Raw genomic sequence first — 72,089 nt, forward strand, 5'->3', positions numbered from 1 at the left:
CTATGATGAATACATTATGAGTTCCAATGTTTCAATTTTAAGGAAATAGCCATTATATCATCTTAGTTTTGATCAAAGATTTTGTGAATAGTATGTATTATATTTGGAACTCATGGTTTACGTATATATTTCTTAATATGTGACACGTAATTGAGTTTTGACTCGGAACTTAAGAAGGGAATTGTTATCCCTAGGGTGAAAGACCCGAAAGGAACACTGGATCCATGTGTATTGACGTTAGTGCACACGTCAAGGAATGTTTGGTTGAGCAGATGCGAAAGTCGACCCAATAGTAACGTGGTTGTTGAGCGGTTAAGTCGACATGGTGTTCACATTTTTTTTAGAATAAAGATCTCATATAATAATTGTATGGTTTCTGCATCTGATATGTTTTAAGGAAAATTGGCGTTTTCAATGAATTGTTATTCTTTCAATCCATGTTTTCTTTAGTAGTAATTAGGGGTGGGCAATGGGCCGGGTTGGGCTAGCCCGGCCCTAAACATTTAAAGCCCTTAAGATATTAGGGTCGGGTCGGCCCGGCCCTAAAGTCAGCATAGGGCCGGGTCGGGCCGGGTCACAAGTCGAAACCTCAAGCCCTGACCCTGACCCTAGCCCTCTTTAAAGGCTTTAGGGTCGGGCTTTAGGGCCGGGCCTATATATTTTCTTTTTTTTTACTACATCAGTTTTAAAACTCATTTATATTACAAAAATGTACAATAATCTACAAACTCAAAGTCCAACCAATCTAGTAATAATCCTGTATAAGTCCAAAAATTTAAAATGCACATCCACAATCTAATGAACTGAAGTACATCGAGAGTTCGGAATTTGTTCTTCCTTGTACTCAAACCTCACTAAAATTACATTTAACATTGAAATACATAGACAAATAATTATATTATCATTTTAAAGGAAGAAGTAATATATATAAAGAAGAAACATAATAGTTTTGGTTAAGGGTCATGGAAGTTGTTAAACTATTTGTAATATCATAAATTATTTCTATAATAGATTCAAACAAATATAATATTACATTTCTTCTAATTTAAAAGTGATTCAAGCTTTGTATATGGAAATGAAAATATTGGCTTTTGAACAAGTGATGGAGAAAGGTTTGAGATTACAAATGTCATTTTTCTGACAAAGGTTATTTTTTGGTTTCTATGTTACAAATGTCTGCTCTGTATTTTGCTTTAATGGTGTGGAAGGAAATCTTTAGTTTTAGACTTGGCTTGGATGTGAATAAAAATATAATTTATAAGAAATAAGTGAGAAAAGAAATTGAGAATAATAAGTTATGGACTTTGACTTGATGATCAAAGGAATAAAGTCTTATTTTTATTAGGCTAGTGCTCATTGTTCTTCATGGTCGCTAAGTTGACAAGTTTTTGTTATATAAAACAAGTTATTGGAAGTACCCTTGGGTGTAAGTGATAAATTACAAAGGACAATGTTATTTTAATTGAAAATATTTAACAAAAGAGTTGGACAATTATGGTATGTGTATTTATAGTGAAAGTATGAAACAGGGGCGGTTAGGGCTTGGTTAGGGCTTGGTTAGGCCTATATTTTTAGAATCTTAGCCCTAGCCCCATACCCTAGGGCATTAGGGTCGGGCGGGCCGCCCCTAAACTCTGTGAGGGCTTTAGTTGTGAGGGCTTTATAGGGCTTAGGGTCGGGTCGGTCAGGGCCGGGTTAGGGTCGTTAGGGCCAAATTCCCACCCCTAGTAGTAATTCATTGGGCTTCTTGGAAGCTCACTCCTTTTTTCTTCTCTCTTTTTATTCTGGTTTTTCAGATTAGTACACTTTCAAGTTACGCTCGTGGGATTGTGGGATTCGTGGATAGCGGGAATTCAGAGTTGGAGTTAGTAGGAATAGTAGTAGGTTTTTCTATTGATTCATTCATAGTTGGTTGTAAGAATAAGTATTATTTATTTGGAGTTTAATTGGGTAATAATATCAATGTTTTGGGAATTTAAGTCATGTTCAACCATCATTATTTGAATTATGATATTTGGAACAAATTATTAGACTTGGAGAATATTATTTGTGAAATGTCATGTCTCTTTATTTTATGGATAGTGCATCTTGGGTCTTAAATGATCTATTTTAAGATCTGGGGTGTTACAGTTTTGATTGAGTTCACGTACACATTGTTTTTTTATGGTGGGTTACTTGGTGCGTCCTTTTAAAACCCGACTTCCAATAGAATGAGGAGACTAGTTTTGTACACTTGACTATTGTATAAGTATATTGATATTACTATCTTGCTCATCACGCTCCTATTAGTGATATGGTGACAACAAGTGTGGAATCTGCAATCAGCCAGGGCATAAAAAGCCCACATGCCCAGATTTACATCCAAAAGTTGGGGGTAAGTGGTTACATTTGCCATCGCATAATTTTTTCCGATACAAGTAACCATATTGTTGAAGAGTTAATATTTGTAAATGTGTTGCACTGGTAGAAATTTTGTTTCTTAGTAAGGAAAATGTTATTTGTGTGTATTAGGTCCAAGTGTGGAATCTGCAGCCAACCAGGTCATACTAAGCCTTGGTGTACATCGTTGAATCCTCAAGCACAAGGTTAGCCGCTTCTTTCCAATAATGCTATTAGGGGATGTAGTTTATCACCTTTGCATCAAGGTTTCTTTTCTCTTTTGTGAATCTCTCCTTGGTCATTAACAAAACAAAAATAGTGTGCAACTGTTTCTGCTAATTCTAGAGTGAGAACCTTTTCACTTTTTGGTCAAGGGGTTAGGATGTGAATGGTGTGTTTGGCCTTTATCAAATGTCTGACTTATTTTGTTTGTATTCACCCACTGTTGATGTTGGGGGAGCAGATTGCCACTGCCAAGGGCATACAAGCGAGTTGACTCTTGTAGATATTTAAGTACCAAAAATAGATTATAAAGTGAGAAGCTCTTCACTTTTCATGGCCATCATAAGTACATTACCATCAACGAAGAATACATACAACATTTAAGCTTTTTCTCCAATTCTTTTTGCTTTTGTTTTGTTTAGCGAAGAAAAGTTCATAGGGTTCAGCAGACCATAACCTATATTCATCGTCTAGATCATACGTAAGTCCTACCACTGCTTTCTTCCTGCACCTTGGTACTTAATATTTGGATTACTGGAGGTGCATAATACGTTCATACAAAAATTATCACCAAGTTAGGCTACATGATTTGAACATCTATAGACCCCACTGTATACATGTGAGAATTCAATGAACTTGAAGCTTGGAGCTTAGTAATCGCAGAGGCAATACCAAGGTGGTGCCTCTGTGCCTCTTATATCTTTAAACTACCCTCAACGAATCTGATTTGACTAGGATTCTCATTATATACCTTGCTCCATGCGATATTTCAAGCCTTGTGTATTACCTAATTATTTGTATGTCAGCATGGATAAGATTGTTGTTTGTGTCGCTTTTGACCACTGTTCTTTTAGCTAATGTGGAATTTGAGGGGATGATCAACTTTCCTTGGGATTTCACATTAGCATGTTTTTACATTATATACCTGACCAACCGAAGCATAGCTAAAACTGAAAAGGAGTACTTGTTTGAGTCCGTTAACATAGACATAGAAGTGTAAAAGTGTCACTCTGAGAGACAAGGAGTATCTGAATGCTGCTGCAAGTCTCGTGAACATATGTAAGCTTCAGTTGTAATCTTTCTCTATGTGCTAATATTCTTGACGTTTTGGTTTAATACCACGCCTTATGTATTATTTGCATATGCAATAATTATGAGACACATTTTTCACTCGTTATAGCTAGTTCCACACTTCTCACTCACATGATAGAAAATATATCCAACAAGAACCAGTTTGAGGGGATGGCTGAAACAATCTAAATGGGCAGTTCATCCCTGCAAGGACCAGAAGACTGTTGCAGTAGCAATTTATCTGGAAGTAGCATAAACCTTTATATTTATTACAAACTGAGAGGAATTTGTTTGTTGGGACTTTTGCATGTCAAAGCGTATGCATTGATAGGGATGAGTGGTGAAATCCATGATCATCTTTAACGTGACTATGCTATATACTTATTTTTCACCAAAAATACATATTCTGATATGATTCTCTTAAACTTTTCTAGTTCAGGAAAAGATTTGGTTATAAATTATTATTGGACATGGATTTATATTTGTTTTCTATGTGGAATTTCAAAGTGGAGTCAAAAATATTTTTGCATGAACCATCCACAGTGTCTCACTGTCATTCATGAAATGCTTTATTCTATTTTCATTTCAGTTATTGTATGCGTCCCAACCTTGACAAATTTCCTACTGAATGGCATTGTGAAGCATGTCGTGGTGACACATTGGTTCATCAGGAAGCCTGCCATTCTGACGGTCCAAGAAGATGTCATGAAGAAGAGGTGAAAAGTCCATCCGAAAGGGAGCAGAAGTCGGCCATTGGTAATGAGTGTTTTGAGAAACCTGATGCGAGTAAGATAATAGGGTCACCCTCAGAAAAGCCTGCAGCACGACTTTTATCTAGAGACTTTGTTCCCAAGAAGGTTGATAAGGGAAAAGTAAAATATCTTCCTGTTGAACACATCTATGCACTATCATCTGGAGCTAATCCTTTAAATTATTAACAAGAAGGATTGACACCACTAGTTTCTTTTTACTTTCTTCCGTTGCTTAAATTATCATTACGCATTACTCACCTTCACCTTTTGTCCCTTCATGACACAAAGGTTGATTTGCGGACATTTAGGAAAATGGTTAATTGCTTTGTTTTTTGTTGCTTCTTATGTTCACACTGTGGCTTTTCTATTTTTCGTAATTTTGTTTTATAAATCTTCTATCATGACATGATTTCAATGGCGAAATACTTGGTTTCTCGATAGATTCAGTATCTTGTTTCAAGGTGGGGCACAGATCCAGATTCTCTTGGTTCCTATTCCAACGATTTAGTTGGCAAGTCCCCTGATTTGTATGAGAAGCTTCAGGCTCCGGTTGGTAACCTCTTCTTCGGAGGAAAGGCTGCGAGTATGGACCAATGGACCATGCTGGTTCAGTTCATGGAGCATATTCAGCAGGAGTGCTGGCGGCAGAAGATTGTCGATAGCACCTATTGGAATGATTTGGTAACTTTGAACTGTTACAGCTCGCATCCTCAAGGGATGAAACTATTGAAACGATGGTGCCACTTCAGATCTCAAGGACGTGAGCTATTTATTTTTGTTGATGTATTATTCAAACTTTTGATTCATGAATTCATTGGAAAAGTCAATCTTTCCTTTCATTTTTAAATCTTGAATATTTGATTCAATCAATACGAACTTAAAATTTGTTCAGATACAGATGAAATTGTTGCCAACAGTGTTTAGGCGGCAAACTGCTGTATAATTGACTGAATTCTATATCTCCCAAGCCCCTTGTATCTCCAGTATCTCAGGAGTGGCTTTATGCTCATTCCACAGCTTTCTCAAGCAAAACCATGTGATAGAAATGTCTCCAGCGATAAGCTAAAAAGGGAAACTAGTAAGACAAACACATCATGAGTCGCATAAGGTTATTATTATGTCAGAAAGCCGGATCAGCTAAGGCCCCTCCGATTTTGTAAGGTTATTAGAAAGTTTTGGAAATTTATTTGAATTCTTTGATGGGACGATCTTCTTGCTTTGTTGTAGATGGTTTGAATTTGAATTGTCACAACACTTGCCTTTATGTTAATCTCTATGCGAACTTTGGAAGTCAACCAATACATGAAGAATCTTCTTACAAGTTACAATGTCTTCTTTTTTAATTGGATCCATATGAATTTGTACAGTTGGATATTCACAAGGGAACCAAGTATTATTCCAAACAACACTGCAAAGCCCTTCCCTTCCCAATGTCTTCTTCTGGTCGTCACTCTTATCATTTCAAATTCCAAAAGGTACAAAGGTTCTGTACATGTTCAAGAGATCTCTTCAGCAATTACAGGACTGATACATGCAGCAACATCCTTAGGACTAGCGCAAACCTCCTCTTCCTCTTGCTGTTCTAATGTTTCATAGAGTGAAGAATTTCTAGTCTCAGGCAAGATTAATGTCAAAATGCCGATAAATATTGCAAAAACCCCAAATATAAGGAATGAAACCGATGAGCTCAAGCGCCCAAGTACGACTAGAAGAGGGGTGATTGAAGCTCCCAACTTCAATACTTGCCTCAACAATGACACTGCAAAGTTACTTAACATTTGTTGGGAACAACTCGATACAGTAAACATATAGCACGACAAATGTTGTTGATGCTGCCATGAATCCCACCGCTTCTGCTGATAATTGAAGCCAACTTCCTTTTGATCCATTGTTCTCATTCACCCCTTCATTGTCCTATCTAGAGAAGAAGATGCAGAAAATGCATGAAACTCCAGCGAGAAAAGCTGATGAAGAAAGAAGCAAACGACGGTCCATGAAGCTTAAGAGAACACTGGACAAAAACTGCTGGAATTTCCATAAGAGCATTTAGTGCAACTGTGAAGTATAAGTTGAAGTCCAAGTTTTCAACATTCAACTGAAATCTAAAGCTCGGCATTGCTTGCTTCATAGTGGCTCTTCCAACAACAAGAAGGAAGATAGTGCCCAGTGATAAATCCAACAAAAAACTATTATTCTCTCCTGCTGTTAGAACTTAAAAGCCAGCCTTCACCAGAATTCTATCTAAACTATATCTGCAAATAAAATCTAAAAGTGGTGTGAAAGAGACAAGGTCTTACTGTATAAAACCCTCGAATCCTCGACCTCGACCTGTAGAAAATGTAGTAACAAGGAAATCAGATAGGCCATTGGGAAATACTCAGATACTTGTCATGAGTCCCATGAGATATTACATCTAAAGAATTGAATTAAGTAACAATGATGCAGACCATTAGAAGCTCACCTGTTTGTTGATAGGTCTCAGCACATCAGGGTGATATTCAGACGGTCTATTGAGTGCAGGTTCTACAGATGCAGCAGCATTGGACTATACAGTAAAAACAGATTAAAAAGGTAGAGTTAAGATACATTCTAGACATTAATTGAATAAGCATCCTGAAATTTCAACAGTGGAAAACAAAATATTTTCTTAGCCAACAATGAATGGAATGCACAAACATTGCAAAACCAAACCCAGTGACCATGGTAAAATTTTAAGAATGAAGACTAACAATAGTACATAGCAACAGCCGGAGTATTTCAACTTTTTCAGCAAATTTTGTAGCTTTTGCCACACCTTGACCTTCAGGACACAAGCAGAACAAAGAATAATATCTTAGGAACAGGGATCTCATCAACGAAGACCATGATTACATCAAAATACATTCCTTTTTAGTGGAAACTGCACCAGATCCTCAGATACCATGATTCGCCATTTCTGGCTTGCATTTGTTTATCTGGTATTTTGCATGACTTAAATCTTATTATTTCACATTTTCAATAACTCACATAATTGAAGACTCATAATCATATAAGCTTCAACGACCTATCTGGCAAACTTTTTGGTGGATTAAGAATTGGACAACGTAGGTTTGTAAGCATTGATAGAAGACGTAGGATCATTGAGACAACACCACTTTTCCAACTTCAGTTGAAGACCACTAAAACTCAGCATGTTGCAAGTGGCTAAAAATGCTTATGATGAATCATAAGGGCTTCAAAGTAGAAAGCCCAAAAGAACAAGATCAACAAATCCTGGAAACATATCTGATATACACCTCTGGACTGCCTAATTATTTTGAAAATTCATATGCAAATCATTCTTACCTCAGCCTCTCGATTATTCAAAATGATATTTTCAAGAATGGTGCTTCTGCGGGACTTCTCATCTGTGTCATCTGAGAATACAGTTGTGTTGTTGGTATTGGCATCACTGGGGTCCGACGCTACCATATCAATGTCATAATTCAAAATCTTCTTCTCCGACAAACCAAGCTGAAAGTAAATGAAATAGAAAATGAATTTCCTGAAATGAGTCCAATAGTTCATCTGTTTTATACTATTCAAGTACTCATGCTGAATTGTAGGAAGATCCTACTCATGCTATGTATGAAAACTCTATGGATTATACAGAAATGGTAGCTTATGACAGTTGCAGTCCACGATTAGACCATTACTGCATATTTTCATAGAGTCAAATATTCAATTGCTTATTACCAAGAAAAAACAATGGCATACTTTCATAGATATCCTAAGAAAAAATCTACATATGGCTCGCCTGCATAAGTGCTAACTGTCTCAGTATGTGATTAGCAGACAACACCAGGTCAACTGGCAGAGCCTGTACATTCTTGTTCTTTTCAAAACCAAACAGTACACAGAAGCAGAAAGACCCAACCGAACGTCAAAAAATAAAATAAAAATCACACGGTTGACAAAACCAACCATTTGCCGCCTTCTCCACATGTGAGTCCATACGTTCAATAGCTCATTGGTGCGTAATGCGTAGCCTGACACAGCAAATGCTGCTACATTGAGAATCCTCATAAGGTTATTACCCTACAGGAGAAAGTATGTACATCATACATTCAGAAGGGAAATCGAACGACCGCTACTTCAAAAGGATAGGATAATAAACATTTCCAATAAAATATCTAGAATACTGTAGTCCATACTACGTCTTGGTTGGCAATACTAATCACGCTACTTAGATTAATTTCATAAATGCAGCATCCTAGGACCTACATCCTTTCACTAAATCAACCACAAAGATTTTGTAACATAAACCCCAGCAATGTTGGTGAGACCGTGAAACAAAGATGGGTATTCTTTTGACTTAAAAACATACCACTGGATTTGTATTGCCTTGATGTAGAGGAAGCTCCAAATTCCTCCAACTGTCTTTGGCTCTCATCAACAAGTGTATTCTCCAGATCGACTTTTTCTGTCTAACAAACAGTAAAAGGGGAATAGTTCAAACGGTTAACATGAGCTTTCAAAAACAAACTCCATTTCCAGTTGATAGAAAACTGATTGTAGCAAAGAACTCTGCATTGCCCTTCAAGTCAATATTTAAGGCATAATCTTAAAGGTATTCATCAATCGAAGATGATCAATGAAAAAAATTAAGTAATCTACATTGCAACAGATATGAAAAGAAGCAGGATGGAGAAACAAACAAACAGTTAAATATTCAAATTCATATGTGAACATCATTTGAAGGAAAGACAGGCTCTGTGAATCACCTGCTTCAAAATTTAGACAAGAAACTGGAATCTTTTCCAAGGGAACTCTTGCCTTAAATGAAAACTACTGAGCAGTGACTAGTGCTCAAGAGTTTAGTAAAAATCAACTTATCAACACAAGTAAATTCTAACATATACAATATTTTTGTCACAGTTTTAATCCCTCGTATCCACATACAAAAAACTGACAGTTATTTCCAACTCATGGAATCTCTCCTTCCACTGTTTTTCATTTAAAGTTCATAGTCTTGTTTTATGCCAAACTTTTCACCCCTCCCCTTAAAGTGACTTACATGTATTTTGACAATCTTTTTTGCAACTAGTGTTCTACCAATTTAAAACTTGTATGCAGATAGAATTCAAATGTTAAGCCTATTGGTTCATGTCTCAAGAGTAAGCCAAGTTAAATGCCTCACCACAAGTCTAACCATCACAAACAACAATTTGACAATGCAGAGAAAACTAGCTAAAAGGTTTTACTAACAGTTCAGAACCTTGCAGATCACATATTTCTTACTCTATGGTTCCTTTCTTTTCACTAAGCAACTTCAGCTTCTTTTCATGGTCCCCAATCCGTATAGCAACCCTCAACACGTCATTCCTAAGTTCCTGCAACAAAGAACCAGAATAAAGATTATCAAATAATGATTAAAATGGAGCGGAAATAGAGAATGTGGAGATCCATTCGAAAGTGGAGGGGGGAAACATGGTGATCGTGAGTTTGGACGTGGTGTGTGGGGAAGCCGGGCAGATAAATTCTTTAAATTTTTTGAAGTTTTGAAATTTTGAAAATTCCAATAAACTGAAACAAAAGTGAAAATTGTACTTCATCCGAAATGTGGTCAAGGGGGCAAATCCACATGGCCCAATTTTTCCATATATGCCCATATCCCCGAAACGAAATATATCGGTCTATATCGATATTTCAGAGATTCTAGCTTTTTTGAAATAGTTAAAATTTTGATAAATATCATTATATATCTGATATATCGCTGATATATAATGACATATGTCAGAATTATCAGTCAACAATCAATATAATCGTCAAAAACAAATAACAAATCAATCGATATATATCAAATATATCGGATATATTCTTGATATATATATCGTCCAAAAATAAATCAAAATATCTCACCGAAATATCACATTATTTCCATATCGTGTACCCATATTCCGATATATTGATATATTGGACGATATTTTCAGCCTTGGTTGAAGAGAAAAATAACTAAGTTAGGGTTCAATAACATTTTTCTTTTTCAATTTTTGGTTTAGGAGGTCGGGAAGTAAAATCAGCTTATGTATTTGTTCAATAACCCCAAATAGATATGAACAATGATTGTTCATATGAATAGTGATTGCTCATAACTCATGTTAATGTATGAACAGTGATTGTTCATACTCATATTGAGGTATGAACACTCATTGTTCATACCTAAAATAGGTATGAACAATGAGTCTTCATAGCTTCGAGTTGAGGTATGAACCCCCAAAATAGGTATGAACAATCATTATAGGTAGGATCAATCATTGTTCATACTCATAGCTTATGTTGATGTATAGTATGAACAATGAGTGTTCATAGCTCATTTCGTCCTTAAGAGTTATTTTAAAAACTGAGTTCGTGGGATATTTAAATGTGGAGATTGTGTTTGTGAGTGATTATAAAAAAAACCATATCCTTAAGACTAGACAATACCATGGTGGTTTCTGAAGCTTGTTGATTGCATTGTTAGCTCTGGTGGAGTCAGATTCCAATTCAACCTCTTTATCGCCTTCTTCAATACATCGACCTAAGTATATATACTTCAATAGCTTTTAGCTCTTGCAAGTAGTTTTTCATGTCTCTTACCTTCTTGTTATAGACAATTGAAGCTGGCTTAGATGTTGTTTGCTGAAATCTTTGAGCATTTTTTTTCCTTCCAAATTAAATGTCGTCCACTGAAGCTCAGATAAAGACTTTATATATCTCTCCTATAATGACAAATATCCCGGATTTGAAATAATTTTTTTCTGATTTTGCAGTTTATGTCGCTTTGGTCATTGTTCATACCTTATGTGATGTATGAACAGTGATTGTTCATACCCAAATAGGTTAACATACTTCATACACTATATTGATGTATGTTCATACCCCAAATATGTACGAACAATGATTGTTCATACTCCAAAATGTGTTCTTACTGATTATATATTATGTTAAGGTATGAACTTATGAACAATGATTGTTCATACTCCAATATGTGTTCTTACTGATTATATATTATGTTAAGGTATGAACTTATGAACAATGATTGTTCATACCCCAAATAGATATGAACAATAATAAATTGTTCATATGAATAGTGATTGCTCATAACACTCATTTTCTGTTGCTTATAAGTTTTTAGTTTGTCATGTTATTTTTCTTTTTGTTCCTTGGTTTTGTTGCTTAGTTTCATTATGTCTCCCATGTAGTAATTCTTGTTTTTGTTCAAATAATATCGGTACCTTCTTCTTGAGAAGTAATAAAAGTGCTAATCTTGTGAAAGGCTTATTCTGATCATATTGACCTGACCCGGCCAATTCTAACTTCCAAGGTATGTGTCATTTGCTTGGAGGTCACTTCTAGCATCTTATGTTTCTTGTCCTGTTTTCTCTTGTTGCATCTTCTTTTGCTATGTGGTATTGTGCATGCATTATTACTTTCAATTTTATTGGAAACTTATACTACGGTATTAGTTTTACTTTCATTCAATATTACGAATTGGTTCTTTTCCTAATTGAATTGTTTGATTTATTTATTCTTACTCATTGATTGATATTTTCACTTATATTAGCTGATGAGTGTTTCCTACCTAGGTGAGTTTATGTATTGTGTTTTTAATCTTAGTTGGTTTTCCTGTCACAAATTGGTAACATACGACATATAGCCTTTCTTAAGCATTCACAAACAACAGCCCAATTTGATTGTTTTCTAAATTTTGCTATGTTAGTTCTTATATATTTGTATACGGCAACTTCTCATTTGTGAATCAAAATGAACGTCTAAAAGATGTTAAGGGTCAATTGTTATGCTCGACTAGAGTTATCAATATGTCGTTGAAGCCTCAAATATATATTAATGTTTCTTTATTTAGTTTTGATTTTCAGGTTCCAATGGAAAAACTACATAAGGAGGTGGTTGGCATGAAGTTAGATTTATGTGCAATGAAATCGTATCTTGATGAGACTTTTAAAGGTTTAGCATCCCATGCCAACCAAATTGAGGATAGAGTTAAGTTGGGAATATCGGCAAAGAAATAGGAGAATGATCCTGAGATGAGACGTTTTGAAGTAGCTTTATGGAACTAGAGAATACTCTTGTGCCAATTATTAGATATAAAGATGCTTCACCTATCACTCTTGAGCTGATGAAGGAGACAATGAAAGCAAAACGGAAAGTAAATTCATACTAAGGATTTTATGATTAAGTAGAAACCATATTAATGAAAAGAAAAAAAGTTGCATAGTGAGATATTGTTATACCCTTGAAACGGTGTGTGCTATAGATTCTTTAGACAATACCCCCATAGTAACAACGGAAAAGGTGCATTCACATAATTCTCATTTTACTTGTTACAAGCACCAAGATAACCATTTGTTATTGTTTAGGTTGAGTTTGATAAGGATATGGGTGATTGCTCCTTCTATCACTATCTGGATTACTTCCCCGACGTTCTACAACCTTTAATTTTGGATATTGAAGATCCAAAGGGTGACGGTAACTGTGGATTTAGGGCCTTGGCCATGGTATTGGGGTATGGCGAGGAGGGCTGGGTCCAAGTACGAGTTAATCTGATTTCAGAGTTGCACGCAAGTAAGGAAGAGTACATACGGATGCTCGGTCATGAAAACGTGACTCGTTATGAGGGAAGTCTATTACACTTTAAGGGTGATGCTCCTGAGGAGAAATGGATGTTGCTACCAGAACATGGTTATCTTGCAAATCAAAGTATCGCGTTAAGGTTATTGTGTATTTCTCAATGGCATGTTGTCACACTTTTCTCGTTAAAAGTCAACATTCAATGAGAATGACTATAAAGTCATTGGTATTGGGCATGTTCCAAATCACTTTTTAAAGTTGAATTTGGAAGCAAATTGTCCAATGCCAAAGATTGCGATGTTTTGGGAAAAACATCATCGTGAAATCGCAGATGAGTGGAAATCATACTTCATGTCTCACTTGGATGCATTTCCACTTGTCTCTTGCAGAGATGATCATTTGGGCGACCATGTGATTCTGAGTGATTCAGACTGACTTGGTAGGAGGCCACATTTGTTGAAGTTTTTGCCCTATTATGGCTACAGTAGACTTTAAGACCTTGGAATCAATGTGAGCCAATGTTCTTTCTCAAGTTTAATGCAATTGTTTGAGTTCACTTTAAATTTGTGTAGAAAAAAATAATATGTTCTTCATATTTTTGGATGTTGTTTGAAACAAGTTATTGCTTCCTCTTAAATTAGTTATGCACAAGTAAAAAACTATCGAATCCAAAGGCTTGTGTGTATGTAAAATCATGAGTGATGTGATTTTGAGTTGTAATATGATCATGAATAGCTGCAATATTATCTTAAGTTGTAATATGATCATGAAATAGATGGAGAAAAAGAAACACAAAAAAAATTGTGCCTCTTTCAGATTAAACAATTAATTAGAAGTGGATCCAGATGGATTCGAACCATCAACCCCTCAAATAATGAGCACTCTTACCCTTTTGAGCTTATGGATCCATTGACAAAGACAAACATTCACCATATGATGAGTAACAAGTTCAGATATCATAAGTTGTATTGATCTAATATACATACAAAGGGTACAAGAAAATCAATTTAAGGGTGATTTGACAAGGGAAAAGGTAGGAGATTCACTTTAAAAAGGTTCAAGATAGATATAAGTTATAACATTGCAGCAAGTGAAAACAGACTTCATCAAGGTATGCTTGTATGCACTCATTGCTTAGGTAATTAGATTGTTCATGTATTCCAAGAGCTTTAGTTTATCCGAGCTTTATTTCAAAGTAAGTAATAGAATTCAAAGTCCTGAAGGAACTCTGTTATGTTCCCACCAAATCAGCAGGAAATAACTTGACAAACAAGCAGTTCTCTGTATTGTGCTCTAAAAAACTGAATGTGGGAAAATAACACGCTAAAATGTAGAAAGAGGCATCGCTTCCTTGAACTTTTGAACAAGACTACCCTGCCTTAAAAGCATTTTTTTTCGAGATAGTAGACAATTTGGGGTTATTCAAAGACACGATAGGTCAAAAGATGCAAGCCGAGATGCTATTAAACTATTATGCAAAAGGGGATGGAATAATTGAATCAAGCATATCAAACATCAATTTTTCATCATGACTACTCGGCCTAATCTTGCATATATAACGAGAATAGAATAGTACTTGCAATCATATGTGTTGCATCTCTATGTAATAAAATGAAGTTACATAAAAAAAAACATATGCAAGGCAAAATATAACAACTTGTTGAGAATATTAAATATTTCATTAGAACGGTACACAAAGTTAGGAGAAGCCAACCCTTCTATGTATCGTGTAGTATGGCCAATGATTGGCTGGTTTGCCTCATTTTCATGATTTGGAAGAAGCCTCCACCGCTTAAGAAAGGGTCCGAAGGACCCTCGTGGAGCATCGAAGCCACCTTACACGGGCAAATATATCGGTATATTCGGTTTTATCTAGTTCAACCAACTTCCTCTTGTATGTTGGATGGGCATAGATTTCCTCAGTTGCGACAAATCTGTAAATAATGGAACAAATTCTAAGGTAAGATCATATCTTTTATGGCACACCAGTTTAAAGACTGCATGTCTATGTTGGAACCTGGACACCGGTCGCATGATAGCTTCCGAAAAAGCAAAAAACTGAAGTAGTTTAAATGAAAAGTGTGTAAATAAAAAAAATGAAATCAGAACCTGGCTATGAAACCTAAGTGTTGTTCTATACATAGTTTCTGGAACGAGGACTTTTATCACTCAAACTTTTTACTATTAACATCTCCTTCACAGATAGAACAACTTTCATTACAGTGTTGTTACCTTAGCTTCTGTGAAAAAGAACCATTATACCGCTCACCTAGTGCCAAGGCCGATGCCTTGAGCCCCAAGGGCCAAAGCAGCAACATAACCACGCCCATCCACAATACCACCTGCAAAGAATGATGGGTATATCTTGACCAAAGAACGAGATCAACTACTTTTGGCAATAGCGACATCAATCCATCTTGAAAAAACAATTAAAATCAATGCTAAAGAGGTGAATAATTTTCCTACATACATTTGTAAATTAAAAACATCAAAAAGTTAAACACATTGTGTCACTTAGTATCCATGAATCGTGATAATTTTCTGTAACATGGCAACATATTGTTAAACCTCTTACAAAGGGCAAGTAATAATTTTCTGATATTAATTAACATCATACAAGATAAAAATAATAACTTGCAACACTTGATAATATAAGTCTCAACTATTATTTCAACCAGGGTTCAAGTAAAAGATATACCTCTTTCTAGTATGAGGAAGAGCAGTTCGTACATTTTCTGCCATAGGATGTCATAATTCTTCCTTCCACAGAAAATCCAAAGCTAGCGTGCTGAAGGCCTCAAAGATAAACTTTGTGTGTATTTGTGTTTAGGTTATAAGTTCAATATTATCTTCGTTAGATTGGATAGTACCAAGAAAAGGAAAATGCAAGCAAGCCTATTTGTCAGTGAGTAAAGAGAGACGGAGGAGAGAGTTATCGAAAATAGAGATTGGGGAGAGAAGTCTGGGCACGAGTTTCTTGTTACAGAACAATGGGAAACCTAAACAAAATTTCATCCAGTTTTATGCCGGTTTCACCCTTTGTATATTTTCTCATCTTTATACTAGAAGATGACAGATGTGTGGTCTAGATATGTGTGGGGGTGCATTTAAAGCTCTGCGCATTGTAGATTTAGTAAAAATATATATATAGATTATCAAAAACTAACGGCTAGTTTGCAGTTTACATTTTAGCAAAATAATCTATGCAACCGTGTTATTTCACTGTTAAAACTGTGTCGAGATACACAACACACGAAATTTGAGGTCGAGGTATGTATTTCGAGGTAAATATGTGTATTTCGAGACGATCTAATGGTTAAATAACACGGTTATAGAGATTCATCTCTGTACCCGGTTACAGAGGAACCGGACTCTTAGCAAAAAGTATTTTATAGTTTGCACATGGATTAACAAGAACATTCATTCTAGGACAGGATTCAGTTGTGTTATCTAAATATATCATAAAGGTTATAGTTTACATAGAGTGACTCTCAAGGACAAAAGGTTGTGTTATCTCAATATCTCATAAAGGTTACAATTTACATAGAGTGACTCTCAAGGACAAAAAGGCCGAAAAAGTAACTCTCAATACCACCTTTTTTTTTAATTACTTACGAGGACCGGATAGATAAAAGGTCAAGTATATCCTTGACACAAAATAAAAAATGGCTATGGTAGATAAAAGGTCAAGTATACCTCTGACACGAAATAATAAACGCCCTGTCCCAACCAAAATGATCCGTATTTAGTATGAACAACCATTATTCATACCAAAACATGAACTATGAACAATCATTGTTCATACCTCAACATAATATATGATCAGTAATAACACATATTGGACTATGAACAATCATTGTTCATACCTATTTTGGGTATGAACAATCACTGTTCATACATCAATATTTAGTATGAACAATCATTGTTCATACCAAAACATGAACTATGAATAATCTTTGTTCATACATCAACATAATATATAATCAGTAATAACACATATTGGACTATGAACAATCATTGTTCATACCTATTTTTGGTATGAACAATCACTGTTCATATATCAATATGAGTTATGAATAATCACTGTTTATGCTTCAACATGAGCTATACATAATCACTGTTCATGCATCAACATGAGCTATGAACATTGATTGTTCATACCAACATATTGTATGATTAGTAACAATATATATTGGAGTATAAATAATCATTGTTTATACTTATTTGGGGTATGAACAATCAATGTTCATATATCAACATTGTTCATACATCAAACACGAGTTATGAACAATCAATGTTCGTATATGAACAATAATTGTTCATACCTATTTGGGATATGAACAATAATTATTCATACCTCAACATGAGTGATAAACAATCGCCCGTTTGTATGAACAATCATGAGCTATACATAATCACTGTTTATATCTTAACATAATGTATAATCGTGCATGTTGCCTTACGACATGGCCATTTAAGAGACTCAAAGTAAAGATTGTAAAATATATGACCTCATCTTCAGGACCAACGTACTGGGCAAATTTTTTACACCAAAGTCTAGTTCAGGTGCTTAGCAGAGGCTACGAGGTTAGCAATCGTGACATTCATCCGCTTCTTAGGACTCTCAATGCGCATCGATTGTGGTTCACCGGGAAGGTCATCCAACTCTATGCCATTCGGACGATTAAAAGTTAAATGTTAAAACTAACCCCATTTGGCCATAGCCCAAACATGGCTAGAATGTTGGGCGTCAGAGTATTAAATTGCTTTATAGTTTTTTCATATCCCAACAAAGATACTTGTAATAGCAAATTAGAGTATCCAATTAATCATTTTAATTATTGAAAAAGTTTTTAGTTCCAAACTATTTTTCATCAAATGCTAGTTCGTTGAATCTCCAAACTAGAAGATCACTGGATCATGAGTGTTTTATAGTTTTTGTATGGTTGAGCAAAGTCAGCAAACCACCGAGTGATTGGATCTGTTGTTGTTGTTGTTGTTTTTTAATGGGTTTATTCGTGATAACCCCCCATTTTATAACATGCTTTTGTGTTTACTCCCCAAATTTTGAATCATCACAAAAGTCCTCCCACTCCGTCCTGGCCCCGTTCAGAAATCATCCATATTTGCTCTATTGCCTAAAGTACCCTCGGGGGTAAACACAAACTAAAAAAAATCGGCCCAAGCCCAACTAACTAAACTAAACAACGACCGGGTGTATAGGATCACTCTCGCCCTCATCTTCTTCCTCAACCACCGAACCAGCAAACCCTAACCACAACAAATCCAACTGTTATAAACTAAACAATTATACATTTTTCTTTCTTTTCTTTGAGTCGACTCATCATCTTCCCCAATATGGCCAATCTACTTACGCTGTGTTATTCATTATTATAAACTGTCTGAAATCCTTGCCAGGTAAGTTTCTCGATGGTTCTTGCGAATTTTAATGTTATTAGTCAATGGTGGTTACTTTCATCGTCGCATACGAAACAGGTCAGTAACTCATTATCGAGTCTTGTATATAGTAAAGACTACAATGCTGACCAACGGGCTATGATAACCAGAAACTTCAAAACAGGTTCCATACCATGTTCTTCATTTTCAATTGTTAATATATTTAAGCCTGCATTGTTAGTCCATGCCGTGTCGGAGCCATCAATCTGTATGCTAGGTGATGACACGGGTTATCAATTTTGAGTATCCTAGGTGATGTAAATGGAAATTAATGGTATCAAATTAGCACTAGCTTAGGCATTGAACATATTTATCCCTGCTTACTATAACTAGTTTCTTATATATTAGACTTGATGTGTTGGCAACATTAACTGTGCAAGGCGTGTAGGAATGTAGGATGTTAGACAGCTCTTTTCTTGTTCTCATGTGTTAAACTACAGAAGATCGCTTGAGGGAGCGACCTCTAACTGCTCCATGTGCTTGAAGTAGTCACTGATACCGCTCTTGCCTGGCTTCATAGATGGAACCTTCAACTTGAATGCGGCAACCTGGATGACAGGTGGTTGCTACAAGTCTTCTAGTACATATGAAAGGTCAGAAATAAAGCCAGGATAAAAGGTATAATTGCTGGCTGCCTAAAAGTTGTGGTAAACAGTGTATGAGGCGGTAAGTGGTAACTAACTGAACGAAACTTTTTTGCTGAAGTACCAAGTTACTAATTGAGTCGTGCGTGCACGATTCGACATAAGATTTTGCTAAGGTACTAAGTTTATAACCTGATGTGGACTTTCTCAGGATTGCTGGGTGACATGCTCTGCAATAGAGGAAATTACTTTCAAAAAACCCAATGATGATTTGATTGAGGTTACTATTGCCATGCAATCTACTCATTTATATCAAATTTAGTCTATGTCCTAACTCCAGTTTGCAAATCTTGGTGTTACAGTTTTTATAAACTTATGGTGTTACAGTTGGATTTGTTGTGGTTAGGGTTTGCTAGTTCGGTGGTTGAGGAAGAAGATGAGGGCGAGGGTGATCCTATACACCCGGTCGTTGTTTAGTTTAGTTAGTTGGGCTTGGGCCGATTTTTTTTAGTTTGTGTTTATCCTGAGGGTACTTTAGGCAATAGAGTAAATATGGATGATTTCTAAACGGGGCCAGGACGGAGTGGGGGGACTTTTGTGATGATTCAAAATTTGAGGGATAAACACAAAAGCACATCATAAAATGGGGGGTTTTCACGAAATTTCCCTTTTTTAATTTAACATCAACTACCACTGTTATTGTGAACAGTGAACTGATTGTGATCTTGAGGTCGATTAAAGAGCCAGAGAGACGAAAATAAATAGAGAATCGCGGTTCAATATAGCAGCACTTTGTCAAGGTAGTTGAGACATCAGGTTGTTACACCAGTATTCTCATTATCTTAAAAATCTACTGAACATTTGAACGAGACTCATTTCTGCATTAAACCTCTCGAGTATTGACGGATCTACAAAACCATTTGATAACTGGTGGAAAAAGACGAACGAACAAAACAATGACAACCATGGTCACGCTTCTACCATTGTGGTTCATAAAATCCTACCCGCAGCAGGACTGTAGTTTTGGGTTTTTAAGCTGCACGTGGATCTAAATTACAGGTACATTTACATAGAAGACTTATTCATGCCTGCGACTTGGTTTGTATTTATGTTCCTATCAAGTATCAACAAAACATGATAATTTATGTAAATATCAGATTAATCAGAAATTTAAAGGACCTGGAATCTTTTAGGCCTCAGTGCCTCACATATATTAACTAAATAAACCATAAAAGTTTTTCACAATGGCTACGATGTGGGTGCTTTCAGCTACCACACAGTTATACCCAACTCACATAATTTACAACAAAGCTTTCTGTGTGATGCCCGTCTCATGGACAAAAACATTTGCGCTACAACTAAGAATGCGATTGTGCATGCTCAGGCTTGTGCCCAAATTCATAATCAAGATGAACAAAGGCTCTCTCGATCTCCAGCAGCTGCTCAAGCTTCTCTTGCAAGGATTCCCCGATGTCATGTGCCTCCCGCAAGGGCATGTCAGATGGCAAGACAATGTCAACCTCAACAAAGTATTGAGACCCAAAGGTGTAAGCACGCACAGTATCAATGTGTCTGATGGCCTTGTGGTGATTCCAGCACAGATACGTTAGTTTCTGAAGATACTCTGGAGCTGCTGACTTGCCTACCAGGGAGTTTACATTTTCCAGCACTGTACTAGACCATGTTCGGATGGTGTATAATGCCAACTGCATGTGATAAAATGTCAGGTTATACAAACAAGGTTACCAAACTAAGACAAACAAGAACAAGTCTGGACATGATAATAATAAATAGAATCATATCAGACATTCCTGTATAACAACTAGTATACCGGTAACCGGTGGGCCGAACAGAGTATAAAGGAAGAAGAGGATGAGGAGATGGGTTATCTGAAAGCGGCGCGGAGACAGAAGAAGTGGTTGAGGTTTTGAGGAAGAAGAAGGATGGAGAGGGTGTTATGAGTTTTTTTATTTTTTGGAACACTAAAAGACAAGGACAGACGGACAAGTCGTTCTAAGCGTCCCTCGCCCAAAAACTCACTTTGTTCGGGATAATAGTAAAACCACACTGCCAGATCAGTTGTCCTAATATAGTTTAGGGCCAGATCTGGTTGGACAGAAACGCTCTAACAAATGGACAGAAATAGGAGAAGAAAAGTCCTTTGCCAAAATGTGAAATTCAGCAGTAAACATAGATCTTAACCTAAGTTTACCCTATTACATAATGGATCAAAGAGTGTTCCTAATAAGCATTAGCATAGATGGAAACTAGCGAATTTTCATCTTCACACTTAGGCAGCTACTCCTGAAAAGAAAAAGGCGGATACATCACTTACAAGAATAGCGCCCACAGGGTCCAAACAGTCATTTACGTATTTTGCAAGGAGTGCAGCAACAAGACCAATAATGTTAGTGATGACATCAAAGAAGTGATCCTGATCATAAGCTTTGACGATCTCGTTTGTGAAAGAGCGGCAGTAAAGTACTAGGAGGAACTTCACCAGTGTTACTGAAAGCATGATGGAAATGACCCATGCCTCTTGCTCCTTAGTCAAGTGAAACTTATCCTCCTACAGCCAACAAACCAATGATCAATTAAGTGCAGAATTGGGAGTACAGAATATGTCAATCAACAAATGGAAAATTGAAGCAGCAGTGCCGGCGTGCCGCAATTCAAGCCGTGAAGAAAATCAACTACACTTCAATGATGCACTTACATTAGATACCAATATCCGAACTGACTCAAAGATGATTTGCATACCCAATGTTGCCATAACCGAGGCAAAAACAAGGATTCCCTGCAAGCATTTTCATTCGAGGAAATGAGTATGAATAAACCAACTAAACAATGCATTGGTTATTAGTACCACGCACGGTCTTTTTTACATATGAAGAGAACTGTAAGTTAAAAGAAGTAACGAGGCCGCTTGTTTTTCTTTCTTCTCGTAAATTAACAACAAAATATCATGAATACTTTTAGAAATACAGTTGAAGTAGTAAATAAACGGAAATATTAACTGTGAGGAAGTGCCGATTATTAGCATTCTTCAGAAATTCAACTTATGATCTTAGTACATGAGAATATTCAATATCATATATGTAGCTACAGTAACTGAGCCGCACTACAAGTGCAAGAATGATAGTCCTTTACTTTAGGAACAATGGAAAGCAGCTTTTATCACTTTTTTACTTTCTCTTCTTTTTTTTAAAATTTTTCAATAGTTTGAAATTTATTCCCTTAACCCTTAAATCCTCTTAGAACATAAATGGGAATCTCTACAACAAAATTATGTCGAGGTTCAGAGGCGTATACTTGCAGGTTCGAAGAGTTGTTAAATTAGCCTACGATAAAACAAAAAGTCATGTGCCTACCTTCACACATGACTTGAGCAGTTCTATACTCTTGGAGACTTGAATTGCCACAAATTCTTAAATGCTACTGGCACCCCGTTTTCCTCCCGCTCCTCTCTTTTCATGCAAGATAAAGGTAATACTAATGGATTTTCAAAGGTAACCTGGTAAAATCTCGAAACAATTTTACCATAAGCTAAATAAAAATTGCAAACATAAGAACAAGAGTAGAACAATGGAATTCGTTTGAGGAAATTCCGCTTCCGATATGGTTTAATTGAGGGAGCCAATGCCTCCAAGATCAACACAATGTGCGCATCACAATATATTCTGCCTACCTTTGCTGAATCATTCACAACCTTCAATACAAGTTCATCTAAATTACACCAACATATACCACTACGCCACTTGCTAGATATATAGTAGCAAGGAACCACCCACTACCATATTAGAACTACAATTAAGCAGACTACTAATACTCAAGATTCCTACCTAAGCCACTAATATTAACCAGTTACATATTACTAGATAGTAGGAACTACATGCTAACCTGCACATATCGTCCACCCATCAGTCATGTATGTAACATAACCCAGGTATCTCTGGAAGGGATATACTACTGAGGGAGAGTAATGGTGCTGTCATTGGTTTTTATTTTGGAAGACTAGGCATGCTACTTATTTCATTGCTGAAAGTTTTTCCATATTGGAGGGAATAAGGAAATCGAACTGGGATTGAGGAATATATGGTTCGAATTTGATTGTAAACCTGCAGTTAAATCAATTCAAGAAGACCAGGTGCATCGGAGGCTCAAAGCAGCCTGGGATCAAATAAAAACCTAATCAGATCAGATAAATACCACCAGTGTGTGGAGAGACACCCAAGAAAAGCAATTTGTCTGCCCGAGGTAATGAGGCAATGGTGGAATTCTACACCACCCTTTCTGCACATAATGGGAAGCAAGGACACGACATACTACAGATTTGTGAACGGAGGAATGGTGTAAAGTTAATGCGACAAATCAAGCACTCTCCAATCTTATCTCTTTTTCTTTGTAAACCTATGATGCACGGATACTCCTAAAATATCATTGCACCCGTATCGGTCTGGTTCGATACCAATACAGGTACTGGATACTTCTAGGGTACTGGAATCTCTCAAATAGACCTGATCTGATAGTTCTACTCCATTGAAATTATATTGTTCTTGAGGCTTCAAGCTATATTGACTTTGACATTTGGTATAATAGTTTTTCACATGTTCCTGATTAACTTTACTCATAGAACTACTAACATAATTTTCAGAATATGCATAATTTAAAATATTCATATTAATTAGCCGTATCCATATTCCATAGGCCGTACCCGTATCCTAATATTTCAAAAAGTCGTACTGTACCTGTACCAGTGTTGCCATATCGGTACCCGTACCCGTACCCGTATCTGTATCATAGTTGTAAACTACTTAGTAACACTTTTTTTGCTATATGATACAATAACCTTTTAGAAAATAATATATATATAAAGGGCAATGCGCGAACACTATTATAATATATAGAATTATTACAAGAAAAATTATTACAGCAAATATTACTTTTCCTGTTCAGAGACGCCTTGCAACTTGTAGCGCCCTTGTCCCCTACTACTTCTATATGATTTCTTTCCAATATTCAATAAAATATATTTTTTTGTTTAGAAAGTTTTTGAAACAAAAACAAAAACAAAAAACAGTTCTCTACAATTTTCTTTAGCAATATGCCAATACCCTCAAAGAGGCAATGGGCAATACTTTTAAAATGTGTCCCATTTTAAGAGCAAGTAAGCAACCCAATGGGAGTGCAATGTCCGAGAGAATATTTCCAGACTATCCGATTGAAAAAATCCTGAACAACAGACCGATCCATACACATGCCCTATGATGATGTACTAGTACAATTGTAGTGTGCAAAAGTTCTTTCAGAATGAGATTCCAAGTTAATTTTCGCCACCATTTGCAACATATGTCAAGAAAATGTAAGAACTTAAATTGCTATCAACAATAAGTCCATAACGTATATGACTCTGGCAATAGAAAGTTTACAGAAGGAAACTGACCAGCTGTGAACCACAAGATGAAACCAGACAATAGATCTAGAAGTGAGTCTAACGTAGATGCTATGATGGCCAATGAACCACTCCTGATTGATGCGTAAACTTTGGCAGCAAAAAGAATCATGTTTGCAATATTTGATAATCTGATGGCCATCCTCTCACTCCTAGCCATCTTATCTCGCTCTTCCTAGAAATAGACAAAAGCACATTTAAGCATTTAACGGGATAAAAATTAATTACTGCTGTAGTGCCAGAGATCATATATACCTTTGACATCCCAGGAAGAAAACCACACTGCTAAGGCATCCATTTCATTGAACCCTTCCAACATTTCTACCTGCTGCTGGTAATACACAGCAACCCCGTCTTCGGAAGCTAGACCCACAAACAAAGCAATCAAAAAAAGGTTCACACACTTTAAAAAGTCAAACTTTACTAAAAACAACTAAACATACCTAGGACACGAAGACAGTAATGACGTTTAGGGGGCTTATCAGTATACTCAGAACAACGTTGAATGCTACCAAAGTTTAACCTCCAAGGCCTTTCCTCATTTCCTGACTCCAACAGGTACTCTTCTTCCTCTCCTCCTGCCTCTTCTATTGAGCTTCCCACACTTGTCTTTTTTACTACCATTTTTTTTCTTTCTCTCTTCTGAAAACCAAGAAGGAAAAAGTGTGTGTTTGTATGTGGGGAGGGTGGTTATTAAGTAGGACACTAGGTAGTAAGTTAAAGTGATACGTAAGGTCGAATTAGTTGGACACGTGTTGAGTACGATGCGGTGGAGAGAGAAAGTGGTGACTCGAGATCAGAAAATTAGTTTAAGGAGGTCGGTTAAGAATTGTATAATATTTTCAGTCTTTAGACAAAGTTTGACTGAAATTAGAATTTGACACACGGTAACTCTTTTGTGGAAGCAAAATGCAAAAATATCATTTTTTTTTACTAGTATACTGCATTGCAATGGGGCGTGAGCGTAGTATATTATTTATTTGACTCTATTTTTTTTTATATATAACAATAATTATATTTATTTATTTATTTATTTCTAAGATTTGTCCCTTGATTTCAATCTATCTCGCACTAATAAGATGAGTTGTATTCTTATATACATTCCACGTCAGCCTCACTAACAATTTCTTGACATTTTAATCTCAAGATAAAAAAAATTGTTTATTTTCCAAACAAGTTAATATGTGAAACAACACTCTGGGTTGTGTGTGACTTCATTTTTACTTGTGCAAGATTAATATAGTTTCCTACAACTTTCAGGAAATGGTAATAAAATGTTACAACTGAAGATGCTGTTATGAAATAACAAGTTTTAAAACCATAGAATGACTAATGCACTATTTCAGCTAAGAAATAGGATCTGTAGTCTATGCCCACAAAGACATATCAAGCACCTTTAGCTAGTACATAGTTGCAAAGGAAAAAAAAAAACATGTTGCAAGTACAACCATTTCTACAAATTGAAGAAGAAAGTTCAATCAAAGGTTTCCTTCAGAGTGCACATACGCATGACAGTTTATGGATCATAATCAATATCAAGGCCAAAAGCCAAACACAATATTGAGACAATTTTATTGATTGATAAAGCTCTGTCAAAGAAATCCATGATCAACAACTTATGAAGATCCAATAATACATCAAAGACAATTAAAACACTCAACATTGAACTAAAAATATAAATGTCATACAAAATTTAGCATCTAAGAGGCCGAAACGATGCCGACGCTAACTAAGTTTGACATTACAACTTAAGGAAAACAAATTCTTCAATGTAAATTTCGACATAACCTCCTTTGTATATTCAATATTAAATAAAAAAAAACCTGTCATGTCTAAAAATCATTAAACCTGTCATATTACCAAAAGAACAAAAATAACAACATCCCAAAGGTTCTAAACTACTATACATATAACAAGTTGCACAGTTATTTAGTTTACAAACTGATCAACTCAACTCAAAAGACACGAAAAGGGCTAGCAAAAGTCCAAACAACTATAATATAAAAGGAAGTAGTTGAAGTGACAAAATCCATCTGCGGCAAACCATCAAAAATTGTCCTCCCCAGTACATTACTTGTGGAAGAACCTGCATAAATCAAAACAACAAAATTAAGCATGATAACGACAGTAGATATTCATTTATGAGAAGTATATAAAATCTTGATGAAGTGAATTTGCAAACAATATAAATAGAAATAAAGGTAGAAAGATGAATACTACATACCGAGATAAAAACAAGAAAATAACATTTCAACTATAAGATTTTCTTAGAACATCAAATGGTTGAAGCAGACAAGTGCAACAAACGATTCTCCTCTTGCAATCGGCCTCTAAGACCAACACATTTTCCAATCTTTTGAAGTCTTTCCAAAGAGAACATAGGGCAAAATGCCAGATCACACAACTTTCTTGTGCGAGACAAAGCAACAAAAGTCAAACCGAGGCTTTCCTTTCACCAATATCTACCATGTACCGATCAAGAGTGAGGCCTTGACTCTTGTGAATTGTTATCGCCCAACATAGTACTAGGGGAACCTGAATCTTGTTGGCATGAAGTATTGCACGACTTCCAATTTGATGTCCGTGGAGTAATAGGTATTGTATTAGAATCTGATCGAACCTAGCACCACGATAGTGGTCAAGTCAACCATAACAAACAAAGAGGTATATCTTCCGTGATTTGCAGCCATTTCCATAAACAATATCTACAAATGCCCATTGCACCATTAACTATCCATTTGTGGTGGCAATGTTTGAACGAAGCATAACACGCGCACCAAGTGATAAACACGGAACTTTCTCCAAGCCTTTTGCATCATCCGGACGGCCCTTGGTAGCGGTCTCACAATTATTTAGTGATACAATTCGAGCAACCGGTTTACCAAGCTCAATAAGTCGGGTGAGATTATAATCATGTGCGTGGCTGTTTGGTAGGAAAAAAGACGCAGAAAGCATCTTTGAAGGTGTTAACCTCATCCATATTAGCGAGGAAATATCCCGAAGTTAGAAATAATTGCCAATCACTGACGGTTGAAGTTCCATTACTTAGTCTGAATAGTGTTTCTCGAAATGATGCTTGGTCATCCCCTGCTTGTCGAAATATATGTGATAACCGAACACATTTATCGAAACTAGAATACACAATTCCACCATGTTGTTTTTGAATAGACCCACCTTGGACATATAATGCAATCATCACATACGGGAGGTAATTGACGATATCACCAACGAGGATAATAGATACATCACCAAATGGATCGTTCTTTGCGAAAATATCTCGGCAACGCCGGTCAATATTTGCAAGCATACTTCTTCCAACCATGCTGTACTCATCGATAATGATAAGTTTGGTGTCTTTAAAGTCTTCTTGCATACGTCGACATTGATCACCTTCAATATTTTTGGAAGTTTGTTTCACACCTTTTTGATCCACAGTGAAAGATAGTTCATGATGGATGGTTGCACCTCCAATATTAAAAGCGGCAACTCCAGTAGGAGCCATGACACGCACTGCTTTGTTTGTTTTGAAAATTGCAGTAACTGAATACACAATTGCATTTATGAGTGTGGACTTGCCTGTGCCTGCTCCCCCACAAACAATTAACCGAATACATGCTCCAGCTTGTAGGGCTCTAACTACCATATCATGAGCCAGTCTTTGTTCATTAGATAAATCATGATCTGGTACAACTGTTTGAGGTTCATGATTTAGTTCATTGCCACCACGAAGAGCATGGACAAATTTTCTATCAATTTCTATATTTGGATATCGATGTAAACCTTCAAATTGAATTGTGAAAATGTCAAGTCTCTTCTTCCTAATTCCACGGTTTCCCCTGGGGACAAACATGGGCCCCATTGCTGCCATCATCCACTCATCCCGGCAAGTCTTCAAGCATCAAGCTCTACCTCAATACCATCTTCAAGCTCTTCATCTATCGGTTCGGAAGAATAATCCCATGAGTGATTTGAAACCCAAGTCATAGTATCTTTCGGACCACAAGGGAAATTCTCCCCGAGCTTCTTCGAGTTCGATAATGATGATGAATTAAGACTTGTTGACGACAAAATGATTCCCATTTTTCAGTGTTTGGTAGGATGTTACCGCCTAGCTCACGAACCAAACGCATTAACCGCGTCGGCTTCGAGAAGTGTGCCAAACATGCCGCTTGAAATAATGTCTTTTGCCATATTCGGGAGGGAAATATTTTCATAACAAAAGGTCGGTTCGCAGATATCTTCCTACAAAGGTTGGATCTGTTCCAACAATTTCATCCTCGTCGCCATCGCTCGACGGCTACATAATTGATGCTAGCATGCTCTTTTCGCTAACATTTAAGAGTACAAACTTTTCTGGATGATCGGGTCAATGGGTACCCCATTAGCAAGTGACATACTTCCTGGGCAGAAATATCTCTTTCAGAGACACTTTTCATAAGTAGGCGCTTGAAAGCAGATCTTGCATTTTGACAGGGCCGATGAAAATCTTCAACAATATCTTGAAGAGTATCTCCAAACTTTTAGAAGCCGGTTCAGATTTAGCGCGGTATTTAGCAATGTAATTGACAACATTGCAGATCGAAAAGGATCCGGCGACCAATCAATGTTTGCACGCCAGGTCTGCAAAATCTTACGATTGTGGGAACAGACTAGTTCATCATTTCGGCGGCCGAGGAAACGATACATGTTACTGTTGGGAGGCTCTTCTACAATTTTCGACTGACCAATTACATCAAATGGGTATCTAAAGCGACATACCATTTGTTTGGTTGCTTTGTGTAAGCGCAAACAATGACTCCCACATATAGAGTGTCGCATGACCCAATTGACCAACGAAACATAGTCATCTTCGTTTGTATCAAGTTGTAAATCGAGTGGCAAAATGCGTGCACAAGGAAGTTCTTGTAGATTTCTAGACATGCTTGGGTCTGGGTTAACAGTGCAAACAAGTCTATCAAAATAATCAATAACATTAGATCTATCGATATCACTTGTAGCAATCTTAGTAACATCTGGCGCATCTGCTAGCCAAAGAAATCCATGAACATGACCACTTCCACGATTTTGCCACTCAAACCGGTACCAATGATCAACCACAGAGAACTCATATCGTAAGTAATCCCGAAAGAAGAATTCCACTCTTGCCTGAAAGAACCAAGCGACAACATTTGGGTTATCATTAATTAACTTTGCGCGTCCCCTTCTTTTATCTAAAAGAGACATTCTTTCAAGATCATTAGAAGGATCTAAAATACGAAAAAGTTCTGGCCATTGCATGTCAGCAGCGCTGAGTGTGAAGAAGATAGTTGGTGCACCTAACTGTTTAACCATGGCAGTCAGCTCTTTCAATCTTGTATACCAATAACAGCGGGTACCACGAATGTTGTTAGCATAGTAAGAGACACGATTAGCTAATTGCTTATCACCGGACGAAATCATATTTCGAATTTCCTCAATTGACAACTCAGCATCCCCTGGATTCTTCCTCACAAAAACATCACCTAAAGAAAGTGCTTGCCACCTTGAAAGAGAGTTCCAAGCAAAGTAGCGGAATCTCGTATCTCTAGCAAATCGCTCATCATGATATTTCATCAAAAACTGGAAGTATGGCAATGGATTGACTTTCCGCTGGCGAGCTTGTCGTAGATCAGCCTCACCGTAAGGAAACAAAGTTGGAAATGCCATAACAATATATCCTGGGGTTGAAAACTCATCAATGATGTGAGTTGTTAAAGGCATATGGACATTAGTTTGATCTACATTTGGTACCATAAATGCCCTCCGGAGACGTGCTTGTTGATTGGGTTGTGCCGCAATAGAAATAGTTCCAACAGCATGAAACTCATCAATGTGCAAATCCTGGTTATACAAGTCAGGTGGCCCGTCATCGTCATCGGCTTCCCTAGGTATGGCAGAAACTTCGTTGTCGATATCTTCCACAGGTCGGGACATATGTGGTAGGTCATCAGGTTGTCCATCTAGAGGTAGTCCTTCGATAGTTCCATCATCAATAATTATATCATTATAGTACCGATTATAAGTTTTCAACCAAACCAAGGCTGTGCGTACAAATTCTCGCCGAACACGGAATTCCTTGCTTGCATGTGGCCCCCCTCTATTAACGACAAGAATTGCAGATAAATCAGCGGGCTTGAATGGAAGAACAGTGGCAATCAGATTGACATCTTGGGAGAAATTTATCACATTACCACTGTACTTGTATTGTTGACCCCTAACACGATACACAGACATCATGGGATGCACCCTGGCAATGAGAATTCTTTCTAGATTGGACAAACGAGACAGTTCTAGAGGTACAATGCCCGGATCCATTGAATTGTTAACACTGAACATGCCAGCGTTAGTGTTGTCTCGTTTTTCCAACTTGCAAGAGGTACAAATACCTGCATCAATTCTTGTTATGAGCGAGGTTCACACTTAGTACAAACATATTCCAAGAAAATATACAAAGAAGATCAATTACCTACTGAAATCTTTAGATCAGGAAATTTTCTTTTGCATAGAGGACAACTGACCCATGAAATATCATTGCAGGATTTTCTAAATACTTGTGCGTTGGAGAGTGGTATGTAGTCGTCTGTAGTAGGTGGCAGATAAGTGTTTTCACGGATATTGTCTTCACACACCATAAGTTGAATACCAGGAAGTCTTTGATGAAGAACGTTCTGTGAAATAACTATTTGACGAGCAATAACAACTCTTTGACGGGCAATTGTTTGACGTGCAAGTCTTTGCCCAACAACTCTGCTACGAAACGCATTAAGGGAGTTTTGAACAACCCTTTCAACAGGGTTTTGCCTTACAAATGCTAATCTTCTACGAGATTGTCTGGAATTTTGTACTCCATCCATGTGCAATCCACGAGCCAAACCTTTACGAGCAGTGTCTAGGCGACGATTAGCATCTCGGTGCTTGGAGGTTTCGCCAATGCGTGCATCTTTTCTTATGGCACTATTAATTGACTGTGTTGATGCATGTTGTGAACTTGTCTGTTTTGCACGAGTTCTCTTCTTTTTTGCAGTATTTGTAGACCTACCATGCTCTACACTTTCCCTTATGAGAGAATGTCGTACTGCATCCATTTGCAATCCACGAGCCAAACCTCTACGAGCAGTGTCTAGGCGACGATGAGCTTCTCTTTGCTCGGATGTTTGGCAAATGCGTGCAGCTTTTCTTCTAGCACTATTAATTGACTGCGTCGATGCATGCTACTCACTTGTCTGTTTTGCACGGGCTATCTTCTTTTTTGTAGTATTTTTTGCCCTTTTCTGCTCCACCCGTTGCATTTTGTGGGAAATGCTGTTATTATCAACTGGGCATGCAACCTTTAGATTACGTATCCATTGAATGAGCGGGCAATTGTCTGCTAAATCAAAATCAGATACACTATCTAGTTGCAAACATTTATCTACTTGACTTCCAACCCTGTCACAACCTCTTGAAGTCTCAGTTGGATATGGTAGATTGACAACCTTTTGAATACGGGGTACATTTTCTGGTAAATCAGATATAGTCTCCCTTACCAAAGAATTTGGTGCAGGAATTCCATCCGCATCTAACCCAATCAATGAGCGGGCAATTTTCATCTAGATCATTGAACCTCTCCCTTCTTTGAAGATATTTCTGCATAATTTCTAACCATGTGATTACTAATAGAGGATTTTGGCGTGGATCGGTCTCCTATGAATATGCATTGAACTCTCGAGGTTGAGATGCCACCGCCATAAATCCGGAAGAAGTACGTCTGGAAATAATTGTACGTCTTCGAGTAGTTGGATATGCAATTTCTGGTAGGTAGTCTAATCTCCTGATGTATGCTGAAATTTGGGCGAAAGAGTTACGGGGCCGACGATTATGAAGACGCGGCCGGGTAGTAGTTGGTAGGGTAGTATGTCGATTCCGACGACTATAAAATTTACCAAAGAACCTATCAATTTGGTGTAGTGTTACTGGTAAACCTTCCATAGCTGCATCCATTGTGCAATAAAACACTGAGAGTGGAAAATTACGGAGGAGATGGAAGTCTTCTTATGTCGTGTCAATTGAAATTCCTACATGGTGGGCAGACTGGAGCATTAAATAGTTGAAAGTTTTGCTTAGGAAAGTTGTTTATTTTCTCTAACGGAAAGTTAAGCCAAGAAAAGTTTAATAAACGGATAAAAACTATAAAGTCCAACAACTTCAAACTTATTATTTCAACCGTGGTTGTCATAAATGTGAAAAACTTGCAATATATATGAAACATAAATATGACCACTTACTTTGTTATATATAAATGAAATAATGAAATTTTGGCCATTATTACTCAATACTAACTTATTAAATGCACCCAAAGTAACTAATGTATTAGGAGATATTAATAATATTAAGCGCAAGAGAAATGCATGAATATTAACAAGGATTGCACGACTTATATGAGACCGTCTCCACCAATTGCATTACCATGTAAATCGTAGTTTCAAGGTGAAAACAAATTAAAACAAGGAGTAAAGCAAATCTAATGAATACATACCAATTTGATTGACAAAATATCTCCAAGAAACATAAATACTTCGGAATCGAAAAAAAACAAAAAAGAACTGGACTGCAAGGACAAAACAAATAGTAGTTAGCTTTGGAAATATATTGTAATGACAATGGGTAGTTAGAGGCCAAGAAAATATTAGTTGTATGATTCGGAATAACACAAATCTGAATGAAAACATACCGCTTCCTTTTTTCAATATTTTCCACAATAACAGAAATACCTAGAACCAAAAAATGTAGTTGTAAAAACATAAGAAAAAATGGTTAGCTACATGGGAATATAGATAATCAATAAAGTAAATCTACATAACGATTTTGTTGCTTTTATATGTTGAATTGTTTGAAAATGCTAATGTAAAGTTGTATCTTATTTCTTGTTATTCCTTTTGGATAATATTTATAACAAAATTAAAGCATAAATACACTTTCAAATTTAAAATTGAACTTACATGTAGTTGACATAAACAAACAAAAATTCTCAATCATGATTTAAACATATAGATAATTGGTTTATTCATCTAATAAGGCTTGGTTCCACATCTTCAAACCTCCCCAAAAGTGTAAACGCTAATGGATCTTAAGTTGGTGATGTGGTTGGGGCTTTCGACAATCCGACACATGGTGTAACCCACTAGCCGTAAGCCTACTTGCATCCCTTCTATTGGGTTATTAGGACATGACATGGTAGAATATGCATGAATGATATATATAAATAAATACACATGTAAAATAGCGCAAAAGAAGTACAATTAATAAATGTGTTGTTCTAGGACAGAAGCATACAACTAATCATATTTGGCAAGAGTAAAGGGTAACACCGAATACGTCAAATATTGCACAGTGAGTTAAGGGTAATAAATCTTGTTATTTTTCTTGGAATTGTTTGAAAATAATAGAGTAAAGTTGTATCTAATTTATTGTTATTCGTTTTGGATAAATTTGTTCATTAATATAAAGTTAAAATACATTGCCAAATAAATAAAATACATTGCCAAATAAATAAAACAATATAATTTAAAATATTGAACTTACATGCATTGGTGGAGGTTGATGTATATTCGCATCATGACAGAGATTAAATCCCATCTCTTCTTGCATTATTACAAGTGGACATCTTGTTATTTGGGTTCTCTTGATCTCCATCAAATTCTCTGCTACGCTTTGGAGCAAGGTGATTTACTTCACTTATGGTAGAGGTATTGTTTTGAAGAAACGAAAAAACAGATTGACGACTCTGGTCCCATGTCTTGACATATATAATTTCTTTTTTCATGGAGTAAGAAGTAAAATCAACACGGTCATTTTCAAGATCAGGGGTGGTAGGATTGAATGGAACACAACCAAACTGGCATAGTACTCGAAGTGGCACATACGGAGTGGAACCATGAAGGCCAACAAGTACAATACTTTGTCGACCTGGGATATGTAGATAAATATCTCTATGACACAAGAGCCAATCACATTTCCACTTGATGTCATCCTTCTTCAAAGAATTTAAGCTGGTGTACCATGCTTTAGCATCCTTAGGAATTGTACAAGGACGCTTGCTAATGCTTGTTTTGACAAGATTATATCTGCTATCTCCAACACTTTTCATTTTCACCAAGGAATTTGATAAGTGCTCATATGCCCAAACTTGAAGAAGTGGAATGCATCCTAAAAGCTTGGTATGTCTATTTATGACACAATTGGTCAAACCTATAAGAAGTTCTGCTAATATCATTGGTAATGATAGTAACGGCTCCTAGCTCTAACTTCTTGAATAATTTTGCATAAAGAGGCATCAATTTTGTTTTGTTTATTCGGAAGAAGAACATGTCCCACAATTGCTAAGTCTATTGAATTTGCACGCCCTAATGAATTTTTTTTATCGTTTGGATCACCAACATTCAAGTGTCTAGCGATAAGAAAATCAAGAGAGCAAGTTTTCACTTGACCATTTTTGTCTTTTTCAAGTTTTTTTTTTTTTTTTTAATGCAGGAAATCGACAAGTTCCTTTATATAGCTATCTTTTAGGTGGGGAAAAGCAGGGCTTCCTTCAAGAGACATGCCAAGAAGATGAGAGCATTCTTCTAGTGTAGGACAAAGTTGATGAGGGCCAAATTTGAAAACCATGTCATTTGGCTCCCAACATCTAACAAGTGCTTCTATGAAAGCCCAATTGATTTCGAGTTTAGCTAAAGTTAGTGTGTTTCCCATACCACTATTTTGCCTCCAATTGATCCAATCGCCACTATTCCAATCATTGTTAATGATTTCCAATAGGCTTTTATTAGGCACTTTGGTATTCATTATCCAGTTCTCCACTCCCTCCTATAGAAATAAAATAGTTCAATTAGAATACGAGAAATATTTATTTGTCTATGTAGATTATACTGAATGCATCTAATAAGGCTTGGTTCCACATCTTCAAACCTCCCCGTAAGTGTAAACGCTAATGGATCTCTAGTTGGTGATGTGGTTGGGGCTTTCGACACCGACAGTAGTGGTGTAACCCACTAGCCGTAAGTCTACTTACATCCCTTCTATTGGGTTATTGGGACATGACATGGTAGTACATGCATGAATGATATATATAAATAAATACACTTGAAAAATAGGCAGAGGAATACACATAATAAATGTGATGTTCAAGTAAATTTGATTGAGAAGCTAATTAGCAACAACATTCATCAATAACCCAAAGAAGAAGCTAATAGAACATATATATCTAGAACTGTGCTTTGCGAACTATCGTGTTTCTTGGTAGCTTGTGCATGATAGCATTTTGAGGAAAAAAAAAATCGTTACGTTACGTTTAATTTGGTTTTGTGACTTATTTCGATATATTTATTTTAGTGCGGTATTGGACATTATACATATAGATGCTGGATGTCATTGTCATTGAGGATGATGGTTCATCTAAAATTGAGCTACTTGAGGGATCTATGTACCACAATAATTAGAGCTTGGGGGTGATGTCACATCTTTGTATCAGTGCTTTAAGACTTGCTCAAACTTGAAAGGAATTTGTCAATTTTAAATGGATATGTTTTATTTGATTTATTAAACCCGATTTGTTTTCATGCTCATCATACAAATATGATTATGTTGTTATATCATATTATCATTACGAGCTTGTGGGATTTCTTACAACTAAGCGGCTTGACAGATCATATTGTGCTTGATCACATGTTAAAATGAATGAGATTTCTTTATGTTTGTAACGAGTTTTTATATGTGATTGTCTTAGGGATCGTGTTTTCAACTATGAGTGGTGTTTACTTTGAGGGTCATCTCACATTTCAGTTTCTTGTGTTTGAGGTATCCTATCACATAAATACTGATCTTAAATATAGTCGTGACTGGGAGTACCAGAGGGTAGATAAAGTTTTGTGCACAGATTTACCATTAAATTGAAAAATTATGCACCTGCCAAAAAAAGAATCTGCTCATGTCTTATATTATTGTTTAAATTGTCACTTTTGTATGTTTAATCTAGCAGAGCGTATGTATATGCAACTTGTGTTTTTAAAGGGATCAGACCAGAATATGAAAATTCAATTATTAAATAAGTAGCTTCCCGTTATAAAACTCAATTTTACCTTTAACTAACTAAGCGAGAGATGAGATAAGCAGAAAATCCCAAAAAAACAATATTGATCAAGCAAAAGATGTTTCTTTGAACTAATCAACTACTTTAAGTAAAAAACTAAGCATATGATTAAAAAAGGTGGAAAAGAGTTCTATTAGCCTCAGCTCCCAGTCTTAATAGAAGTGCAATACCCAACAATTATGAGGGTAGATGTCTTATAAGATTATGAATGTCATTCTTGTAATTACGTTTGTGTCAAGCTACCATAATCAAATCTGAGAATTCCACTCAACCCGAGAGTATGTGTGTTTGCTAAGATTTTTTTTGGCAAAGCGGAATTGTATTTTTATAAAAACCCAGAGATTGTAGGATGAGATATCCTAGCTTGGTATGCTGTACTTGGTACTTGGGTCGAAGTGTTAATGTTACAAGTACATGCTACTTGGGTAGAAAATTAGATGGGCATAAATCATAGATGAACTTCAACAGATTTTCACAAAATAAAGTACAGAAATAACTTTAACCTTAAAAATGAAATCAAAGAACGAAAGAAAAATAAACCGAAAGTAAAGCTCCTGGATATGTCAAAACAAAGACTTACCTTTGTAGAAAGTTGTTAAAAGTTCAAAGATTCCAAAACGAGCTCCGACACCAGAAATCCTTCCAAATGTTGACGACATAAAACCACTATATAATCCTACAAAAATAATAATGAGTGAAAATTTTAGAACACAAAATCACTTAACTATCCAACGGTTTATACTTAGGATGTTGTTGCAGTTAAAATCCAATAAATTGTTTTCCTAAGACCCTTGTCTTAACACAAATGACAACACCACCAAAGAACAAAATTTAAAGGGCATGGCTACCTAACCTTTTTTCCCCATATTTGCAGAATCATACCAACCTTTTCCAAATTCCAATTCATTAAATTTATTGCACAATCTAATTTCCTAGCCACCACGTCAACAGCGACTATGTTTTCTATGTTCAAATGAATTTCTATAGTGCCAGAGTACCACTGGTCCGTTCTAAAAGCTGATTTTAGTCAAACCAAACCACAGGGAACTCATTCACCCTTAACCAAAACGAAGTTGAGGAACCACGCTTACAAATGCAAGCCCCGCACACCTTTCCAAACTGAATACGACTCGACTGCGGTCAAAGAATGACCAACTAACATGGTCATAAGTTTTAAGGTTTTCCACATTGCCCGTAGCACACCGGCTCATTGGATCTAACCCCTATCATCAACAAATCACACAAGCAATGAGCACCCTTTTGAGAATCTAACTCTTGACACATCTTATGAGTACTACTTCTTTATATCATTCTTAAGAGCCTTCGAACATCTTTTGTCACATTGAATTCAGCATCAATGTGAAGGCGTTAGACGTTATTCGAAAGGAAGCCACCTACGACCATCTACAAATAACAAAGAACTTCACCAAACTTATACTCACTTCTTTGAGGGGATTTAAACATTAAAATCATATCCAACTTTAGACAATCAACATAAATAATTTTCCTGTAGCCAACATGATGATGAGCTTCCTTAAGACTTATAAATTTATTGCTATTAGTATTAAGTAGAAGTTAGTATATATGTACCAAAATAAAATATAGTGATTTAACTAGCCCTAGACCAAAAGTTTGGTTTATATCAACAAAGAACAAACAAACTAGTCCTAAAATTACTGTGTATAACTTATGAGGAACTAATATGTAATTTACTTATATAATGGGACATATCTTTAATATACTAAAATTTTAAAAATAGCTCCCAATTTAGGATTATAGACCAAAGAAACAATTAAGGCCCAAAGCTCCAAATTTCCACACAATCTTTGGGTACAAGTACAAAGATACCAAGCTAGGATATCTCATCCTACAATCTCTGGTTTTTTATAAAAATACAATTCCGCTTTGCCAATAAATAAATAATCTTAGCCAGCACACATACTCCTGGTTGAGTAGAATTTGAACATTCAAAAAATATGCAACTTTCTGAACATGTTACAAAAGAATCTTATTTATTTTTCTATGTCCACTTTGTATAATAAGCCCCTTACAACTTACAAGATTTGTTACTATAAGTTGGAGCTTGGTTTGTGTCCATAATCAACAAAAGAGTTAGTCCTAAAATTATCGTATATAACGGTCTTTGGACTCAAATAAATTTACTATTATGTAGTCTACTTAAATATTTTGATATAGCTACAACCCACTCGAAGTCTCAAAACAACCACAAACCGAGACTCAAAGACTGAAGAAACAAATTAAGGCCCATGGCTCCAGCTCTCGAACAACGTAGTGCAAGCATAAACAAATGCTATTAAAAATAAATCGGAAAGAATGAGCGATTACATTTCTTCCACAAAGAATTAACAAGTGCACTTCTTCCGCTATGCCCAATCGGACAAGCAAGATAACCCACGACCAAAAGTGGATCAAAATTTGTGCCACCAAAGTCATCTCAAGAGCTGAACCAACAACATGCTTTTACAGGGACCAGAGATGCATATATCTGCCAATTAACTATTTTCAGAAACATGATCAACACATCTGAGGAACACGGATTTATGTCGACAAACAAAGTCTACTCCTAGAAGCCAATAATATGACTCTTTGGTCTGTCAGTGTTGAGCTTGTCATGCTAAAACAGACTGCAACAATAGTGAACGAACAAGGGTGATGATTGCATGCATGTCCATCAAACACGGTTAATTTCTATTTCTTAAATTTATGTATTGAAGATGGGCATCCAAGGTGATAATGTGGAGAAGCCCCAGGATTGAAATATTTGATTGTGGGGCTTTAGACACCCGATATGGGATGACAATCTCAACATTACGAAAATCACAAATTTTAATTTAATTATATAATCACCCATGATGATGAATGAATACATAACAAGAAATTACACAATAGTTAAAGTTGTACCATTGCATTTCAACTTCGGAAAATAAGAGGAAGAAATGCATACCTATGGATCCAAAATCTCAAATTTAATTCCTCCTCTCACTTTCCTTTCTTAGGTTGGTTGGTTAAAAAGTGTTATTTGAGGAAGATAGAGGAGAGATTGATGGAGGAGAGATTGGAGGCAAAGATAGAGGAAGATGAGAAAAGAGGGGGGTGTTATTTGGGGAAGATAGAGGAGAGATTGATGGAGGAGAGATTGGAGGCTAAGATAGAGGAAGATGAGAAAAGAGGTATGCATTTCTTCCAAAAATGTTATTTGGGGTTGAAATGCAATGGAGGGTGACACGTAACAAGTTGTTTTGGGTGATTTTATAAAAGCGACCTCAAGAATTATCATGGGTGATTATATAATTAAATTAAAATTTGTGATTTTTAAGTAATGTTGAGATTGTCATCCCATATCGGTGTCTAAAGCCCCACAATCAAATATTTCAATCTGGGGGCTTCTCCACATTATCACCTTGGATGCCCATCTTCAATACATAAATTTAAGAAATAGAAATTAACCGTGTTTGATGGACATGCATGCAATCATCACCCTTGTTAGTTCACTATTGTTGCAGTCTTGTTTTAGCATGACAAGCTCAACACCCATGGACCAAAGAGTCATATTATTGGCTTCTAGGAGTAGACTTTGTTTGTCGACATAAATCCGTGTTCCTCGGATGTGTTGATCATGTTTCTGAAAATAGTTAATTGGCGATATATGCATCTCCAGTCCCCTAAAAGCATGTTGTTGGTTCAGCTCTTGAGATGACTTTGGTGGCACAAATTTTGATCCACTTTTGGTCGGTTATCTTGCTTGTCCGATTGGGCATAGCGGAAGAAGTGCACTTGTTAATTCTTTGTGGAAGAAATGTACCGCTCATTCTTTCCGATTTATTTTAATAGCATTTGTTTATGCTTGCACTACGTTGTGAGGTTTGGAGCCATGGGCCTTAATTTGTTTCTTAGGTCTTTGAGTCTCGGTTTGTGGTTGTTTTGAGACTTCGAGTGGGTTGTAGCTATATCAAAATATTTAAGTAGACTACATAATAGTAAATTTATTTGAGTCCAGCCGTTATATACAGTAATTTTAGGACTAACTCTTTTGTTGATTATGGACACAAACCAAGCTCCAACTTATAGTAACAAATCTTGTAAGTTGTAAGGGGCTTATTATACAAAGTGGACATAGAAAAATAAATAAGATTCTTTTGTAACATGTTCGAAAGTTGCATATTTTTTGAATGTTCAAATTCTACTCAACCAGAGTATGTGTCTTTGGCTAAGATTATTTATTTATTGGCAAAGCGGAATTGTATTTTTATAAAAACCGAGAGATTGTAGGATGAGATATCCTAGCTTGGTATCTTGTACTTGTACCACAAGATTGTGTGGAGGCCGGAGCTTTGGGCCTTAATTGTTTCTTTGGTCTATAATCCTAAATTGGGAGCTATTTTTAAAATTTTAGTATATTAAAGATATGTCCCATTATATAAGTAAATTACATATTAGTTCCTCATAAGTTATACACAAGTAATTTTAGGACTAGTTTGTTTGTTCATTTATTGATATAAACCAAACTTTTGGTCTAGGGCTAGTTAAATCACTATATTTTATTTTGGTACATATATACTAACTTCTACTTAATACTAATAGCAATAAATTTATAAGTCTTAAGGAAGCTCATCATGTTGGCTCTGAGGAAAATTATTTATGTTGATTGTCGAAAAGTTGGATATGATTTTAATGTTTAAATCCCCTCAAAGAAGTGAGTATAAGCCGGTGAAGTTCTCTGTTATTTGTAGATGGTCCGTAGGTGGCTTCCTTTCGAATAACGTCCTAACGCCTTCACATTGATGCTGAATTCAATGTGACAAAAGATGTTCGAAGGCTCTTAAGAATGATATAAAGAAGTAGTACTCATAAGATGTGTCAAGAGTTAGATTCTCAAAAGGGTGCTCATTGCTTGTGTGACTGTTGATGATAGGGTTAGATCCAATGAGCGGTGTGCTACGGGCAATGTGGAAAACCTTAAAACTTATGACCATGTTAGTTGGTCATTCTTTGACCGCAGTCGAGTCATATTCAGTTTGGAAAGGTGTGCGGGGCTTGCATTTGTAAGCGTGGTTCCTCAACTTCGTTTTTGGTTAAGGGTGAATGAGTTCCCCGTGGTTTGGTTTGACTAAAATCAGCTTTTAGAACGGACCCGCTGGTACTCGGCACTATAGAAATTCATTTGAACATAGAAAACATAGTCGCTGTTGACGTGGTGGCTAGGAAATTAGATTGTGCAATAAATTTAATGAATTGGAATTTGGAAAAGGTTGGTATGATTCTGCAAATATGGGGAAAAAAGGTTAGGTAGCCATGCCCTTTAAATTTTGTTCTTTGGTGGTGTTGTCATTTGTGTTAAGACAAGGGTCTTAGGAAAACAATTTATTGGATTTTAACTGCAACAACATCCTAAGTATAAACCGTTGGATAGTTAAGTGATTTTGTGTTCTAAAATTTTCACTCATTATTATTTTTGTAGGATTATATAGTGGTTTTATGTCGTCAACATTTGGAAGGATTTCTGGTGTCGGAGCTCGTTTTGGAATCTTTGAACTTTTAACAACTTTCTACAAAGGTAAGTCTTTGTTTTGACATATCCAGGAGCTTTACTTTCGGTTTATTTTTCTTTCGTTCTTTGATTTCATTTTTAAGGTTAAAGTTATTTCTGTACTTTATTTTGTGAAAATCATTGAAGTTCATCTATGATTTATGCCCATCTAATTTTCTACCCAAGTAGCATGTACTTGTAACATTAACACTTCACCCAAGTACCAAGTACAAGATACCAAGCTAGGATATCTCATCCTACAATCTCTCGGTTTTTATAAAAATACAATTCGCTTTGCCAATAAAAAAAAATCTTAGCCAAAGACACATATACTCGGGTTGAGTGGAATTCTCAGATTTGATTATGGTAGCTTGACACAAAATGTAATTACATGAATGACATTCATAATCTTATAAGACATCTACCCTCATAATTGTTGGGTATTGCACTTCTATTAAGACCGGAGCCGAGGCTAATAGAACTCTTTTCCACCTTTTTTAATCATATGCTTAGTTTTTTACTTAAAGTAGTTGATTAGTTCAAAGAAACATCTTTTGCTTGATCAATATTGTTTTTTTTTGGGATTTTCTGCTTATCTCATCTCTGCTTAGTTCCGTTAAAGGTAAAATTGAGTTTTATAACGGGAAGCTACTTATTTAATAATTGAATTTTCATATTCTGGTCTGATCCCTTTAAAAACACAAGTTGCATATACATACGCTCTGCTAGATTAAACATACAAAAGTGACAATTTAAACAATAATATAAGACATGAGCAGATTCTTTTTTTGGCAGGTGCATAATTTTTCAATTTAATGGTAAATCTGTGCACAAAACTTTATCTACCCTCCGTACTCCCAAATCCGACTATATTTAAGATCAGTATTTATGTGATAGGATACCTCAAACACAAGAAACTGAAATGTGAGATGACCCCTCAGGCAGCACCACTCATAGTTGAAAACACGATCCCTAAGACAATCACATATAAAAACTCAGTTACAAACATAAAGAAATCTCATTCATTTTAACATGTGATCAAGCACAATATGATCTGTCAAGCCGCTAGTTGTAAGAAATCCCACAAGCTCAGTAATGATAATATGATATAACAACATAATCATATTTGTATGATGAGCATGAAAACAAATCGAAGCGAATAAATCAAATAAAACATATCCATTTAAAATTGACAAATTCCTTTCAAGTTTGAGCAAGTCTTAAAGCACTGATACAAAGATGTGACATCACCCCCAAGCTCTAATTATTGTGGTACATAGATCCCTCAAGTAGCTCAATTTTAGATGAACCATCATCCTCAATGACAATGACATCCAGCATCTATATGTATAATGTCCAATACCGCACTAAAATAAATATATCGAAATAAGTCACAAAACCAAATTAAACGTAACGTAACGATTTTTTTTTTCCTCAAAATGCTATCATGCACAAGCTACCAAGAAACACGATAGTTCGCAAAGCACAGTTCTAGATATATATGTTCTATTAGCTTCTTCTTTGGGTTATTGATGAATGTTGTTGCTAATTAGCTTCTCAATCAAATTTACTTGAACATCACATTTATTATGTGTATTCCTCTGCCTATTTTTCAAGTGTATTTATTTATATATATCATTCATGCATGTACTACCATGTCATGTCCCAATAACCCAATAGAAGGGATGTAAGTAGACTTACGGCTAGTGGGTTACACCACTACTGTCGGTGTCGAAAGCCCCAACCACATCACCAACTAGAGATCCATTAGCGTTTACACTTACGGGGAGGTTTGAAGATGTGGAACCAAGCCTTATTAGATGCATTCAGTATAATCTACATAGACAAATAAATATTTCTCGTATTCTAATTGAACTATTTTATTTCTATAGGAGGGAGTGGAGAACTGGATAATGAATACCAAAGTGCCTAATAAAAGCCTATTGGAAATCATTAACAATGATTGGAATAGTGGCGATTGGATCAATTGGAGGCAAAATAGTGGTATGGGAAACACACTAACTTTAGCTAAACTCGAAATCAATTGGGCTTTCATAGAAGCACTTGTTAGATGTTGGGAGCCAAATGACATGGTTTTCAAATTTGGCCCTCATCAACTTTGTCCTACACTAGAAGAATGCTCTCATCTTCTTGGCATGTCTCTTGAAGGAAGCCCTGCTTTTCCCCACCTAAAAGATAGCTATATAAAGGAACTTGTCGATTTCCTGCGTATCTCAAAAAAAAAACTTGAAAAAGACAAAAATGGTCAAGTGAAAACTTGCTCTCTTGATTTTCTTATCGCTAGACACTTGAATGTTGGTGATCCAAACGATAAAAAAAATTCATTAGGGCGTGCAAATTCAATAGACTTAGCAATTGTGGGACATGTTCTTCTTCCGAATAACACAAACAAAATTGATGCCTCTTTATGCAAAATTATTCAAGAAGTTAGAGCTAGGAGCGTTACTATCGTACCAATGATATTAGCAGAACTTCTTATAGGTTTGACCAATTGTGTCATAAATAGACATACCAAGCTTTTAGGATGCATTCCACTTCTTCAAGTTTGGGCATATGAGCACTTATCAAATTCCTTGGTGAAAATGAAAAGTGTTGGAGATAGCAGATATAATCTTGTCAAAACAAGCATTAGCAAGCGTCCTTGTACAATTCCTAAGGATGCTAAAGCATGGTACACCAGCTTAAATTCTTTGAAGAAGGATGACATCAAGTGGAAATGTGATTGGCTCTTGTGTCATAGAGATATTTATCTACATATCCCAGGTCGACAAAGTATTGTACTTGTTGGCCTTCATGGTTCCACTCCGTATGTGCCACTTCGAGTACTATGCCAGTTTGGTTGTGTTCCATTCAATCCTACCACCCCTGATCTTGAAAATGACCGTGTTGATTTTACTTCTTACTCCATGAAAAAAGAAATTATATATGTCAAGACATGGGACCAGAGTCGTCAATCTGTTTTTTCGTTTCTTCAAAACAATACCTCTACCATAAGTGAAGTAAATCACCTTGCTCCAAAGCGTAGCAGAGAATTTGATGGAGATCAAGAGAACCCAAATAACAAGATGTCCACTTGTAATAATGCAAGAAGAGATGGGATTTAATCTCTGTCATGATCGCAATATACATCAACCTCCACCAATGCATGTAAGTTCAATATTTTAAATTATATTGTTTTATTTATTTGGCAATGTATTTTATTTATTTGGCAATGTATTTTAACTTTATATTAATGAACAAATTTATCCAAAACGAATAACAATAAATTAGATACAACTTTACTCTATTATTTTCAAACAATTCCAAGAAAAATAACAAGATTTATTACCCTTAACTCATCAGGCAATATTTGACGATTCGTGTTACCCTTTACTCTTGCCAAATATGATTAGTTGTATGCTTCTCGTCCTAGAACAACACATTTATTAATTGTACTTCTTTTGCGCTATTTTACATGTGTATTTATTTATATATATCATTCATGCATATTCTACCATGTCATGTCCTAATAACCCAATAGAAGGGATGCAAGTAGGCTTACGGCTAGTGGGTTACACCACTGGTGTCGGTGTCGAAAGCCCCAACCACATCACCAACTTAAGATCCATTAGCTTTTACTTTTTGGGAGGTTTGAAGATGTGGAACCAAGCCTTATTAGATGAATAAACCAATTATCTATATGTTTAAATCATGATTGAGAATTTTTGTTTGTTTATGTCAACTACATGTAAGTTCAATTTTAAATTTGAAAGTGTATTTATGCTTTAATTTTGTTATAAATATTATCCAAAAGGAATAACAAGAAATAAGATACAACTTTACATTAGCATTTTCAAACAATTCAACATATAAAAGCAACAAAATCGTTATGTAGATTTACTTTATTGATTATCTATATTCCCATGTAGCTAACCATTTTCTTATGTTTTTACAGCTACACATTTTTGGTTCTAGGTATTTCTGTTATTGTGGAAAATATTGAAAAAAGGAAGCGGTATGTTTTCATTCAGATTTGTGTTATTCCGAATCATACAACTAATATTTTCTTGGCCTCTAACTACCCATTGTCATTACAATATATTTCCAAAGCTAACTACTATTTGTTTTGTCCTTGCAGGTCCAGTTCTTTTGGTTTTTTTTTCGTTCCGAGTATTTATGTTTCTTGGAGATATTTTTGTCAATCAAATTGGTATGTATTCATTCGCATTTGCTTTACTCCTTGTTTTAATTTGTTTTCACCTTGAAACTACGATTTACATGGTAATGCAATTGGTGGAGACGGTCTCATATAAGTCGTGCAATCCTTGTTAATATTCATGCATTTCTCTTGCGCTTAATATTATTAATATCTCCTAATACATTAGTTACTTTGGGTGCATTTAATAAGTTAGTATTGAGTAATAATGGCCAAAATTTCATTATTTCATTTATATATAACAAAGTAAGTGGTCATATTTATGTTTCATATATATTGCAAGTTTTTCACATTTATGACAACCACGGTTGAAATAATAAGTTTGAAGTTGTTGGACTTTATAGTTTTTATCCGTTTATTAAACTTTTCTTGGCTTAACTTTCCGTTAGAGAAAATAAACAACTTTCCTAAGCAAAACTTTCAACTATTTAATGCTCCAGTCTGCCCACCATGTAGGAATTTCAATTGACACGACATAAGAAGACTTCCATCTCCTCCGTAATTTTCCACTCTCGTTTTTATTGCACAATGGATGCAGCTATGGAAGGTTTACCAAGAACACACTACACCAAATTGATAGGTTCTTTGGTAAATTTTATAGTCGCCGGAATCGACATACTACCCCTACCAACTACTACCCCGCCGCGCTTCATAATCGCCGGCCCCCGTAAATCTTTAAGCCCAAATTTCAGCATACATCGAGATTAGACTACCTACCAGAAATTGCATATCCAACTACTTTCGAAGACGCATAAATTATTTCCGGGCGCACTTCTTCCTCGGATTATGACGGCGGTGGCATCTCAACCTGAGAGTTCAATGCATATTCATAGGAGACCTGATCACGCAGAATCCTCTATTAGTAATCACATGGTTAGAAATTATGCAGAAATATCTTCAGCAAGGGAGAGGTTCAATGATCTAGATGAAAATTGCCCGCTCATTGATTGGGTTCGTACGGATGGAATTCCTGCACCAAATTCTTTGGTAAGGGAGACTATATCTGATTTACCAGAAAATGTACCCCGTATTCAAAAGGTTGTCAATCTACCATATCCAACAGAGACTTCAAGAGGTTGTGACAGGGTTGGAAGTCAAGTAGATAAATGTTTGCAACTAGATAGTGTATCTGATTTTGATTTAGCAGACAATTGCCCGCTCATTCAATGGATACGTAATCTAAAGGTTGCATGCCCAGTTGATAATAACAGCATTTCCCACAAAATGCAACGGGTGGAGCAGAAAAGGGCAAAAAATACTACAAAAAAGAAGATAGCCCGTGCAAAACAGACAAGTGAGCAGCATGCATCGACGCAGTCAATTAATAGTGCTAGAAGAAAAGCTGCACGCATTTGCCAAACATCCGAGCAAAGAGAAGCTCATCGTCGCCTAGACACTGCTCGTAGAGGTTTGGCTCGTGGATTGCAAATGGATGCAGTACGACATTCTCTCATAAGGGAAAGTGTAGAGCATGGTAGGTCTACAAATACTGCAAAAAGAAGAGAACTTCGTGCAAAATGCACAAGTTCACAACATGCATCAACACAGTCAATTAATAGTGCCATAAGAAAAGATGCACGCATTGGCTTAAACCTCCAAGCACCGAGATGCTAATCGTTAAGCCAGACACTTTCGTAAGGTTTGGCTCGTGGATTGCACATGGATGGAGTACAAAATTCCGCACAATCTCGTGAGAAGATTAGCATTTGTAAGGCAAAACCCCGTTGAAAGGGTTGTTCAAAACTCCCTTTAATGCGTTTAAGAGCGAGTTGTTGGGCAAAGACTTGCACGTCAAACAATTGCCCATCAAAGAGTTGTTATTGCTCGTCAAATAGTTATTTCACAGAACGTTCTTCATCAAAGACTTCCTGGTATTCAACTTATGGTGTGTGAAGACAATATCCGTGGAAAACACTTATCCCCACCTACTACGCATCACGACTACATACCACTCTCCAACGACAAGTATTTAGAAAATCCTGCAATGATATTTCATGGGTCAGTTGTCCTCTATGCAAAAGAAAATTTCCTGATCTAAAGATTTCAGCAGGTAATTGATCTTCTTTGTATATTTTCTTGGAATATGTTTGTACTAAGTGTGAACCTCGCTCATAACAAGAATTGATGCAGGTATTTGTACCTCTTGCAAGTTGGAAAAACGGGACAACACTAACGGCATGTTCGGTGTTAACAATTCAATGGATCCGGGCATTGTACCTCTAGAACCGCCTCGCTTGTCCAATCTAGAAAGAATTCTCATTGCCGGGTGCATCCCATGATGTCCGTGGTATCGTGTTAGGGGTCAACAATACAAGTACAATGGTAATGTGATAAATTTCTCCCAAGATGTCAATCTGATTGCCAACGTTCTTCCATTCAAGCCCGCCGATTTATCCGCAATTCTTGTCGCTAATAGGGGGCCACATGCAAGCAAGGAATTCGTTCGGCGAGAATTTGTAATGCACACTTTGGTTTTGGTTGAAAACTTATAATCGGTACTATAATGATATAATTATTGATGATGGAACTATCGGGCGACTACCTCTAGATGGACAACCCGATGACCTACCACATATGTCCCGACCAGGAAGATATCGACAACGGTTTCTGCCATACCTAGGGAAGCCGATGACGATGACGGGCACCCGACTTGTATAACCAGGATTTGCACATTGATGAGTTTCATGCTGTTGAACTATTTCTATTGCGGCACAACCCAATCAACAAGCACGTCTCCGGAGGGCATTTATGGTACCAAATGTAGATCAAACTAATGTCCATATGCCTTTAACAACTCACATCATTGATGAGTTTTCAACCCCAGGATATATTGTTATGGCATTTCCAACTTTGTTTCCTTACGGTGAGGCTGATCTACGACAAGCTCGCCAGCGGAAAGTCAATCCATTGCCATACTTCCAGTTTTTGATGAAATATCATGATGAGCGATTTGCTAGAGATACGAGATTCCGCTTACTTTGCTTGAACTCTTTCAAGGTGGGCAAGCACTTTCTTTAGGTGATGTTTTTGTGAGGAAGAATCCGGGGATGCCGAGTTGTCAATTGAGGAAATTCAAATATGATTTCGTCCCGTGATAAGCAATTAGCTAATCGTGGTTCTTACTATGCTAACAACATTCGTGGTACCCGCTGTTATTGGTATACAAGATTGAAAGAGCTGACTGCCATGGTTAAACAGTTAGGTGCACCAACTATCTTCTTCACACTTTCGGTACTGACATGCAATGGCTTAACTTTTTCGTATTTTAGATCCTTCTAATGATCTTGAAAGAATGTCTCTTTTAGATAAAAGAAGGGGACGCGCAAAGTTAATTAATGATAACCCAAATGTTGTCGCTTGGTTCTTTCAGGCAAGAGTGGAATTCTTCTTTCGGGATTACTTACGATATGAGTTCTCTGTGGTTGATCATTGGTACCGGTTTGAGTGGCAAAATCGTGGAAGTGGTCATGTTCATGGATTTCTTTGGCTAGCAGATGCGCCAGATGTTACTAAGATTGCTACAAGTGATATCGATAGATCTAATGTTATTGATTATTTTGATAGACTTGTTTGCACTGTTAACCCAGACCCAAGCATGTCTAGAAATCTACAAGAACTTCCTTGTGCACGCATTTTGCCACTCGATTTACAACTTGATACAAACGAAGATGACTATGTTTCGTTGGTCAATTGGGTCATGCGACACTCTATATGTGGGAGTCATTGTTTTAATTTTACACAAAGCAACCAAACAAATGGTATGTCGCTTTAGATACCCATTTGATGTAATTGGTCACCGAAAATTGTAGAAGAGCCTCCCAACAAGAACATGTATCGCTTCCTCGTAAAAATGATGAACTAGTCCGTTCCCACAATCGTAAGATTTTGCAGACTGGCGTGCAAACATTGATTGGTCGCCAGTCCTTTCGGGTAACTGTTGTCAATTACATTGCTAAATACGCCGCTAAATCTGAACCAGCCTTCTAAAAGTTTCGAGATACTCTTCAAGATATTGTTGAAGATTTTCATCGCCCTGTCAAAATGCAAGATCCGCTTTCAAAGCTTCTACTTATGAAAAGTGTCTCCGAAGAGATATTTCTGCCGTGAAGTATGTCACTTGCTAATGGGGTACCCATTGACCCGATCATCCGTAAAGTTTGTACTCTTAAATGTTAGCTAAAAAGAGCATGCTAGCATCAATTGTAGACGCCGTCGAGCGGTGGCCGATTTAGGATGAAATTGTTGGAACAGATCCAACCTTTGTAGGAAGATATCCGCAACGACCTTTTGTTATGAAAATATTTCCCTCCCGAATATGGCAAAAGACATTATTTCAAGCAAAGATGTTTGGCACACTTCTCGAAGTTGACGCGGTTATGCGCTTGGTTCCAGAGAGCTAGACGGTAACATCCTACCAAACACCTGAAAAATGGGAATCATTTTGTCGCCAACAAGTCTTAATTCATCATCATTATCGAACTCCTCAAGAAGCTCGGGAGAATTTCCCTTGTGGTCCGAAAGATACTATGACTTGGGTTTCAAATCACTCATGGGATTATTCTTCCGTAACCGATAGATGAAGAGCTTGAAGATGGTATTGAGGTAGAGCTTGGTAATCAAGACTTACTTCGGGATGAGTGGATGATGGCAAAGAAGAATGGGGCCCATGTTTGTCCCCTCGGGAAACCGTGGAATTAGGAAGAAGAGACTTCGACATTTCACACAATCAATCAAGGTTTACATCGATATCCAAATATAGAAATTGATAGAAAATTTGTCCATGCTCTTCGTGGTGGCAATGAACTAAATCATGAACCTCAAACAGTTGTACCAGATCATGATTTATCTAATGAACAAAGACCGCTCATGATATGGTAGTTAGAGCCCTACAAGCCGGAGCATGTATTCGGTTAATTGTTTGTGGGGAGCAGTACACAGCAAGTCCACACTCATAAATGCAATTGTGTATTCAGCCATCGCAATTTTCAAAACAAACAAAGCAAAGCGCGTGTCATGGCTCCTACCGGAGTTGCCGCTTTTAATATTGAGGTGCAACCATCCATCATGAACTATCTTTCACTGTGGATCAAAAAGGTGTGAAACAAACTTCCAAAAATATTGAAGGTGATCAATGTCGACGTATGCAAGAAGACTTTAAAGACACCAAACTTATCATTATCGATGAGTACAGCATGGTTGGAAGAAGTATGCTTGCAAATATTGACCGGCGTTGCCGAGATATTTTCGCAAAGAACGATCCATTTGGTGATGTATCTATTATCCTCGTTGGTGATATGCGTCAATTACCTCCTGTATGTGACAGTGCATTATATGTCCAAGGTGGGTCTATTCAAAAACAACATGGTGGAATTGTGTATTCTAGTTTCGATAAATGTGTTCGGTTATCACATATATTTCGACAAGCAGGGGATGACCAAGCATCATTTCGAGAAACACTATTCAGACTAAGTAATGGAACTTCAACCGTCAGTGATTGGCAATTATTTCTAACTCGGGATATTTCCTCGCCAATATGGATGAGGTTAACACCTTCAAAGATGCTTTTATGCGCTTTTTCCTACCAAACACACCGCATTATGATTATAATCTCACCCGACTTATTGAGCTTGGTAAACCAGTTTTGCTCGAATTGTATCATTAAATAATTAAATAGACCGCTACCAAGGCTTCGTCGATGATGCAAAAGGCTTGGAGAAAGTTCCTGTGGTTTATCACTTGGTGCACGTGTTATGCTTCGCTCAAACATTGCCACCACAAATGGATCGGGTTAATGGTGCAATGGGCACCGCTTGTAGATATTGTTTATGGAAATGGCTGCAAATCACCGTAAGATATACCTCTTTGTCGTTATGGTTGACTTCGACCACTATCGTGGTGCTAGGTTCCGGCCCGCATTCTAATACAATACCTATTACTCCACGGACATCAAATTGAAGTCGGGCAATACTTCATGCCAAACAAGATTCAGGTTCCCCTAGTACTATGTTGGGCGATAACAATTCACAAGAGTCAAGGCCTCACTCTTGATCGGCCGCGGGTAGATATTGGTGAAAGGGAAAGCCTCGGTTTGACTTTTGTTGCTTTGTCTCGCACAAGAAAGTTGTGTGATCCGCATTTTGCCCTATGTTCTCTTTGGAAAGACTTCAAAAGATTGGAAAATGTGTTGGTCTTAGAGGCCGATTGCAAGAGGAGAATCGCTTTGTTGCACTTGTCCGCTTCAACCATTTGATGTTCTAAGAAAATCTTATAGTTGAAATGTTATTTTCTTGTTTTTATCTCGGTATGTAGTATTCATCTTTCTACCTTTATTTCTATTTATATTGTTTGCAAATTCACTTCATCAAGATTTTATATACTTCTCATAAATGAATATCTACTGTCGTTATCATGCTTAATTTTGTTGTTTTGATTTATGCAGGTTCTTCCACAAGTAATGTACAGGAGGACAATTTTTTGATGGTTGCTGCAGATGGATTTTGTCACTTCAACTACTGCCTTTTATATTATAGTTGTTTGGACTTTTGCTAGCCCCCCTTTCTGTGTCTTTTGAGTTGAGTTGATCAGTTTGTAAACTAAATAACTGTGCAACTTGTTATATGTATAGTAGTTTAGAACCTTTGGGATGTTGTTATTTTTGTTCTTTTGGTAATATGACAGGTTTAATGATTTTTAGACATGACAGGTTTTTTTTTATTTAATATTGAATATACAAAGGAGGTTATGTCGAAATTTACATTGAAGAATTTGTTTTCCTTAAGTTGTAATGTCAAACTTAGTTAGCGCCGCAGCATCGTTTAGCCTCTTAGATGCTAAATTTTGTATGACATTTATATTTTTAGTTCAATGTTGAAAGTGTTTTAATTGTCTTTGATGTATTATTGGATCTTCATAAGTTGTTGATCATGGATTTCTTTGACAGAGCTTTATCAATCAATAAAATTGTCTCAATATTGTGTTTGGCTTTTGGCCTTGATATTGATTATGATCCATAAACTGTCATGCGTGTGTGCACTGAAGGAAACCTTTGATTGAACTTTCTTCTTCAATTTGTAGAAATGGTTGTACTTGCAACATGTTTTTTTTTTTTCTTTGCAACTATGTACTAGCTAAAGGTGCTTGATATGTCTTTGTGGGCATAGACTACAGATCCTATTTCTTAGCTGAAATAGTGCATTAGTCATTCTATGGTTTTAAAACTTGTTATTTCATAACAAAGATCTTCAGTTGTAACATTTTATTACCATTTCCCTGAAAGTTGTAGGAAACTATATTAATCTTGCACAAGTAAAAATGAAGTCACACACAACCCGTGAGTGTTGTTTCACATATTAACTTGTTTGGAAAATAAACAATTTTTTTTTATCTTGAGATTAAAATGTCAAGAAATTGTTAGTGAGGCTGACGTGGAATGTATATAAGAATACAACTCATCTTATTAGTGCGAGATAGATTGAAATCAAGGGACAAATCTTAGAAATAAATAAATAAATAAATATAATTATTGTTATATATAAAAAAAAAATAGAGTCAAATAAATAATATACTACGCTCACGCCCCACTGCAATGCAGTATACTAGTATAATCACCCATGATGATGAATGAATACATAACAAGAAATTACACAATAGTTAAAGTTGTACCATTGCATTTCAACTTCGGAAAATAAGAGGAAGAAATGCATACCTATGGATCCAAAATCTCTGAAATTTACGCCTCTCACTTTCACTGGTTGGTTGGTTAAAAAAGTGTTATTTGAGGAAGATAGAGGAGAGATTGATGGAGGAGAGATTGGAGGCAAAGATAGAGGAAGATGAGAAAAGAGGGGGTGTTATTTGGGGAAGATAGAGGAGAGATTGATGGAGGAGAGATTGGAGGCGAAGATAGAGGAAGATGAGAAAAGAGGGGGGTAATGGTCGACAAAAAGAAGTGTTATTTGGGGGCACGGGTCGGACCACGGGGAGAGGGTGACACGTAACAAGTTGTTTTTTGGGTGATTTTATAAAAGCGACCTCAAGAATTCGCTACGCTCACGGATTATTTATAACTACTTTTTTCATAATCTCTTAAAATTTCAAATATTTTAAAATGAGTTTAAAAGTAATAATTTATTTAAAGAATTATTAAAGGCCAATTTTAGACATACCCAACAAAACACTCCCGTACCCCAACTTTAAAATAAAAAAAAATAAAATAAAAATTTAGACACATTTAGCTTCCTAAATTATCCTTCTGTTTTTAATTTTTTATTAGACATATCCAAGATATTTATTGACTAAAACAAATAATTTACTCTACGTGATTAAGAAGAAAAAGACCGGCAAATTTTTTTTTCCTTCTCCAATAGCCTCTTATTCTTTTATCTTATCAATAAACATACAAACACCCACTTTTGATTTGAATCAAGGCCGAAAATATCGGTCGAAAAATCGATTTTCGATCGATATTTATCATTTTTTCAGTCTACCGATTTCAAAACATTTGAAATATCGGCTCCAAAAATTAAATTAATTTTAAATCGATATATATCGGTAAAACCGATATAAAGATATATGTCGGTGATATATTCGATATATATCGTTTGACTTGGTTGGACAATTTGACTTTTGACCAATTTTGTTGACTGTTGACCGATATATCCCGATATATATCGTCATATATCGGTGATATTTCCGATATATTCTGATTTTTCGATTTTTTTGAATATTATCACTAAAATGGGCAAAAACGATATATTGACCCGATTTTTCCAATATGTATCGGTTTTAGGAAAATCCGAAATATCTTCAAATTCCGAAACTTTCGTCATTGATTTGAATCAATCATACCAAAATAATGAGGATGAATACCAACCGAATGAAGATGAAGAAAAAAATTCAAAATCAAATTTTGACAAATGAGAGAACGCAGAAGACTATTATACTTTGGATTACTAGAATGTGTTATTCTCGTTATTGCTTCGCTGTTAATTTATGGGGCAGACCACGGATGTCTCAGTTTTCTTGTACACTGTTACTTGCATTACTTTTGGTAATTTTGAAATACTGCCTACCTAAGATTTTTTTTACTATTACAGTTTGCCACCTAAATTATGATTATAGTTAGGTTGACCAAGTGCATGTCTGCTTTCTAGTTTGTAACTTTCGATTGCTTTCTTAGCCCTTAGCTCAAGTGTTGTTTCTGTCTCTACTATTTTGTTTCTGAATTTGTTCATCTTCTGATTTTTATCTATAGGTATATGTTTGACTGCCGAACAATGGTCTACTTTTAGGAAAGTTGTCCTCCATCAAGAAGGTGGAGTCCAGGTTGAGATGAGGTTACAAATTTGGGTAGAAAGCCTGTGAGACATGAAGTCTTCAGCATTTTTGTTGTTTGAATTGGTATTGCTAAAATGTAACTACAATACCATGTTCACCTGAAAGTACCGTGTTGTTTTGGATTGTGAGTTATAGAAGGTTAGGGTTTTGGCTTTGATGAACAAGTTATTGTATGTAGAATGACTTTTGGACCTGGCGGAATGATTTTAGACATTTTCTAAAGTGCATGTCCTAAGAATGGGACCATGAGGTGGAGAGCAAGCACCAAGCTCCTGTTGCTGTAATGTTTTAAACATATTCCAAAGGGCATCTGTTAAGAATAGAACCATGACGTTCTATGCATCCAACAGTTAGACTAACTGGTAGGAGTGCATCCTTACCCCTCAAGAATGCTCTACCCCGATCAAAAACAAAAAAAAACTCTTAAGAACAGAACCCTGAGGTGACATCAAGCACCAAGCTCATTGTCTTGTACTGTATAATGTTGTGCTTGCCATTATTGCTGACTTGCTGAGTCCACTCGTTGGCCAGAAGAGCTAGAATTAGATTCTTGGGATACCATCAAGAGTGCTCAAAGTTTGTTGAATACAGCACTTAAGTCTCCTAAATGATTGGTTTCAATGGTTTGTTAACAGTATATGAGAAAGAGATGTTTATGGCTTAAGCAGGTTTTGTAGCTCCCTCACCAAATATTGCACAAAAGATGCACGATGTGTACTGGTTGGTCTCTGGTGAAGTAGAACTATACAGTCTACTTTCTGTTGAAGGGGATCCTTGGAGTCTATACTCAGAAATAACATCCAGCCATCAGAGCTAATGCCTTTAAGTAAATATACTGTGTGTTCTGATGTGAGGACAAAGGAACACACTCTTTCTATAGCAGGGGGATGGTAAGAACGAGGCGGCACAAAGAAGTGGGGAAGAACCTGGTGAAGAGCTTTAACCCCTGTTTGTTACCTTAGTTTTGGTGGTACTTACCGGCCTCTCGCATTTTGAAACCATATACATTGCCTGGAAAGAAATAATTTATTTACTTCTCTGGGAATTTTGCCAACTTCAGGTGGTTCAGTTTTGAGTTTAAAAATAATATTTAAGAACGGATATTCATGTTTTCCTTCTGTATTCGTTTCTTCACCATCATCTTCCATTCAGAGAGAGAGAGTTACGTTTCTATGGGTTTTGCGTTGTAAACAGTTCAAAGGTTAGTGGGGGATTGCTGAAGGCCTCGTTGAGATCCTATTCACACCGATCAAGAGGGATTTCGCCTCAAAGACTTGGAGAGTTCCCACAGGGTTCAGATCCTTACTGTTTCTTGAAACAAAAAACTCATCTTGATAAGTCGTTGATACATATTTACGTGACTTCCTGCTGTTGGACAGTGGCTTGCATGTATCAGCTAGTCCTAGAAAAAAGTAACAGTTTTTAAAATAGAGGTACTATACTACTATTTGTTCCAAGCTTTTGTTCTTACTCCAAAGGACACTAAGAAGATAACGTAAATCAGAAAAAGCACACTGCTTCAGAGAACTTGAGTAACGTTAATCAGAAATAGCACACTGCTTCAGAGAACTTGAGAAAAATGAAGAATTTTGCATTAATACTATTTTCAAGATATGTGTCTTTAACATTTCACATGCATTTTTCCAACGAAAAATTTACATGCCCATTTGAAGAACAGGGCAAAGATTGCCATAATCTGAGTATGACCTATGCATCTTCCCAGTCAAACAAATTGAATTTACAGCTTTCAACGTCCGATGGCAGAGAATCCACTTCTCCAGCAACAAAATGCAATCCTCTTCTGGAGATAATTCTTTCAGAGTAAGTCGGGATGAAAACTGTCCGAAGCTTCTTCAATCTGCAGCCCTATGTGGCAAAAGTTCCCAGCTCATACAAATGTTGGGGATTATACCAATACCAATCGATTCCCCCACTACACAGATAACTTGTATATGAACTCAATTCAACTCCGGACAAAATCTAAATATCAACTACAACCTATACTAACATGCCCAACTCACTAAACAACTATTAACAACAGATAATAATGTAAAGCAGTAAAAGCAAACCACAACACAAAGATTTACCGTGGTTCGGCCAATGATGCCTACTTCAACAAGAGCCAGTTCTTTATAAAGTGGGAAGGAAGATTACAATCTCTCCTTTTCAGTCTCTCACCTTACTAGATCACTCTTATCTCTTTACAGGGTTGTATCTCTGTAAAGGTTATCTCTCAATCTTGATAGCTTTCAAGATTTGGTTTCTCTCTTTGTTTTAGTCTGGATTCCAATCCTTTTGACTTGGTTAGGTTAGGTTTTCCAAAACCTTGATTTTGGTTTTTAACTCCAAAAACCAAATTTCGCGGGTACTGTAGCAAAGGCCCACGAAATTAGACACGAAGTGGAAGCGTTTGAGCGTGGGTCTTAACGTCTTGGAAATGGCGGGTCGGAAATGATGCTTCTTGGAAGGCTGGCCGGAGTGCCACGCTGGCTGGCCTCGACATTTTCGATGCCGAATTCGCTCCGTTTCTCTCTAGCTCTGTTTTCTCTCCTCATGTGAGGGATAACTCCAACAATTTCCCCCTCCCGAACAGTGACGGGGGATTCCTCCATGCAATTTCCAAATCAACAGGAGGAGTGTACTGCCATTCCGGCAATAGCATAACAAACATCAAACTTACCTTTCGGTAAGACTTTGGTCATCATATCCGACCCGTTCTTGTCGGTATGGATCTTCTCGATACACAAATGCTTGTCCTCGAGTACTTCTCTAATCCAATGATAACGCACGTGTATGTGCTTGGTTCTAGAATGAAAAATCGGATTCTTGCTCAAGTGGATGGCGCCCGACGGCCACATAGAACTACAAACTGTTTTACTTTTAGCCCTAGTTCGTCGAAGAACCTCTTCATCCATAGCATCTCTTTGCAACACTCAGTGGCTGCAATATACTCGGCTTCTGTAGTGGAGAGGGCAACACACTTTTGCAACTTAGATTGCCAAGAAACTGCTCCCCCTGCAAAAGTGACTAGATAACCGGAGGTGGACTTCATCGAGTCAACATCACCTGCCATGTCTGCATCAGTGTAGCCTTCAAGTAAGGGCTTACTTCCACCAAAACACAAACACGATTTGGAAGTGCCTTTGAGATATCTCAATATCCACTTAACACCTTCCCAATGCTCTTTACCCGTTTGGCGGAAATCGCTTACAACCCCAACGGCGAAAAGCAATATCCGGTCTAGTACACACCATGGCATACATCAAAGCGCCCATCATGGATGCATAAGGAATCTTTTCCATCCGACTCTGCTCATGCTCACCGCTTAGGACACATCTCTTTGGTTGGTCAATGCGGGCTGGCCACCAAAGCGGACAAACCGACCGGCTTCGCGATCCATGTTAAATCTCTTCAACACCTTCCAATGTAGCTTTCTTGAAAGCCACAACTTCCCACTCTTTTGTCACGAGTGATCCGCGATCCCAAGTATCTGCTTTGCTTGACCCAAATCCTTCATCTCAAAGGACTTACTCAAGTCTTTCTTCGGCTTGGATATCTTGTTGATGTTTGGGCCAACTATCAACATATCATCCACATACGAAGAATAAAGACTATGAAATCCCCATCCGAAAATCTCTGAACAAACGACAATGATCGGAAGCAGACTTCTTGTATCCTTGCTTAGCCATAAAGGGAGTCAAACTTTATGTACCACTGTCTCGGTGCTTGCTTCAACCCATACAAGCTCTTTTATCGGCTTGCATACTAGGTGCTCCTTGCCTTTGACCTCAAACCCTCCTTTGGGTCCATGTAGACATCTTCTTCAAGGTCTCCATGAAGAAAAGCCGTCTTAACATCTAGGCTGCTCAACCTCTAGGTTCATACTTGCGGCCATACCCAATACCACCGAATAGAAGTCATCTTCACTACAGAGAAAAATCTCATCAAAGTCAATCCCTTTCCTTTGACCGAATCCCTTCACAACAAGGCGAGCTTTATGCCTTGGGTGAGGATTGTTCTCCTCATGCTTGACTTTGTATATCCACTTATTCTTGAGAACTTTTCTCCCTGTGGGTTTCTCAACTAATTCATAAGTGTGATTCTTATGCAAAGAATCCATCTCGTCATGCATGGCCTTCAACCACTTTTCTTTGTCTGTACCTTCAAGTGCCTCTTGATAGTACATAGGTTCTCCACCATCCGATAGTAGCGCGTGCATTATGTGGTGGATACCGGTTGAAGCTAGTCTCCTCTGTCGGACCTCCTTGCCCCATCTCACGGTGCCCGGGGAGGATGCACTTCGCTTTTCTCGGTGGTTCATCATCTCATCTCATCATCTTCTATACCAATAGGTTCTATCCCATCATGAGCAATAGGATTCTCATCATGAGCTTCAAACTCATGGTTCTCTGCATTCTCAATGCCTTCTGCACGTTCCACAGTAGGAACTTCTGGTTCTGAATCAACAAGATCATTGGTGAAGGCCTGTAGCTTTTCACCCTCCTCAAAGTCTGCTATGGTTTGGTCTTCTAAGAACACAACATCTCGACTTCGATTACCTTCTTGTTAATCGGATCATAGAGTTTGTAACCAAACTTTTCATCTCTATAACCCGAGGAAAAATGCAATCGCTTGGCTTTGTCATCAAGCTTGGATCTCTCATCCTTCTGGAATATGCACAAATGCCCTGCACCCAAATACCCTCAAGTATCCATAATCAACATCTCAGCCTGACCATACTCTCTCGGATAATCACTATTGAGGAGGCTTGGCGGCGAGGTTGATCACATGCACGGGTCATGCGATTGCTTCTACCCAAGAGCTTCTAGGTAGCTTAGAGTGAGATAGCATGCATCTCATCCTCTACAATGGTACGGTTCATTCTCTCTGCTATTCCATTATGTTGCGGTGTCTTGGGAACGGTCTGCTCATGACCGAATCCCATGACTCTGGCAATACTCTTCAAATGGCCCAATGTACTCACCCCCATTATCTGAGCGAATACACTTCAACAACTTCCCAGTCTCTCTTTCCACCATGCTGTGGAATTTCTCAAACACGCCAAGTACTTCATCCTTGGTCTTGAGACTATAGGCCCATATCTTTCTTGACGCATCATCAATGAATGTCAAAAGTACGAAACTCCCTGGTGGGACTTCACTCTCATAGGACCACATAAGTCCATTGTGCACTAGTTCAAGGGCGATGTCCTTCTACGTGAGACGGGAATCTTTGGAAAGACACCTCGTGTTGCTTTCCTACCAAACAAAATGAGAGTACATGTATCTAAATGTGTACCTTTAATGTCCGGCATGGCCTTTTGCTTAGCAAGAACTTCCATCCCTTTTATGCCCATGTGACCACGGTCTCTTGTGCCACCGGTTCAGGATGAAGCTTCTTCTTCTACCGCGATTAAACTACTTTACACAAACTAGCCTATGTTTTGTAAAGAGAGCAAGTTTTCTTTCCTCGGCTGCTACAATGGAACCTGCTTTCGGTTTCCATACCCCCGCTACCAAACGAGTTTACAAAGCCATCATCTAATTTCCCCCGAAATTAAGCTTAGCCGTATGTCGGGACATGTCTTACATCCTTGAGTGTCAAGGTGTAGCCGACATTGGTTTCTATATGAACATCTCCAATGCCTATAATCTTTGAGACTCCACTCAATTACCCATCCTTACTTCACCATATTCACCACACAGGTAGTGAAGAATCCCAATGCGGTGTGACGTGATAGGATGCTCCCCATCTATCACCCACTCAGATATCGACATGAGGTACTAAGACAGCACACACCACAATCTGACACAATTCCCACTAGGTCATCGACTAGTGCGGTAGTATCTCTGCCTGTGTTTCCGTTCCTCTGCACCATGTCTTCATGTACACAGTTATTCTTCTCATCCTTCTTCCGATTTTATCAAGTTACGCACTCATATCTCATATCCGTGGCCTTTGGTGGCACAATAGTAACATTGCCTCTCTGCCTTAGAAGTTCTAGCTTCACCCCTAGATTTACTTCTGTCATCACCTCTAGAGCGAGATGGTTTTCTGTTTCGACCTCTCCCCCGTTTCTCTGTGAAAAGGATCTCTGAGTGGGAGGAGCTGCTTCTTCCACTCCTTTTAGTCTCCTCATTCAACAAAGACATGGTAGCCATTTCCATGGTAACAATTCCATCCTTGGCTGCTCCATGTAGGGAAACTGCTAATGTCTCCCAACTTTCGAGTAGAGAGCCTAATAGAAACAAAGCCTCAACTTCGTCTCCCAAATTGATCTTCATCAAATGCATCTGATTGATGATATTATTCTCAGTACTTCATTAAGATGCTCGGACATTGAAGAACCTTCTTGGTACGTTCGTGGCAAACTTCTTAACGACTAGCACTTTGTTTCCACCCGACTTCCTCTCATACAGTCGAAGTTTTCTTCCCATCCGTAAATAAATATGTGAATGAAGGCTCAAGTCTCTCTCTTAGGACACATGGTGAAAGACAATCGTCAATCCACTTAATTATCGAATGTATCCAATCGCTTTTTCATCAAGCTTTTTCCACTCAAATTTCCTCATCGGTTTTTCGGTCTTACTCCCTCATTCTCAATGGGAAGTGCCAAGTCCTTGCGATTATAGCAAGTCTTCCATCTTGGCTTTCCGTGATGGTGTAGTTCTTCCTATTCGGACTCATCATACGAAAGTGTTCACGGAATGGTCCATCTCTACAAGTTATTTAACCTCAAATCTTCTCGGGAATTTCGTCAAACACCTTCTCCGACCAAGATTCGGATAACACCCTAGGCTATTCTAACCAAGGCTCGATACCACTTGTTGGGGATTATACCAATACCAATCGATTCCCCACTACGGATAACTTGTATATGAACTCAATTCAACTCGGACAAAATCTAAATATCAACTACAACCTATACTAACATGCCCAACTCACTAAACAACTATTAACAACAAATAATAATGTAAAAGCGGTAAAAGCAAACCCAACACAAAGATTTACCGTGGTTTCGCCCAATGATGCCTACTTCCACAAGAGCCAGTTCTTTATAAAGTGGGAAGGAAGATTACAATCTCTCCTTTTTCAGGTCTCTCACCTTACTAGATCACTCTTATCTCTTTCTGAGGGTTGTATCTCAGTAAGGTTATATCTCAATCTTGATAGCTTTCAAGATTTGGTTTCTCTCTTTGTTTTAGTCCGGATTCCAATCCTTCCGACTTGGTTAGGTTAGGTTTTCCAAAACCTTGATTTTGGTTTTTAACTCCAAAAACCAAATTTCGCGGGTACTGTAGCAAAGGCCCACGAAATTAGACACGAAATTAGCGTCCCTTTTTATAAAGCGCTAATCCTCCCCGTCTTGGAAATGGGCTTGGAAATTAAATACTTATGGCCTTCGGTCAAATGATATCTTGGAAGCTTGGCTGGTGCACTTATGGCTTGTGGCGCTCGACATTTTCGATGCCGAATTCGCTCCGTTTCTCTCCAGCTCTGTTTTCTCTCCTCATGTGAGGGATAACTCCAACAACAAACACCTTCATCTTGGGATGGTTCTTTGCCCACCTACCTGAACTTGGTGCAATAAATTATTGGAAATAAGGCTGGATAAATGCACACCAGGATAAGGATAAACCACCAAGATAAGGATAACCACCAGGTATTAGGATGAGTGTAGGACTTGTAGGGTTTTTACCGATATCTCATGCATGATTCCTACGATATGTACAATTACACTATATCACATGCATAAAATAGCACAGCGGAAACAGAAGATCGTACCTTGGTCACAGCTTTCAATTCGATGTTCCAAACTTTGATCTACCGGAGAAGATGATGTTCTTCGCACACTCAAGATCTTCTTCTTCTCAACTTAACTAGAGTCAAGTTCCAACTACGAACGGGAAGCAACCTTTGTTCACGAACCAAGAACTGACAATGGCTAGCAATGGAGGTTACCACCTATGAAATCTCCACGAAAAACTAGCTTCTACTTTAGAAAACGTTGGAGGCCACCATTAAAGGAGAGAGAACTTTTCTTTGTTGGGATGATCAATATGTGAGGGGTGGGGGGTCTATTTATAGAGCTCTCCCACCTCCTCAATATTGGATAAGATAGAGTCCTATACTCATCTAATATAAGATAGGATAGAGTCCTACACTCATCCTAATACTTGGTGGTTATCCTTATCTTGGTGGTTTATCCTTATCTTGGTGGGCGTTTATCCAGCCTTATTTCCAACATCTCCCACAACGGCGAAGAAGGTTTCTAAGAGAAGCATTTAAGTAGAATGCTCAGCCATTTGTGTGTCTCACACGACAAATGGTTCATGTGACCCTATCACACGTATCATGATATCTGTGAAGTAGCAAATCGCAATGAAAAGAACGGCACAGTGATCTACCATGAAAGTGATATTAAAGAAGATGAATCCGGAAACCTAATATCCGGAGAGTGTGTGTATACCCCAAGATCTGTTTGTTTCATCACTTTGACAAATAACACTCATCCCTATGAGTCCACACCATAAAATCAAAAAACGTATCACATGATTCACAATTATTATCAATTGTCCTGGCCAGGTAGAATCCCAGTGATTATGTAATAAACCTTCAGTTCTTTTACCCTTTGCACGCAAGTCATTGTCGTCAGAGTTCTACCAACTTCCCAAGATGATGCATCCAAAAGGCCTTTTTAGTAAGAGCTTGTGGGGAGCAAACCAAAGTTACGAGTAGTCCTTTTATTTTCTTGACAAGGTCAAAAGTTCAAAGAGGGTATCATTCGATATGTCTTAAACAAAAAACATATCAATAGAGCTCACATAGCAAGAATTTTTAGGGATATTTATTTTCTTGCTCTCAGGTGGTCAACTATACACATATTGTGTGAAAACATGTCATGGCAAGAGTATCTAATTTGTTTACTCAACAATAGATATCTGTATGTCCACTCATACCATGCAAGTGTTGTCATCCCTAATGACAATTCCAAAGATACTTTGCTCCCACTTGGCAACAACTATTTGTAGGTTTAGACAGAATCTTCTCTATGAAGCATGTTTCTTCTTATCCAATTATAAGAAGGGGCATGACTCGGCACTAGGTCCACCCTTCCCATAAGGTTTAGTGACTTGTCAAGCTAAACTCCCACTGTTTAAAATGCCCCCTGTTCATGTGAGTGAACCAGTCAACCCTACTGACATACATATGAGATGATAAATAGTATAATGAGAATGCAATCGATCTGGAAAGAATGCACGTTTATTCATTAAACCATCAAAGTGTTCTTAGCATAATCACATCCTCTTTAACCCAAGCATTTTTACATGTGCAAGGAAGAGTTCCTTTGGAATAGGTTTGGTCAGTGGATCTGCAACCATCTGATCAGTGGATATATGTTGTAGAACCACTTTCTTCTTCAGTATCATTTGTTGTACGTAGTGGTACTTTAACTCTATATGCTTGGTTCTTCCATGATACTTTGGATCTTTAGCATATGCAAGAGCAGCCATGCTGTCAGTCCAGATGTGAACTGGTTCAACACCTCTTCAGAACACTGACAAGTGTTTGATGAATCGTCTGAGCCACACAGCCTCCTCGTGTGGCGAGCGATCTGATATACTTTCGGCTTCCATAGTTGAAAGTGCTATGGAAGTTTGCTTCTTGCTGCTCCAGGATATAGCACCTCCATTCATTATGTAGGTATATCCTGAAGTTGACTTCCTCTCATCAAGGTCTCCAGCCCAGTCGGCATCGGAGTACCCAATCACCTAAAGATCTTTCCATTGGTAGACAAGTGAGTAGTCCACGGTGCCTTTAAGATACCTCATTATCTTCTTGACAGCCTTCCAGTGTGCGACCCCATGATTTGTTTGGAACCTTGATACTAACCCAACTGCATAGCAGATGTCTGGCCTTGTACACAACATTGCATACATAAGGCTTCCGACTGCGCTTGAGTATAGTACATTTTTCATAGCCTGAGTTTCAGTAGGATTCTTAGGAGACATTTTAGAACTCAAAGACTCTCCTAGACTTACTGGGAGATCCACTTGCTTGCAATCAGTCATATTGAATCTTTCCAAAATCTTCTTGATATATGTCTCCTGAGACAAAGATAACAAGCGTTTGGGCCGATCCTGAGTTATTTTAACTCCTAAGACATAACTAGCTTCACCTATGTCCTTCATTTTGAAGTTTAATGACTGATAACATTGATTTTACGTATTCTAACTATCTATGCGTAAACACAAATAATCAAATTACGTAAATACGTGTTTATATCAATATTCCTACTCTCAATAATGAAGTAATATCAGAGAGTCAGGATTCGTTCCACTCTTAAACCTTCAAGACTTAAATTGAATTCAACTAATCAAACCCAAAAGGAACAATAGTGAGAGTAATGATTTGATGTGAATTTTCTATTCTACCATTCCCAACAATTGAATCTAAACAAGACATAATATAAAGATTTGAACTTTATTTGTTTAAACTCAATTTGAAACTACTCATGCAATAATTGAATTAAACTAATAATGACAAATAAGTAAATCTAAGGATTTAGGCTAATAAATAAATGAAAATGAAACTAGATTATGGAGAACTAACTAACTTTATTTATCTAATAGAACAATAAGAACAAGATATGATTGAATGAATAACAACTATTTTATTTATCTAATGAATGATATTCAATGATTTAAATAACTAAGCTAAAACAAAGAATGAAACTAATTAATGGAATGAAAACTAAGTAATTAACTAATCTAGATCTAACTTTTTCTAACCCTAAACTCCATTAACATTAGCTTCCCTAACCTAACTGCCATTAACAAAGAGTCAAGCTTTTGTTTTTATACTTCCAGATCCAAAATCGTGCATGGGCTTGGAGCCATGTTTTGGGCGGAAAATCGGACCCAAAACCCAATTTCTTTAGTCCAAAATGGGCTCTTCAGCTGCAGTTGGCTTCGACAGATGTTTCGTCCACTTCTGCTCCTCTGATTGGGCCAAGGCTTGGACCATTGGAAAGCTCTTTTGAGCCGGTCGTTTTGACATAAGCTACTCCCAATTCGAGATCCGAGTCCAAAGATACGCCCGGAAGTTCTGCTGACTTGTGCACTCTTTCTGCCCGTGTTGACTTTTCAGCTTTTGACCGGGCTTTACAAAGGCTTTGTCTCCTTGAATCTTGGCCTTTATTCACAGAACTCCTTAGCAACCGACCTTTGCTCCTTTATCTCGCTAAAGTGGCACATTTCTGCACATAATAGACTTTGAAGCCTGAAATGCATAAAAACACGTAATCAGTATTAACTCTTAATTATTACTCACATAATTGGTCTAAAAGTATGATTGTTAAGGGGTTAAAACTACAGTTTTGGGCTCTTATCAATGACAACCACTCCTTAGTGGAATTTATCAATGCCTTATTGTTACCTGCTAACAAAATGTCATCCACATATAGAGATAGAATCACAAAACCATTTTTAGATGTCTTGACATATACACAATGGTCCTCATTTACCGTTTCGAATTTGTCCTGAAGCATAGCTTCATGGAATCTCAGATTCCACTGTCTAGAGACTGTTTTTAAACCATATATGGATCATTCGGTTTACACACTTTGTGTTCCCCGGCCCTTGATTGAAAAACCGGTGGGTTGATCCATATAGATTTCCTCTTGCAATTCTCCATTGAGAAAGCGGTTTTGACATCCATCCGTAAAGCTCTAAATCTAAGTGGGCAACCATTGACAAGAGGAGAGGCGTATGGAGGCAAATCTCACTACTGGTGAGAAGGTGTCCTCATAGTCTATTCCTTCTTTTTTGGGTGTAACCTTTTGCAACAAGCCTGGCTTTAAATTTGTCTATGTTCCCTTCCGCATTTTTCTTGATCTTGAGAACTCACCTGTTCCTAATAGATCTCTTGTTTGGAGGTAGATCAACTAAGTCCCATACTTTGTTTTTCTTCATCGACTCCAATTTTTCCTTCATAGCTTCCATCCACTTACTTGTATTGGACCCAGAAATAGCCTCCTTGAATGTTTTAGGTTCATCGGATATTTACGTAAGTGCATTGGTCATATTTATCTCCCCTTCAATCTCAAACCGGCGTTTGGGGATATGGCCTCTCTAACACTCTTTACGGTTGGGATTGATCAATCGGTTGACCAATGCCATTGTCAACGGAATCGAGGGTTGATGAAACTTTCATCTTCGCCTTGTTCATCGCCGGTTATAAGGTTGTCAACTTAAGTAAAGTTGTATATCCTTATCAACCTCACCCTCATTGGGTATTGATCCTCTAAGAATCTGACGTTCCGTGCTTCTATTTCTGTGACAAGCCCTTGAGTATCCTCCACTAGGAAGACATACCCCTTAGAAGTCTCACTGTATCTTATAAAGACACACTTCTTTCCAGGAGCACTCAACTTCCCAAATTCTCGATTTTGAGAAGTGACAAAGGCTGCACACCCACATGGTCTAAGGTAGTTCAAAACGGGTTGTCTACCAGTCCATAGTTCATAGGGTGTTTTGTCAACAGATTTTGAAGGAACTAGGTTAAGTATATGTGTAGCCGTTAACAAAGCATCACCCCAAAATGAGATGGGCAAGTTAGCCTGAGCCATCATAGATCTAACCATTTCCAGCAGAGTTCTATTCTTTCTCTCAGAGACACCATTCTGCTGAGGGGTATAAGGAATAGTTAGCTGTCTAGCTATACCCTTATTTTCACAGAGTTCCTTAAACTCATCAGAAAGATACTCACGTCCACGGTTAGTTCTTAAGGCCTTTATTGTCCTATCAAATTGATTCTCAACAAGGTTCTTGTACTTTTTAAAATAGTCCAAGGCGTCTAATTTGTGAGACATCAAGTACACGGTCCCATAACGTGTATAGTCATCTGTGAAGGTAATGAAATACAAAGCCCCATACCTTGCTGTTATATTCATTGGTCCACAGATGGTCAGAGTGAATAAGTTGTAAAGGATAAGTTGCCCTTTGGGCTTTCCCAAAAGGTTTCTTGGTGGCTTTTCCAGCAAGACAACTTTCCGCAGTTTCCATTTTAACAGAGGTTAAGTTACCTAACAACCCTCCCTTTGCTAAGCGGTCTATCCTACTGTGTCTGTCCTAGTCTAGCATGCCACAATTGGCAACCAACCATTTTAGACAAAAAAACTTCAGTTTGTGCTAAGTGTAATGTTATAAAAGAATTCATTCAATAAGCATAACCTATCAAACTGTTATTTAGAGATATCTCAAGCGAATTCTGGGAAAAATTAAACACATAGGATTCTTGAAATAATTTCAAAACTAATAAAAGATTTCTCCTAATTGAGGGTACAAAGAGTACTTTTTCAATAAGGATGGATCTCCCATTCGCAAAATCCAACCTACAAGTGCCTATGCCCAAAACATCAGCTACACTTTGGTTTCCCATGTGGACTCTCCGAGTTCCTTGTGAAAGTTTCCGGAAATCTTCAAACAGGGACTTATCCCAGCTTATGTGGTCTGTCGCTGAATCTACAATCCAATATTGTGATGAATCAGATAGCATGACAGTATTTATCACATTGACAGTACTTAAAGTAAAACATACCTCAGGAGAAGGACATGCCCTAGTATAGTGTCCCATCTGATGACAACGGAAGCATTCAACACTAGTCATGCATGTCTATTGACTTCCTAGGTTTCTTTTGCTGTGGGTCAGGCTTGGCCTTTTCCTTGCCTTTCCCTTTTCCACTTTTCTTGTTCCAAGGAGCCTTCCTCTTTTTGGAGTTGACAACATTTGCCTCAGTTTGATCAACAGGCTTTTCATTGAGAAGCCTTTGTTCCCCAAGCTCACATTTCATCTGCACCTGTGCAAAGTTTGCGATACTGTCGTCATGTGTTAAGATAAGACGAAATTGTTCCCAAGTTTTAGGTAAAGACCTAATGACAGCTTGAATTTGTTGTTCATTTGGCCGGGACTGTCTGCCCGGGCTAACTTCGGCAACTATGTTCCTCATCACCGTGCAATGTTGTGTCATAGAGGTATGGGGCGCTTGATAAATTTGTCAAAGCTCATTTGTAGCCTCCTCGGTTGCGGTAGTCGTACCCCAAGGTCGCCTTTCTTTGCTTTCCATAGCTCTTTAGCCGATCCAGGCCATCATACCGCATCATGAAGTCATTCCTCATGGTGCCAAGTATGGCAATTAGGCAACATTGTCTCTGCTTGTATACTCATTGTACTTCCTAAGTGCAGCAGTATAAGTAGCTTGTGTTAATCCTTCGACGATGGGTTACGCTCATTGTCTCGATTATTACGTTAATGACGCTTCCTATCGCGAGAATTAGCCTAACTTTCCTAGACCAAAGTTCGTAATTCTTATCGTTTAACAAGTCCTCTTCAGGTAGCATCGTAAACGGGGATTTTCCATCGGGTGTCATTCTATCAAGTTTGAATTCCAAAAATAAGATACTACAAATAAGAATCATCTCTTAAAATAAATCTAAGTAATCCACATTTTTACATATGAGATGATCATGATAATCTACTAGCATGATTCTAGCCATTAAATAAAATCAATGCATTTGACTATCAATAACATAGAATATGCAAAAAATCTACTACTTAAATTTTATTTATATGCAATAGTAAAAATCCAGATTTAAATAATTACTGCATGGTAAAAATAAATATCCTAATGTCAATTTTTACTATTGCATATAAATAAAATTTAAGTAGTAGATTTTTTGCATATTCTATGCTATTGATAGTCAAATGCATTGATTTTATTTAATGGCTAGAATCATGCTAGTAGATTATCATGATCATCTCATATGTGAAAATGTGGATTACTTAGATTTATTTTAAGAGATGATTCTTATTCGTAGTATCTTATTTTTGGAATTCAAACTTGATAGAATGACACCCAATGGAAAATCCCCATTTACGATGCTACCTGAAAAGGACTTGTTAAACGATAAGAATTACGAACTTTGGTCTAGAAAAGTTAGGCTAATTCTGGCAGATAGGAAGGTCATTGACGAATAATTGAGACAAAGAGCGCAACTACCACCGGGGAATAACACAAGCTGTTTATACTGCTGCACTTAGGAAGTACAATGAGTATACAAGCAGAGACAATGTTGCCTGAATTTCCATACTTGGCACCAAGAGGAATGACTTCATGATGCGGTATGATGGCCTTGGATCGGCTAAAGAGCTATGGGAAGCGAAAGGCGGACCTTGGGGTACGACTATCGCATTTACCGAGGAGGCTACAAATGAGCTTTGACAAATTTATCAAGCTGCCCCATACCTCTATGACACAACATTGCACGGTGATGAGGAATATAGTTGCTGAGTTAGCCCAAGCAGGACAGGTCCTGTCAAATGAACAACAAATTCAAGCTGTCATTAGGTCTTTACCTAAAACTTGGGAACAATTTCGTCTTATCTTAACACATGACGACAGTATCGCAAACTTTGCACATGTGCAGATGAAATGTGAGCTTGGGGAACAAAGGCTTCTCAATGAAAAGCCTGTTGTTCAAACTTAAGCAAATGTTGTCAACTCCAAAAAGAGGAAGGTTCCTTGAACAAGAAAAGTGGAAAAGGGAAGGGCAAGGAAAAGGCCAAGCCTGACCCACAGCAAAAGAAACCTAGGAAGTCAATAGACATGCATGACTAGTGTTGAATGCTTCCGTTGTCATCAGATGGGACACTATACTAGGGCATGTCCTTCTCCTGAGGTAAGTTTTACTTTAAGTACTGTCAATATGATAAGTACTGTCATGCTATCTGATTCATCATAATATTGGATTGTAGATTCAAGAAATAATGCGACCCACATAAGCCGGGATAGGTCCCCGTTTGAAGATTTCCGAAACTTCCACAAGGAACTCGAGAGAGTCCACATGGGAAACCAAAGTGTAGCCGATGTTTTGGGGCAATGTGCACTTGTAGGTTGGATTTTGCGAATGGGAGATCCATCTTTATTGAAGAAGTACTCTTTGTACCCTCAATTAGGAGAAATCTTTTATCAGTTTTGAAATTACTTCAAGAATCCTATGTGTTTAATTTTTCCCAAAACTCGCTTGAGATATCTTTAAATAACAGTTTGATAGGTCATGCTTATTTAATGAATTCTTTTATGACAATACACTTAGCACATACTGAATTTTTATGTCTAAAATGGTTGGTTGCCAATTGTGGCATGCTAGACTAGGACATATTGGACATAGTAGGATAGACCGCTTAGCAAAGGGAGGGTTGTTAGGTAACTTAACCTCTGTTAAAATGGAAACCTGTGAAAGTTATCTTGCTGGAAAAGCCACCAAGAAACCTTTTGGG

General features: G+C 37.2%; 2 protein-coding genes, 1 long non-coding RNA gene and 2 pseudogenes across 6 annotated transcripts; 1 reads left to right on the forward strand and 4 right to left on the reverse strand.

Annotated features, from left to right (window-relative positions):
- Positions 1–5,667: 5,667 nt before the first annotated feature.
- LOC147488530 (two-component response regulator-like PRR1) lies at positions 5,668–9,823 on the reverse strand. Of its 2 annotated transcripts, none has more exons than XM_086573270.1 (7): positions 9,684–9,823; positions 8,770–8,869; positions 8,367–8,480; positions 7,749–7,916; positions 6,886–6,969; positions 6,722–6,752; positions 5,668–6,446 (listed from the first exon to the last, which is right to left on the reverse strand). In XM_086573270.1, the coding sequence occupies exons 2-7, from the start codon at positions 8,833–8,835 to the stop codon at positions 6,343–6,345; spliced, it is 567 nt and encodes a 188-aa protein (XP_086429396.1). In that variant the 5' UTR covers positions 8,836–8,869; positions 9,684–9,823; the 3' UTR covers positions 5,668–6,342. The 2 variants fall into 2 exon arrangements, with proteins under 2 accessions (XP_086429396.1, XP_086429395.1); XM_086573269.1 differs by having other exon boundaries at positions 6,205–6,449.
- A 10,372-nt stretch (positions 9,824–20,195) lies between these two features.
- On the reverse strand, positions 20,196–25,175 carry LOC147488531 (metal tolerance protein 11-like; annotated as a pseudogene). Its single transcript, XR_015201820.1, has 7 exons — positions 24,950–25,175; positions 24,762–24,869; positions 24,498–24,681; positions 23,803–23,846; positions 21,771–21,851; positions 21,390–21,623; positions 20,196–20,760 (listed from the first exon to the last, which is right to left on the reverse strand). The product of XR_015201820.1 is annotated as a metal tolerance protein 11-like (transcript).
- A 3,763-nt stretch (positions 25,176–28,938) lies between these two features.
- LOC147488532 (uncharacterized) lies at positions 28,939–29,945 on the reverse strand (annotated as a pseudogene).
- Positions 29,946–35,050: 5,105 nt separating this feature from the next.
- Positions 35,051–54,256, reverse strand: LOC147488533 (uncharacterized). Of its 2 annotated transcripts, XR_015203273.1 has the most exons (4): positions 54,118–54,256; positions 38,995–39,154; positions 37,229–37,324; positions 35,051–35,366 (listed from the first exon to the last, which is right to left on the reverse strand). It is a non-coding gene; the product is annotated as an uncharacterized LOC147488533 (long non-coding RNA). The 2 variants fall into 2 exon arrangements; XR_015203272.1 differs by lacking the exon at positions 38,995–39,154.
- On the forward strand, positions 42,125–53,162 carry LOC147488534 (uncharacterized). The gene is made up of 5 exons (XM_086572241.1): positions 42,125–42,223; positions 44,089–45,364; positions 46,152–46,211; positions 46,335–46,406; positions 52,852–53,162. Exon 2 carries the CDS (start codon positions 44,110–44,112, stop codon positions 45,319–45,321), a length of 1,212 nt encoding a protein of 403 aa, XP_086428367.1. The 5' UTR covers positions 42,125–42,223; positions 44,089–44,109; the 3' UTR covers positions 45,322–45,364; positions 46,152–46,211; positions 46,335–46,406; positions 52,852–53,162.
- Positions 54,257–72,089: the final 17,833 nt, after the last annotated feature.

This window comes from Coptis chinensis, chromosome 7 (assembly GCF_015680905.1).
Source record: "Coptis chinensis isolate HL-2020 chromosome 7, ASM1568090v1, whole genome shotgun sequence".
Lineage (NCBI taxonomy): Eukaryota > Viridiplantae > Streptophyta > Magnoliopsida > Ranunculales > Ranunculaceae > Coptis > Coptis chinensis.

What these genes read in the sequence shown, in the direction of transcription:
- LOC147488530 (XM_086573269.1), bottom strand. Translation starts at nt 8,835, where the DNA reads ATGAGAGCCAAAGACAGTTGGAGGAATTTGGAGCTTCCTCTACATCAA. An exon ending in TGTGGAGAAGGCGGCAAATG is followed by an intron (nt 7,917 to 8,366) that starts GTTGGTTTTGTC and finishes ATTTACTTTCAG; the next exon opens with CTTGGTTTGTCGGAGAAGAA. An exon ending in TGAGACCTATCAACAAACAG is followed by an intron (nt 6,753 to 6,885) that starts GTGAGCTTCTAA and finishes CATTTTCTACAG; the next exon opens with GTCGAGGTCGAGGATTCGAG.
- LOC147488534 (XM_086572241.1), top strand. Translation starts at nt 44,110, where the DNA reads ATGAATACCAAAGTGCCTAATAAAAGCCTATTGGAAATCATTAACAAT.